The sequence below is a fragment of the Cavia porcellus genome, unplaced genomic scaffold (assembly GCF_034190915.1).
Source record: "Cavia porcellus strain 051 isolate PalLab524CR breed Dunkin Hartley unplaced genomic scaffold, mCavPor4.1 scaffold_1, whole genome shotgun sequence".
NCBI classification, from domain to species: Eukaryota; Metazoa; Chordata; class Mammalia; order Rodentia; family Caviidae; genus Cavia; species Cavia porcellus.
The window spans coordinates 121,820,008-121,892,096 of NW_026947484.1; the positions used below are offsets into that span (position 1 = coordinate 121,820,008).

The window sequence follows — 72,089 nt, forward strand, 5'->3', positions numbered from 1 at the left end:
TTTTTTCTTGTGTTACTTGATATTAGGCTCCGGCTTTGGCAATGAGCTATACCCCAGAACTCCATTTTTCAAAACTTTTTTTTATTATTTAGAAATAAATTCTTGCTGAGTCACAAAACTGCCTAAACTGAACTCAGATTTGCAATTCTACCTCACCCTCCCAGTGTTCTGGGTTATAGGCATCATCAGTTTGCCTGGTCCCTTGTTTTTAAGGTGGCGGTAATGGAGAATATTTTATGCTCCCAAATAGGTTTCCCATTTGTATACTTAATGGTTCTCCAAGCTGAGTGCAACTGTCATGTATTTAAATATATACTAATAAAAAGTTTACAAATCTCACTTTAAGCATTTCTTTTTGTCTAGTAATAAAAATAGTATTGGTGTATTAAAAATAATGTAAGTGGCTTATTTACCAACTCATGAGTTTCTCTAATGGAAGAAACATGCGAATTAAGCAAGGATCAGAGTAAGGAAAGTCCTTCAATGAAATATTGCAAGAAAAATAAGAAGAGTTTGGAATGTGAGGCAATAATTATCTTTGTTAGAGAAGACATGACAAAAAATGACCCTGGACTTGTCCAAAGGGAGATTTTCTGCTAGAAAGAGAAATGAAGTAAAATCATTTTATGGTGAATTCCTCAAAAATATTTTATAAATACTTTGGGATAACTAAACTGAGTGCTAAAACAATCACATTTTAAAATTCATGCAATCATCATGTATGTGTTGCCTTGTTTATTTTTAACGTTATTCTAAACAAAAGCCTTACATTCTACTGATAGTGTTGCCTGGCAGCTGCAGTGGCCACTCTGTGTTACCTTCTTATCAGGATGAACTTCTCAGCCCTTGAGGAGGCCTGATACCATTATTCCGGACATTCTCACTTGGATGTTCCTGGCTTTTCCAAGGGCGTTAAGATTTGATGCTGACCCAGAATTTCCTTTTAAGGAAGAATGCATTTTATTATTATTTACGATGGAAATTTATCGAGAACAGAAATTAACTTAGAGGGAGAAAAGGGAGAATGAATTTTTTTCAGTCTCCTTGGATCTTTTACCACCCAAAATCTATAATAGATACTGTGAAAGGGAAAGAAACAGAACTGGAATGCGTGAAAAGAAACAGAAGGAAAAGAAATATATATATATATATATATACATATATATATATATATGTATATATATATGTGTGTGTGTGTGTGTGTGTGTGTGTGTGTGTGTGTGTATTAGATAATTACACTATTGATTTCTCTTAGTTCCTTGAAAAAGCAGTTTGGGATTGTATTGCTTGATCAATTACGCATGCTTAATTAATCTGAGCAACTACTTTGAAGATAACAATATGCAATACATTAATCATTGTCAACTCCTATTATCTTGTGCTTGAAATTTTGTATCTTTGTGTTTTCTATTTAAAAAAAAAAACAAAACAAAGCAAAACAAAACAAAATACTTTACCAGAGAGATTCTAATGCCATTCCCCAGAAGTTTTGAAACATCTTATGTATTTGCCACTTTCTATAAGTTTTAGGACAATCTCACCCGGGACTCTTTGGAAAGTCTTCCCCAGTGAACACTGGTAATGTCACCACTTATTTCAGCACATTTCTTTACAGAGTTAATAAAGTAAGTAGTAAGAAACTGAGTAGAGTGATAAGCACAATGTCTTTTAAGGGTCTATAAATCAAGCATTAGGAACTAGGTTGCATAGTTAGCCAAACTCAAATTTTGGAAGAAAAAAATTCTTGGGTTCCCCAGTTCCCATGATTTTATTTTTTGAAAAGTAGCAGAATGTATTAGGGTAGTGAAAAGCTGTGGGTTCACTTAAGTCAAGCCTGGGTTCTAATTGCGCTCTGTAACAGTTCTTTATGTTAAGGAGCGTGATGATTCCTCTGGGCTTTAGATAAAGTAGGAAAATGCCAAATTGTACCGGGTTAAAAATTTAATGTGTGACAGGGCGTGGCAGTGCAAGCTTAGAATCCCAGCACTCGGGAGGCCGAGTGGGAGGATTGCCACAAGTGGGGGACAGCCTGGGCTACACCGTGAGTCCAAGGCCAGGCTGACCTGCTTTGTGAGACCTGATCTCAGAAACAAAAGCAAAAATCAGACAAAGACAATGACAAAATCAAAAAAAAAACCCGCCCAAATTATACTATTAAAGGAAAAAGAACTACAATGAAACCTTAGATTTCTGTCTTCAAATTATACTTATTTTGTAATAATTTGGATCAAAACATGAAATATTCTTTTTTATTTTAAAGAGAAAGAAAAGGGCTGGGGATTTAGCTCAGCAGCATAAGCGCCTGCCTGGCAAGCACAGGTTGTGAGTTCAATCCTCAGTACTGCAAAAAAAAAAGAGAGAGAGAGAGAAAGAAAAAATGATACAGAATTTCATATCAATATAATAGAAAGTTAACAATGGTTAATATACTACATATTGTTATTTTCAAAGTAGTTGCTAAAATTATAAGATACAGGCATGTGAACAATATAAGCACAAACTGTTCTTTTCAATGAACTAAAAGAAATTAGTATAATTATTTTAACGGAATCATATATATATATATATATATAAATCTTTTTCCTTCCTTCTTTTTTCCTTTCCCACATTCCAGTGGTTCTTCTCTTTTGAGCAGTTTCTTTCTCTTTCACAATATCTATTTTAGATTTTGGACCTTATTTACTCTTACAGTTTCTTATACTTTGGAGACAATTTGGTGTTTACACAGATGAGTCTGTGTTATGGTTGATACATTGTGTCAACTTGACAAGTTTAGAAGTTTAACTAAGAGACTCAGCAGGAGGCCAGGATCCTTACTTTGTAAATATCTGAGCCTTTGCAAGAAGAGGGTACAGAGGTGGATGAGTGCGCCCCACCACCCCTAGCGGGGAAGGAGCCTGCTTACAGTACAAGGGAGGAAAAGAGGTTTGTTCTTTCCCACTTTTGCTCTGGATGCTTTTGTTGGCTATGGCCTTGAAGTATTGCCCCAGTGCCATGCCACTCTGCTTGGAAGCCAGCTGATTATGCCACTCTGCCTTGGAGCCATTGAACCCTCCACAAATAGTGAGCTAAATAAACCTTTCCTTCTTTTATTTTGAGTGTGGAGTTTTTTGTCCCAGAAACAAGAGAAAGGTAACCAAGACAGTCTGATTTGTTTCATGTATGAGTGTGGTCTCAAACTGTATCCTTCTACTTACAAAGACTTGAGTTTGTCTTTTTATGGCTGAGTAGTACTCCACAGTACAACAGTTCCACATCTTTTTTTATTTGTTCCTGAGTTGATGGACATTTGGGTTGCTTCTGACATTTAGCTATTACAGATTATACTACTATAAACATGTGCGCGCATATATTGCTGTGTACAATATTTTCATTCTTCTGGGAAAATAAACAGAAGGGGGCAGCTGGGTCAAATGAGAACTCTAATCCTAGTTTTTTGAGAAATCTCCACCCTGGTTATAGCATTTGTACTCCCTGCAACAGTGGAGAAGAGTTCCTTTTTCCTTATAGCCTTTGCCAGCATTTGTTATTGGTTGATTTTTTGATCCTGGTCATTCTTTCTAGAGTGAGATAGAATCTCAGTGTTGTTTTAATTTGCATTTTTCAAATGACCAATGATGTGGGACATTTTTTCATGTATTTATTTGCTATTTGTATTTCTTCATCTGAGAAATGATGTCAGATGCCCATTTTTGGATTGGGTATTTGAATCTTTCTATGTTCTAGATAGGAATCCTTTGTCTGAGGGACTGTTGGCTAAAATTTTTTCCTAATCTGTGGTTTTTCTTTTCACTCTGTTGGTTATTTCTTTTGATGTGCAAAAACTTTTTAATAAAATGAGATTCCAGTTGCTGATTTTTTTGAAGTATATCCCATGCAGTTTGGGTTTTGTGAACTCTCTGCCTGCACCTATGTTTTGAGATTTCTACCTGCTTTCTCTTCCAGTAGATTTAGTGTTTCTGTTACACTATTTAAATCATTGATTCATTTTGACTTTAGTGTGTTTTGGTAGACACGAGCCTAGTTTTAGTCTTTGGCATGTGGAAAGTCAGTTTTTCTGGCACTATTTATTAAAGAGGCTGTCTGTCTTCCAGTGAATATGTTTGGCCACTTTGTCAAAGATAAGGTGGCTGAGTTTGTTTGTAGTTGTGTCTGCATCTTCTAATCTGTTTCATTCATCCTCAGGTCTGCTTTTCGCTAGTACTGTGCTGATTTATCACGATACCTTTGTAGTATAATTTCAAGTTAGGGATTATAGGCCTCTTGTCTTGCCTTTGTTACTCAAAATTGCTTTTGCTATTCTCAGTCTCTTCGGTTTCCAAATTAATATTAGGGATATTTTCCTTCAATGTCTTTTTGTTAGTGTACTGTAATTTTCAATGTATATATCTTTACTTCCTTTGTTAGATTGATTTATTTTCTTCTAGCACAAAGCATACATGGGGAAATTCTGTTTTAAGAAGCAGGTTGAACCACTGGAATTTGTTTCTGGTTTCCTTTATTGAGTACTTTAAGAAGAAAAGAAGATTTGGGAAAGACTCTTCAGAGAACAGTGGCTTTCTGACCTTAGGAGCACTGGAATCACACAGATGCTGGGTTCTACCATCTGAGTGGCTGCTCCAGTAGGTCTGTGGTGGGGGCTGAAAATTTGCATTTCTAACAAGTTTCCAGGTGATACTGGACACCAGACTTGGAAAAACCACTCCTACCATGTGTTCATCATTGAGACAGTGATCCGAAGTTTTTCCGTGTTAACCATGTCATGATCTTCTGTTTTCTTTCCAAAAGATTGTTTTTCTGTAATAATCATCACACAAAGGAGGAAACCAAAAACATGGAAAACCAACATAGAGCAAACTCACATTCCTAACTCATCATGTCTCACAACCGTAGACACTCAAGTTCATGCATAAAAGAAAGTTGGTGTATTTTGGATGGTACATCAACGCTTTTCAGCAAGATATAATCAATAAAGTCCACAAATCAGTTTGGATTAAGTCTCTCCACTTTACCCAAGAGTAGTTAATACGTATTATTTTCACAGTACTCTTTACCATGAAATGTGCTATGAAGTTTACATTTATTTTCTCAGATGGCCCTTAAAAATGTCCCCTTAGATATTATTTTATCACCATTTTACAGAAAAGGAAACCAAAACTTGGGCAGAGTAACTTGCATGAGATTATTCAAAAAAAAAAAAAAAAAAGAAGTGGTAAAGTAGGATTTGCTTCTAAACTGCTTTCAACTGTGTGATACTGAAAAACCATAAAACATCCTTTACTGTTTACATTGTTCAAAATAGGCCCATCCCTCAGAGATAACGTGGGGCTAAATGAGGGGTTTATTGGGTTGCATAGAGAAAGGCATGTTTTAGCTACAAGAGATTACTCTGAAATATCTTAAATGTAACTCTTCTCTTAGTCAAATGCTGCATTCTACAAATTTCTTCTATTTTACTCTTTGGTTTCTGTTCCTTAAAAAAAAAAAAATGTTTATATTCCCATCCTCAGAATGGGATGTATTCCTTTTTTCTGCCGATACTCAAGGAACTAGTCAAACTGTTCAATTATGTTATGCAATTCGGGTGTCACCAGAGACAAATGAAAGAGGGCCGTGTGCTCCAGCTCTGTCGCTGCTCTCGGTGGGCCAGGCAGTCACCGATTGATGTTTGCATCTGATAACTGGGCTGGTCTTCCTTAAAGGTGCTCAGATTTTTCTCCACCACAGTTTACATGATGGATGACTTCCATATTTGCAAAGCCACATTTGGGTGAAATTTATAAATATTTTTTCAGGGATACAAAAAAATGTTATTCCAGGTAATTATTTTCTAACTGTAACAACTATAATAATTAGCAAAGTTTACTTGCTGTGTCGAAGATAAAGCAACAGCACAATTCACAGAAAGCTGGGTCTAGCTCCATCCACCTTTTAACTGCATCAAGAAAGCATTTTGGAGTGCAAGTAAGAACGATGACATTGTCATAAAAATTATTTGGAATCCATTCAATTTGTTTTTAAAAAGAAATCATTTCAAAAGCAGCACATGCTTATTAATAATGAATTAGGGATGATATCACTCACACCTGATCACCACTTTGTGGTTGAAGACCACAGGAATAGATGATTTTCAGATCCCTCCTCATAAACATCTCATTTTTCAGTCATGGGTGTTTATCCAGTAGACTGATATACTTATTTATTTTATTTTATTTTTTTTTGGTACCAGGAATCAAACTCACGACCTCACGCTTGTCAGGCAGGCAGGCAGGCAGGCACTGCGCACCTGAGCTGTATCCCCAGCCCCAATAGCTTTTAATACATAAATGAGATATTTAATCAGTAAGATTTTTTATGGATTGAAAATGAGTTACACTGCACCGTTCAGTTTGTTAATCCAAAAAAAAAAAAAAAAAAAACCAATGTTATTGCTGTCATTCCTTAAAAACTTTTAGCTCTGGGAAGGAAACTAAATGCCAGATTTCATCATGTTTTTTTCCCCTGCAGAAGTGCAAGAGGCGCTGCAAATGCCAGGCTGGCTAGTGAGGATCACAAACATCTGACCCAAAGATGGCCCCAACCTAAGACGAAGGTGACCGCTAATCAAAGGTGCCGGAATCCTTCAGAAATATTTTAGGTTAAATCATTCACTTTCATTTTTATATCCAGCCTTTTCCCTCATTTACTTATTTATTTATTTTTGCCTTAGAATTCGTAAAAGCCTAAAGGACAGAAATTTTAGAAACTATTTGTAATCTCCATAGGGGCAATACCACGAGTCTATATTAGCGTTTACTTTGTAAACATTTTAATCACTTACTATTCTGCCACAAAGGCTGCAAAAACAGGATATTCTCCTAAAGTCCTATTCCAGCTGTAATGTGGCAAATCACAAGCCCACTTCTATAATTTTTTTTTTTTTGTATGCAAGTCTTGGAATTTCCACGGCTTAAATTCTGAGCCAACAAAAATATACAGAGATTGAAAGCAGGGAATTTTTCAATTCTGTTTACTTATTTCGTAACATTACACTTCTGCAGATATATTTGCTTAACAGGGAGTTGATTTTATGTATAATTTAGAAATGGAAAGTTGATTCTTATTAACTCAGAAAGAAGTGGTAAAAATAGATTGACTCTAATGAGACCACATCCTCAGAGAGGGTGGTACCTAGTTTATCTACCAGGCTTTCCTGGACATTTACCGGTACAGGAAGGCCAAAAAAGGTCTGAGGAGGAACTGAACTGAAACTAATTTGAAAGTGGGCAGTGTACTAAAGTGAGAGGCAAACTCAGTGGAAATCAGGAAACTTGACTTCTCGCCCTGATTTTCTTCTTACCTAGCTATCTGCCCTTGAGCAAGTCACTTGGCCTCTCTGACTCTGTTTCCTTCTCCTTCTAATAGAGATAACATAGTCACCCTGCTTACGTCCTAGGCGGAAGGCTTATTTATGAGGCTCATCAAAGATTAAACAAAAATTAGAGAATTTTTAAAATTATAAAACATGTTATAAATGTGGGATTTCTCTATAAAATACCTTTCTTCAATTCAATCTGAACCCACTAATGTTGAAACTGGATAGTGACAAGCCTAATTGGGATATTTTTGCTTGATCAGACATGGTATTTATTTATATCATTAGTGCTTACTTACCCTTATAAATCTATCTCACTATCTCTTTTGTTCCCAAAGTATTAATGGTTCTGCTGAAGAGTGTAGGGGAGCCTAGTGAGTTTCTATTATTCCCACTAATATCATAATCTTCCATTACGCTCTTCTTCCAAAGCTCAAGGAATTTCTGAGAAGACCACACCTTCCCTGCTTATCTTCATCATATAAGCTGCTTATGAAACTAGACCCAGACTGTCAGACTAATTAAACCTGATTTCAGATCTCCCTCTAACACACCACCAAGATTAATCCCATGTTTTCTTACATCTCTCTTGACAAGACCAAACTCTGCAATCAATATCAATACAGGTCTATAGAGACCTTTTCTGCATCTTGCAAGACTTTTAATACGCGCTCTAGAATTTGAAGTCCTTCATCTGGAAAATCCCTGATGTCTACCTTCACGAATCCTTTCCTTCATCTTTTTATTAGAATGAGACCCGACTTGGCTTGCTAACACCCCACCAGCGCCCTATCAGGTGGTGGCCTGATGCTACAGAGCACAGAGGTTAGATTAGGAATCTTCCTTATTCTCACTGCAACCTCTGAAAACGGGCTCTGCACACTACTGCCCACAGTGTTTAACCTCCTAATACATTTCAGTGGCCCTACTTCATTCTTCAAAGATTTTCCTTCAGTCTTGTCCTCTCATCACACCTATCTTCATTGTACTAATTTGGGTATTCTTGTGGATCTTCATTCTTTGCCTATATTAGCTCAAAATTAGTCATTTTTCTCCTGTGGCCTTCTCTCAAACTTATTATTACCTATATTATCTCTAATTGAAAGACTGATGGCAAAATTTCCATTTGCTGATCATCATCTCCTCTTTTCTAATTCACTTACTGTACTATAATCCCAAAGTAACTGTTCTTTGACTTATTGTCCCTATGCATCATATTCTAGACTCATTTTTGTCTCCTGTTCTCTCTCTCTCTCTCTCTCTCTCTCTCTCTCTCTCTCTCTCTCTCTCTCCTTTTAGCCTTAGAAACCTTCAATTTGGATAATCCAAAATATCCTTATGCTGAATTTACACTGTTGTAGCTAAATCCTACCAACCAAAATCAATGAGTCTTTCAAAAATATGGCACCTTAAGAAATTTATTTCACAGTGCCCACATTTGGTATTTCAGGTCACTAACAGTTTCCTTCCAGCTCTTTTTCATAGATTGGAGGAGCAGCTTCTGAGAGAAATCCCCAAATTTATTACATTTCTGTTCAAGAATTTTATCTTCTACTTGGTGTTGGCTTTGCTTCCCTGTCCTAATTTACCATCTTCTCTACTAGTACATTTGCTTGTCACTGTCTTTTTGTGCTGTTCCACTAGAATATAAGCTACATAAAAGAAAGAGAGGGTCTGCTTTATTGTTACTGTATTTCTAAGCATCCAGCACAGGGGGTGGCATGGAGGAGGTACTTAGTGAATATTCATTTTATCGCTAACCTTAGTGTAAAGGGAAGTAGACACATCCATACCCAGAGGCTCAGGTAGAAACACTGGTCATTCAGAGCGAACTCAGGAGCCTAGCGCCTGCAGTCAACAACTAGCAGCCTATTTAAAGCATAAAAACATAAGACACAAAGATGTGAAATAAGATTTTCATGAAGTTTCTGCAAATAATTTATGCCTTGTAAGATCTGTATTAGCTTCTTTGGAACCATAGTACCTGACTCACAGATATTTAGCCCATTTGTTTATGGTTATGTCACTACTCATTAGGTTTGAATTCGTAACGATGAAATGGAAAGACTTTACAAACCATCCAGCTGTCCCTTTCCTATTTTGTAAGTGAGGAAACATGAATGCAAGAATGGAGAGTCTGGTGGCAGACTATCCCTTCAGTAAGGCACCCAGGTTTCTGGCTACCTTTTTCTTCAGTATACACTGCAAATGTCAAAATGCAAAATGCTGATCTACAATTTTGATAAGATCTCTAGATTTCCAAAAGAATGTCCTAAATGTTGCTTATGAAAGTTCAGAATTTTAATTCATGGCACAAATCATCATATTTTAGAGATTTCCAAAGGGTTTATGCTTTTGAGAAAAAGTATTCATGATAGTCACATTGTGGAAAAAAATCTTTTTAATTTTTTTTATATACCAACTCTGATTACTTCACATTATGAGATATTTCCAAATTCCATGAGTCATTTATAAATAGATAAAAATATTTGGTTTAGAATGATTTTTCCTCTCCTTGTAATTGCTCTTTTTCTCTTTTTCATGATTTACTTCTCTGTCTATTCAAGCTCATGAAATGTCTTCTCCAACTCTCTCCTCATCAATGTAAACAGATATTTTGCAATAATTTTAGAATGGGAGTGGACCTAAATATTTTCATTTCCTCAACTCCCGTAGTGTTAGTGTGCAAATAAATAATGGACTAATTTTCATTTGGGGCCTGGAATATGGTGGGATGGGGCCCATGCGGCTATTTTTCAAAGAAATTCCATTTGGGATCACTGGAAGCTGCCTCAAAAACATAGGGAACAGGCATGTTTTGGGGCCTAGAGGCTCCATTAATTTTCCTCCTAAACTTCAACAAGGAGCAAAGGGAGTTGCATCTTGGATTTACAGTCTTAAGTCGCAAAATTGTTCCCATTTGCTTTCCTTCATGGATGCCCACAGCAGATTTCAAATGCTCAACGTAATTTATTCTGGTATATTAAATTCAAAAATAGTCCTGAACTTGTATGATAGTCATCAACTTGAGAAGAGGGCACAGTCTTCTGAAATATTTTATTCTATTCATAGTGTTATGTTGGAATTAGATTTCAGAGACTGCGAGTCTTATCACTGGCATTAATCCTTGAAGAAAAGATGTGTTCCTCCAACAAACACTGCGGTAATTTGGTATAACGCTCCAGTGAGAGACATGGGAGCAAAATAATGAGGCTAAGACAAGGTTCCTGCTCCCCATTGTCTGTGTGATCTGCTCAAGTAACCAGATTTCTCCATTTCCTGATGAATACAGCGAAGATGGAAATCCTCACCTGCTTCTCTCACAGGACTGCGGTGAGGCTCACAGGCAAAGATCTCAAGGCCCTTCGAGGACTCTTTAGGTAAAGAGTTACACAAATGCCAAGAAAGAAATGCCCTGAGTCACTAGCTCAGACAACATGTACTTATTTATTCCATATAACCCCATAGTTTTGGGGATCATATAAAGTATAAAATCAGGTACTCTGTAAAAATTGAGAAATATTTCTATAACCAGTAAGTTTTAATTGATTATTATTATTATTATTTTGGCTTCTTGATCTTCCTTTCCCTTGTTTTCCTGCCTGGAATAAAGATGACTGATGGTGATAAAGCAGCCGTATGAGTATCTGAAGGATCAGTCATACATTAAGTATGACAAAATGAGAACTAGAATCAATCTTGTTCTTCACTGTTTTCTTCAAATAATTAATCCAACCTTGAAATGCACTCTTAGACTTCTACTTAGGAAGGCTATTATTGAAAGAATCTGTACGTGGAGATAAATGGACTCACATAAGTGGATTGTTTGGCTCTATCTAGGGTAGTAATTCTCAAATGAGGAAGGAGTTGGTGAAAGGAGAAAGGATTTGTAGTAATTTACCAGCATGATGTGTCACTTTCCCTATCACATTTGATATGACCAGCAGGAAAAGGAACTACTTCTCCTCTCACCAGGATGAGAAGTGCTGTGACAATGAGTCTCCATTATTACTAAGAATGTTGCATTCTTGTGTATGTTAAGTCACTCAGAAAGAAAGGTTAGAAAATGCTTCTCCAGAGAGGCCTATTATAAATCATAAAACAAATGCTTGATAGTCTTGGAAGACCTGGAATTGCTACATACTCAGTCAGTCTGAAGGAAGCATGTGTGAAATATCTCAAAGTGCAACCACCCAGCATCAAAAGATGCTTGTAATTTCAGTGAGGGAATTGGTGAAGCTGGGCTAAAAGAATAGATAGCACTGATTTTAATAAAAGAATCTTAGTGTTGGAGGATGCCTTAATGGCTAGCCACTTAGATATCTCATCTAAGGCAAACTTGATCTCTATTAGATTGTTCAGAGATTACATCAAATGTTTGCTTGAATGCTTCCACTGATTAGGACATGTTTATTTTATAAAGCAGTATGAAAAAGATTTGGTAACTGGAAAGTCTTTCTTTACCATGGACTTAATAGAGTAGTATCTTGTTACTATATACCATTTATAACATACTGTATTTAGTTAAACAGATCACATGATCAGTTTTGATTTAATATTCAAAAAATGATGAATGATTTTGAAATGATAGTTTTACCTGTTTCTGAGCACTTTTAGATCTACTCAAAGATTATATACACTTGTGTGAAGTTTCACAATTAGATCTACTCAGAGATTATGTACACTTGTGTGAAGTTTCACAATTCCACTTTGATCAAGCACTCTTTCAAAATGTTACAATTTATTCACTCAGAAATGGTTGCTGAGCCTTTATTATCTACTGGTCACTGTATTATGTACAGAAGGATCAGTATATACATTTTCCTGGCCCTTATAGATCGAATAACTCAGTAATTTGCCCATCCATGGGTCCTCCTTTTAGTTTTGATAGAACACAGAGAAAGAAGTAAATATTTCCTCAATAATTTGATTATTACATTGTTTCATAAGTGTCTCTTCTCAAAACAAAATATGTCCGATTCCTTCAACTGCTCCTCTTAGTTAGGGGTTTTGAAACTGTCCAACATCTTCATCACTTTTTTCAGGAACCTCCTGTTTTGTCAAGTCTGTTTCTCAAGAAATTACATTCCAGTTCACACACCTGTGCACCCAGGATGGTCCAATTCATGTACAATGCACAGAGCTTCTTTACTTATATGAATAGAAGGCTAAATTACTATTAATGCATCTGAACTCATCAGTCTTAGTTTCCCAGGGCAATGATGTCTCACGCTTATTCTGTAGTTAACTAAAAATACAAAAGCACCTTCTTACGGGTCACACTTACATGCTGGAACTTAGTGCATTCCTATTAAATTTTACTTCCTTATATACATCATTATTAAATCTTTTGAGATCTTTATTAATTTGAATCTGTAAGGATCTTTCCCAGTATCACATTATAAGCATATTAAATAACTGTGCACTACATCTTACTGATAAAAATTTTAATCTGAACAAATTCAAAGACAAAAATCTAATAATACTTTATCCAGAAAAATTAGTCTTAACCTGCTAATGCTACACTGCAACACTGCACTCATTACACCACATTATGCGTTGCTTTTATGCCACTCATTTATGCCAAAAGTGGCTAATTGTGGGCTAGATGCGGAGATGAAAAATGAAACCATGTGAGTTAATAAGCTAGGAATTCAATGTGTTACCAGATGATTGCACCATGGCCGGTGCTCTACCTGTAAGGACTAAGGGGGCCATATAATAGGGTGCCCTCAATTCAGCCCAGGATCAGGCAGAACCTCAAAGGGCATCCAAACTCATGGTATAACAAAGGACTTGAGCAGAAATTTTCTGGGGCCAGTAGGAGTTAAAGAAACATAATAGCACTTCCCCAAAGTTCTATGGTGGAATAATATCCATTTTGGGTCTAATCAATCCTTCAAATCTATTCTGAAGTTGAGTAGTGAATTTACATAATGCCGATAATCTTCTATGATACAAACATTGTAAGACACTCTAAGTTACTTGGTTACCAGCTAATTTTGCCTGAATCTACTTTTCTGGTCCCTGAATATTTAGTAGATGAAGTTACACTTATACATCACCATTAGGAATTATAGAAGTGGATATACTGATGAGAAGAACTAGACCCTCAAAGGAACTGATAGTCCAGTGAGGGAGGCAGAGCTACACATATCTAATAAAAGTAAGTGAGCGTTATTTTCTTGTCAATGGACAAGCACTTTGTGAAGAGCTGTCCCATATTTGTGCAGTACTAAAACAGTTAGTTAATTGAGCCTCTAAAAGTCACTTCACTGGGAAGAAAAAATAATAGTATAGCATTGGTTATCATCCCCTCTTCTAAAACAAAAGACAAATTATTTTTTATGTTTTACCTAGGTTCGTTGTTAAACCACATAGCTCCAAAAAATTACCACAAAAGATTTATCAAATGTATCCCATATCTTTGCATTTAAATCTGCAAAGACTTGGTTTTTCAAAAGTTCAATCAAAGTTTTTGTAACTTTTCTAGAACAAAAGAGAAAAACTGTCTTTTATTTTGTTATGAATATTCAGATACATTCCTTTACCTTTCAGTAAAGAAAAGTGTTTCAGACAGCTGTTTCTTCATCAGAAGAATTAGTTTTATGAATAAGAAGTATAAAGTTGAGAAGCTATGCTGTACCTTTTTAAAAAAATGTCCCATCAAAAGAATCATTTCTTTTTTCTTGTAAAAGAAAATTTAATTTCTGTTTTAGAATTGCACATATATTTTCTTAATGCAGAAAATCAGTTCACACGATTAAAAGGAGAGTAAAAATTCTCTGCCTGCCTGATAGATTCAGACAGCCCATTCTGCCATCGGCATTCTTTTATCTCTCTTGCAAAGATATCTTTTTGCAGTCGAAGACCAGGAAAAGCCTGCATTTAACAGTCCTGGAAGTGACTTATTTTCTCAGAACCTAGACAATAACTTCAGCACTAAGAGCAGCTGAAGGGGTTAACACTGGAACTTGGCTGGGTGTCAGTTAAACTTTTTTCTCTGGCTCTGCCCGGGTTTCCCCTTGAAGGGATTTCCCTCCTCCTCTCAGCAGCGACCCTTTATAAAGAAGGAACTTTCTATTTCACTCACACTAGCCTTCCTGGCGTTAGGAGCTGCAGGCTCTTCCCAGGCACTTTCAGGTTGGGTGGAAGTAAGGCTTTGGAACCAGTGTTTTCTCATCACAGAAGCAGCTTTAAAATGCCTGGGAAGATGGCCATGATCTTTGGAGCCTCGAATATACTTTGGATAGTGTTTGCAGCCTGTAAGTTCTTCTTGATTTATTCCAAATGTTAGCATTCCATTTAGCTTTGGTTTTGGCTTCAGTCAGTTCTACTGTGATAGTGAGGAAAAGAAATAGGCTTTTAAACAATAGGAAAAATAATTTCACCAACTTTTTAATGTGCTGTTGTGCTCTGATGTATACCATTATATTGTCACACTCAGAGCTGCAAATTGATGTTTTTAATGCCTTTTCTTTTTCTAAAATCAAGCGAGTAATTTGGAGTTTATCTTAGTAGGGCTATTGGTTTAGCTTCCTGTCCTTGATAATAAGGTCAAATTTTGCAAATGACAAAATAACTTTGATAAATAAGCATCAAGACAGGAAGTGAGAGTTCTTATAAGTGAAGGTGATTCTGACACCTTCTTTGGCAGAGACCTTCATGCTTTTTGGCCTTTGTGGAGTTACTTAAGACCGTTAGAAAAAGGTTATCCGAGCTATATTTTGAATATTTTACTGAGACATAGAAAAGGTAGTAGGAACTAGACAAACCAGTGGTAAATTTGCTTCACTCTTTCTTGCTATTGCAGCTCAGGCTTTTAAAATTGAAACCTCTCCGGAATCCAGGACTCTTGTTCAGATAGGTGACTCGGTCTCGCTGATGTGCAGTACCACAGGCTGCGAGGCCCCATCTTTCTCGTGGAGAACCCAGATAGACAGCCCCCTGAATGCCAAGGTTAGGAATGAAGGGACCAAGTCCACGCTGACCATGGATCCAGTGAGTTTCGAGAACGAACACTCCTATCTGTGCACAGCAACTTGTGGATCCAAGAAAGAGGAAAAAGAAATAAAAGTGGACGTCTACTGTAAGTGATTTAAAGAACTGTTGCTTTTCTCTCAATTGTGCTTTAAAATAGTTTTTTAAAGATGTATTTCAAAGAAAACTTTTTAAACGTATTTATGTCCAGAATCCTGGCTGTCAAACACTTGCAACAAGCAAGTTTGAGACTGACGATGGCAGCACTAATTCAAGTTTTTCCTTTATTTCCATCTCAGCTGTAAGCCAGGTAACATTAGATTCCACCTCTCTGGGCTCCAGTTTCTGTAGCTAAGAAAATGAAAATCTCTAAGGTTCGTTTTTCAAAATTTCCATTTGATTATATCCTTACATGTTTATATGCTCATGCATCTAAATGATTTATAAATTGCACCCCACAGAGATTTTTCATTCATTTATTCTGATGCAATTTGGTGCTTTTAAAATCAGTTTAAAGATTCAGCACAAGATCTATCAGTTGGTAATATGTTTCAGTATAAAAGTTTTATCCTTAAATATAATAAAAAATACATCTAAACATTTCACTCATATGGCCTTGGTATCAAAAAATTTAGGAATTTCGTTGCCATGAATCCTGGGTGCTTAGGCTCAAAGGTACTTGTATAATGGATTTAGTTGGCATCGTGAATGCATATCTCTAGTTTACCAGGCTACCAAAAATGCATTCTAGTCCACTCTCAAGTCAGTAAGGAAAGATGAATCAGAAAACTTAACTTCATGTAAATTATTGGACATTGGTTTTTGATGGCCTTTTTATATAAAAAAACTGTACTCATGTATTATACTCATGAATAGTAATTTCTTCATGAAGACCTTATTTGATGAGCTGATAGTTGTGCTGGTTTCTTTTTACCGTACTGAATTCCAGCTTTGCCCAGTAACCTTAATTGAAATTTCAACAAGCCCCATGTGTTGTTAAAACTTCCCAGGAAACTGTGCCAGGAAGGCTGCTTTCAATTATGCTGGTTGTACACACATACTTTATGTCTGTCCAGCCTCCTGAGTGCCTTGGAAAGTACTCTTATATAAATACAAAGAAAAGTAGCAAGTTCTTATATTACCTGCCATAAAATTGAGTAGACAGTAAATATCTTTCTTACAGAATAGAAAGGAAAGAAATAATTGTTGGAAAATTTTGTTTTCAGACAACAAAGTAGTGTTTCTTTGTCTTTTATCTGTAAGTAGCAAATAGATTTTAGCAAAAGAGAAAAGAGGACAGTCCTGGTTTTAATTATCTTGCCAGGGAGTTTTTCTCCAAGAATGTCTGCTTCTCATTATGTTTAACAGTTCTGCTTCCATTCCACATTTGATTATAATATTTTTTGAACCTTTGTTTCCTTTTTACTACACAAAGTCTCAAATACACTAGAGTGTTACTGTGATGACAGAATATAATGAGACAGGTAACCCTTACATAGGAGGCAAGGAAACCGAGTATTCTTCTGTTCTGAAAGGGTCAGTGTAGTACTGGTTGGGACATTAAGTTAGATTTTTCAAGAAGAAAATCCTAAATTGAAGGACTGTATAAGTGTGCTTTTCTGGTGGGTTAATGCTTGTCGCAAGCTGTTTTTTTTAGAAACCAGCTACTTCAAGTTACTTTTTTTGTTTCTTAGCATATCTTTGCATCCCTTACATGTAAAACTGATCTATATATGCTCTGACTAAAATAAGAAAATATGATGTGACAATATTAATCCACAGTAACAGTATGAAGTAATAGAAACCCTAGGTTTAAACGCCAGCTTTAACATTAGTAGATGTGTGACTTTAAGCAAATTATACAGATATATCAAGTCCAAGTTTTACTATCTGTGTAACATTTTCTTTATCTCTTAGGATTATTGTCAAGATGAAACATAATAGTTTATGTTGAATCTATAGCACAGAGACAGGCACATATAAGTTTCAACAGCTGTTAGATTTTTTTCCTCTTCTTTTGCTCCAATAAGTTGCAAGCTTTTACACAGGGTCAAAACTGAAGAATTCTCTAGATGGTTGATTCTGATTCTTGCTTCTGGAACCCAACCCAAATCACAGAAAGCTCTTTAAGTGATTGGTTATGCTGCACTAAAACTGTATTAACAAAACAGTAGATTTAACACTTGCATTGTGTTAAACTAGTAAAAGATTTATGAACATGAGCAGAAATTCCACTCATAATTTGTTTGACTTTACAGCTTTCCCTAAGGATCCAGAGATTCAACTGAGTGGCTTTCCGGAGGTTGGGAAACCCCTCACAGTCAAGTGTGTGGTCCCTGATGTGTACCCATTTGACAGGCTAGAGGTGGAGTTACTGAAAGGTGACTCTCGTATGAAGCATCAGGAATTTCTGGAAGATATGGAGAGAAAGTCCCTGGAAACCAAGAGTCTTGAAGTAGCCTTTACTCCTACCCTTGAGGATACTGGAAAAGCACTTGTTTGCCGAGCACAATTACACATGTTTGAAACCGATTCTGAAGAAGCAAGTCCCAAAGAAAGGGAGACTTACAGAGAGCTACAAGTCTACAGTAAGTAGTTGTGTGTCTAGTCTTTATAGGAATTCAAACTTGGATGTATGTTACAACACATTTAACAACTAGGTTAACAAGAACACTATTGTTTTTATTTCATTTTATTTACTGAGAACATAATATTTTCCAGTAGTACAATTCAGTGGAAAGAACAATGGCTTTGGACTGAGAAGACTTGAATTTGATTTCTAACTCTGTGTGACCTTAAGCTACTTAATTTCTCTAGTTCTCAAAGGGGAAACAGTGTTGCTACCTGATGGCGTAGTAGGAAATAGGCTTCAAGGGTAAAACATTTTTAATTGTGTCTTGTAAAAGTTCTTATAGTAAGCTTTGAAATATTAGTTGCATAGATACAGAAACTTTTTGAAATGACCACTTTCTCTGTGTGTACACCATGTGTGTGTATGCATACCTGTGCTCACACATGCATATGTGCCTTGGCTGGAGAGAATGTAATGGGGTTTGATTGCTTTCTACTTCCTGAGAGTACCAGGGGACTTGAAGCAGGCTTGTTGTCTTAGGGTTGTGTCCAAAAGGACTCACTGTGCTCTGAGACTAAAATGCTGTGTTGTTCTTTGGGTGATACATTTAAAAGAACTCTTGATAACTAGTGCATGTTTAGCCCAAAGAAAATGTGATGGAAAGATTTTAACAATATTTTGAAAGGAACAGTCAAGATAGGATATATTTTCCCCAGAGAATATAAAACTTGGGGAAGAGAGCTCTAATTAGATATTTTAAAGACAGATGTATGTGAAAGATTTATTTTCTAAAATCAGAGGACTGACTATACCATGACCAGTATGTAAAAGTTAAGTTACAAAGAGAAATTTTTCTAACAATTAAAGTTGTTCAAAAGTCAAGTTCACTGCTAGGCATGGTGAGACACATCTACACTCAGCACTCTGAAAGCTCAGGTGGGAGGATTGCTGGGACCTCAGGGTCAACCTGGACCTCATTGTGAGCTCATGGCCAACCTGCGCTACAAAGAGAGACCCTGTCTCAAAAAAAAAAAAAAAATCAAGTTCACTATTTTGTAAGACAATGAGTTGCATCTCTCAGAAAGTGTTGAAACTGATGGAGGTCTTCATAATGTGTTTGGGTAGATGATTGGGCTACATGATCCTAAAGTGGCCTTCATAATTTCTGAATATCTACAACCATCTGGAAACATTCAACATTAAAAAAAGATGAGTTAATCAGAAGCTAGATAGACTATTTTTATAATGACTCAGCAGTTCTTTATACTAATTTGGCAGAAATTTGGAGTGTACTAACTCTGTCGGATGGAGCTGATATTTAGCTATTAACATTATGCCCTCCCTTTTCAGTCCTACCCAAGAACACAGCTATACATGTGCATCCTTCCACCAGTCTGCAAGAGGGAGACTCTGTGACTATGACATGCTCCAGTGAGGGTTTGCCAGCTCCTGAGATTTTCTGGAACAAGAAACTAGATAATGGGGATCTACAGCTTCTTTCAGGGAATGCAACTCTTACATTAATTGCCATGAAAGTGGAAGATTCTGGAATTTATGTTTGCCAAGGAGTCAATGTGATTGGGGCAAACGGAAAAGAGATTGAATTAATTGTTAAAGGTGAGTAGAATGTGAGAATAAAGAATGGTAAGTGTGCTGTCATGGGAATTTAAGCAAAAATGACATAATATAATGCTGGAATTCCTTCTCTGGATTTCACTGATGACCTAGCTGCTGCCACTGATGACCATGTGATAAATATGTATTTATTACACTCATACATTTGAAAGTCTTTTTTTCCCCTGAGCTTCTTTGTCTCTGCTTTTTGGATTAATTGTTTTTTGTACCAGTGATTGAATTTATGACCTTGCACCTGCCAGGCAGGTGCTTATGCCACTGAGCCAAATCCTCGGCCCTGGATTAACTTTCGAAGTGCATCATTCCTTTACTTCCGTGATTATTGGTTTCTCTATTCCTTCTGTCTTTTGCATATTGATATGTTTCAGGTTACCACATCTAGCATTCAGTCTTTTCTTCTCACTTCAGATAGTTAAGATCCAGACTATATGCTCGTTATTCCCAAATCGATGTTTTCATTCTGTAGCACTGGATGTGTTAATTCACCTCAAAATGATCCCTGAAATCTGAGTTTTTCATGACCCTCTTTTGTTGCCTTATTTCATCAACTCTCACTTGGACTTTTGGAAGAAGTTCATAAATAGCAGCATTCACTATACATCAACCATGTTTCTGACACTTTATATAAGCTATCTATAATCTTTAAGAAATAATAACAAAGTTGTAATTATTTTATACACATTTTACAGATGACAGAATGAAGTCTCATAAAGATTAATAATCATATCATCTATTGATCATATACCTAGTATTTTCCAGGAATTCTATATTCTATTTTATATATTATTATTTCAGTCTTTACCATAACTCTATAAGATATTTACTGAGGCTCAACATAATTCATCATTTTCTAAGGTCAAATAGTATTTACAGACTCATTGTCTTTTCAATTGTACCTAATTGTTATTAATTTTTAATTAACATTTTAAATTGATTAATCATAATGTATATGTGTACAGAATATAATACGATGTTTTGATATGTTTATACAATGTAGGATAGTTAAATCAAGCTACATAACATATTCATCATCTCACTTACCCATTTTGTGGTGAGACATTTCAAATTTAACCTGTTTTTAAATATAAAGTACACTTTAAAATTTAACTATAGTCACCCCATATTGTAACATAGCTCAGAAACTTACTTCTCCTAACTGAAACTTTATTCTTTTGGCCAAAATCTCCCCATTTTCTTCTCGCCCCACCAAACTTCTGGTAACCACCATTCTACTGTCTACTATGATTTTGATGTTTCTAGATTCTATGTGTAATGAGATTATGTAGCTTCTATCTCTCTGTGTATGGTTTATTTCACTTCATCTAATATCCTTGAGGTTCGTCTGTGTTCTCCCAAATGGCAGGATAAAGGCTCAATAGTGTTCCATTGTGTTTTATAACTAATGACTTTAAGTGACCACCCTGTATCCTTCTGTTCCCAAGATAACCAATCCTACACAGTGGTATCATAGTTAATTACCTGGAGCAAAAAATAGGTGCTTGTTTCTTACAAATCTAGCCATATTTCTTCCAAGTGTCACATATATCTGAACAATTCTAGTCAGAAACTACCTTTGCAGCTTTGTTGATGCTCTGTGTCTTGTTCATACTGTTCTCCTGCCTAGAATGGACTTTCCCCTGCCTCCAGCTGGCCAAGTCCTAGCCACCCTTCAGGACAAAGCTTCTGGAAGCTTCCAGGTTCCAGACTGTGCCAGGCAAAGCTACTTGCTTTCTCCTTCATATATACTCAGGAATCCCTCATATATACTCAGTTCAACACATACTAATTAAGAGCTTTTCTCCAAGAATCCAAGAGTCTGCTTGATCATGGAATACAGATATGAAACACACAGAGCAGGGACCCTGTGAAAGCCTACAAAGTAGGAAGGAAAGATGGACATGTAATTTAGTAAGAGCCAAAATGATCTATGTAAATGTGTCAGTTCGCTAAAGTATACGTTCCTTGAAGACAGGAACTGTGTATTTTTATGTCCATGTGAGTATGTGTGTATGCACATGAGTGGATGCATGAGGTTTAATGTTCAGGTACCTGACATAGCTTTTGACCGGCATACAGTAGGCTTTCAGTAAATGTTTGCTGAATACATGAGTAAACTGTAAACATGGGATACACAAATTTTTAAATATAAAATTATGAAGTTCAGCCTTAGACAATCAAAAACATAAAATTCAAACTTACTATCAGTAGATTAACATAATTAGGTATTACTTTAGCATTCTCAAGTGACCCGAAAAGTTATTACACTAATAAAAATATGTAAAGCCAGTCATCTATCCTGGAATTGTTCATTCCATTGTAAATGGGATCCGATTTCAGTGCCGAAAGGAAATGTGTTTTGTATTGGGAAGGGTTGTTTTGCATTTTGCATCACATGGGATAGTAACAATCTTAAATACTGAAGATGTAATTGAACCTTCAAAGACCTTTTAGTTACTTAAAAGAGTTCCTCCCCAAGGAGTCACAGTAATATATATGTAGCCAGAACCATTTACAGACAGGAAGCAGACATGCTTTCAAAGTTCCTCATTCTCACACTAGTGTGTGCAAAAAATTCAGAAATTTTGCTTATTGTTCTGGATGACCTTTCTTTTAAAGTCTAATAGCATATGAGTTTATTGAGGTAGTTAGAGGAGAGTCTTCATTGGAAAATACTGTGTCACCATTGCACAAAATTTAAAAAAATAACTTTTCCTAGCACAGATGAGAATCATGAAAAATGTATCATTGGATAATTTGTGTGTTGAAATTTCTTCCATCTCCTGCCTACTCTTTACAAAGAAGACTTTCAGTGAGTTTTGTGTATCTTCATCTGTCACTTTCAAGTGTTGCCCAACTGCTCCCAATTTCTTCTGCAGACTAAAGTCAAGCTTTAGGATTTACATTCTCCCAAAATTGCACCACCCGATCAAAATCTGTGCACTTGAGTACTTCAGATTTAGGGGCTTGACCTCACCCTTCAGCTTTAAGCCCCTGAAATAATGGCAAAATGTTTTTATGTTGCATCAAGAAAATTTTAGATATAACTCATGTTATCATTTTTAAGGCTTAATATTTTACTTTGCTTTCAGTGTGACTCTCAAAGGTGTAACTTTATGTTATTGAAACAGAAGCTCTAAGCATTGGTCCATTATTGATATGGTATCCAATTAGATGACATTTTTGGGTAGTTTATTTCTGGAACCTCCTTTAGATCTTATTTTATCTTTACATGAGGATAGCCTGATTTAGTTGTTTTAGCAACAGAAAAACTAGAATCTTCAATTAGAGCTACCTTGTATCAAGTCCTACAGTTAACACATATGTGTTTGAATTTTCTCTAGGAGATTTAAGATTATGGCAAGAGTGCATTAGCTATTGTTATTCTCTAATTATTTTGTTATAAAATTTTATTTTTTCATGGAAGAGTGCTTTTGAATTTTTATTTATTAATATCTACGTATATTAATCAAACATTTTAAAGTTTCCTGTTGGAGAAAATAGAAGAAAGAGATAAAAGGAAAAGAAAGAATAAAAGCAGGAGAAAAGTAAGGATAGTACCAACCCAGCAATTATTGTGAGAAATAAATGAGGTAATACATATAAAGTGTGTCCTTAATGCTTGATATACAGGAACAATGGGAATTATTTGATCTATTATTCCCTGTTATAATGATCTGATAAACACATGGAAGGAATTGGATTATTGCAGTGAAAAAATGCCAATCACTGTCTTGACAAATTTTTATCTACATTTATTCTAATCAGGTGATTTGACAAACTTTTACTAATTTATCCTTAAGCAGTGTGATCTCATTTTGATGGCCCCAAAATAGAGAAGAGTAATTTGTTCTGGAGCCAGAGAGCTAAAAGAACATCAGAAAAAATAAGGACGACTTAAGGAACAAGATGAAAGAAAAAGACTTTTATTCGCTATTTCTGTTGTTTGTTTTTTCTCTTCAGAAAAACCATTTACTGTGGACATCTCCCCTGGACACCAGGTTGCCACTCAGATTGGGGACTCGGTTGTATTGAGATGTAGTGTCACAGGTTGTGAGACCCCATCTTTCTCTTGGAGAACCCAGAGAGACAGCCCTCTGAATGGGATAGTGAGCAGTGACAGGACCGAGTCCACGGTGACCTTGACCTCTGTGAGTTTAGAGAACGAAGATCATTACCTGTGTACTGTGACGTGTGGACGCAGGAAAATGGAAAAGGAGGTCCAAATGAAAGTCTACTGTAAGTGTTTTTCAAAGTTATGTATTTCTTTCTATGCTCTCACAGGAAAAAAATGTGAACTGTGGCAAGCTGTGAGATCCATTTGCTCCTAAAGGGAAATTAGCATCATGAATGGTTCCTGAATCACTAAACCAAAATAGTTTGTGCAACATAAATGCTCTAAGTCTTGTCTATGTTGCACATGCATGCAGCATGCACAGCCCTTGGTTGGTGACTCATCAGACTTCCTTACCATGCATTTGCTCACACTCCCTGCTCCCTGCTTCCCATTCCTTCTACCTGTCGGTGGGATTTAGAGAAGGGGTGAGAATAGTGACTGTTAGTGCCCATCAAATAATTGGGTGGGGGACAACACCACCCAGACAGCCAAACTAAAACAAAATGAGACCTGAGTCCACCATTTAAAAAGCACATTTGGAAAGCTGATAGGGAAAAATGAGGCAACTGAATATACCTGAAAGTCAAAAATGAAGACAGAGAATATATTAAAGAGTAGCTCAATTTTCTGCTCAGCAGAATCAGGAGGCAACATCAGATATTAATACTGATATATGCTTCAAGCACGTACTATATATTTTTTCTTGCTCTTCTTGAAACCCAAGTTAAAAAAAAAAACAGCTTCATAGTCTCAAATCTCGATGAATCTGGTATTGCAGAAGTTCCTACATCTGTAGTGAATGCTGAACAAAACAGTGACCATAAGATTATTTTTTTCGAGAAGTTTCTTGGTCTTGTCTTACTCAGTGAACTCAAAGATTTTGTAAGGATTTTCCACCAGAAACCTTGCCCAAACTTGTACTGCCTTCCAGAATTAAGTTGAGAAGAAGAATATGACTGGAAAGAGACTTAAATCTCTCAAAGGAAGGGTAAATTTTATTGTTTGATTGTATTATACAGTGTTCTGGACCTGATGCTATAGGCACATTCCCAAGAAAAATGAAAAGTCATGATAAAAACCTTATTACAATATAGAAATATTTGTGAATCACTTTAACATTTTGCTTTAGGGAAAAGTTAGTATTGTTCTTACTCTTGATAATTATTGGAGCCTCATTTTACTGATTTGCATAGAATATAGTACAGATGTTATTATGAGGCATGAGCAAAATATAGGGTGTTTAAAGTGTTGAAATTTTATTACAGTAAAAGAAATGTTGCTGGTGATGCCCCTCAAAAAAACCCCCTTCGCTTTGAACACACTTATCCTATTGTTCTTGCCACTGAAGCAGTCCTGGCAGTCCCCTTTCATGAGCACTATGTTTAATTGTGGCTGTCCTGATGTCCTAAATCCATTCAAAGCATTTACCTGTCATAGTCATTTTTGACTTTGGGAAATATCAGGAATCACATGGCGCAAGATCCAGTGAACAAGGTGGATGAATACCTGTCACAATATTTTACAAGAATGCCTGTTGGAGAACACTTGACAGCAGCATTCGCTGTACTTTTGTAGACTTTAGGACCTGCTTCAGAAAGCGGCAAGAACAATGATGCTATAAGTGTGCTCAAAACCAGGGGAGTATTTTAAAGGGAAGTAGTGGCACTGTGTCTGTTACTGTAATAAACTTTTAAAAAATATGAGTACTATCTGTATCTTTTGATCATCCTTTGTATAGATTAATTTCTAAATAATATAGTTAAAGGCAGGTCTTTTCCAGATTTCAAGTATTATCTGAGAAATATTTAAAATTTGCTACCTAAATTTCAACATTAGATATTAAACTACCTAAATTGAGAATGCCTGTGTGTGTGTTTGAGACCAAGGAATTGCAGTACCTTATGGAATCAAGCCCAGATTTGAGATCAGAAAAACAGGTATTGTGAGCTCAGCTCAGTGACTTAGGAGGTATGATGTATAATGAAAGTTCTCTCAGCCTCTGTAAGTTTCAGTTGTCTTAGCTATGAAATATGTCAAATAATGCCCATTTAATTGAGATAATGATGTTGAAGAACTAGTCCACAATATTTAATACATCATGAAAAATTTTTAAAATATGCAATTAATAAATAAGATGGTAGAAACTGATATGTCCTTAGAAAAGATCAGGTCATGTGTTCAGCAAGATGGGAAGGGAAAAATAAAAAGTTAGAACATTTTTTACATGATGACTTAATGTTCTAAGTTTATTTCTAACAGATTTATAATTAATTTTGCAATTGTCTTCTTCCTTCTCCTCCTCTTCCTCCTTCCCCCCTCCTCCTCGTCCTCCTCCTCATCCTCCTCGTCCTCCTCCTCCTCGTCGTCCTCCTCCTCCTCATCCTCCTCCTCCTCCTCCTCCTCCTCCTCCTCCTCCTCCTCCTCCTCTTCTTCTTCTTCTTCTTCTTCTTCTTCTTCTTCTTCTTCCTCTTCCTCTTCCTCTTCCTCTTCCTCTTCCTCTTCCTCTTCCTCTTCTTCTTCTTCTTCTTCTTCTTCTTCTTCTTCTTCTTCTTCTTCTTCTTCTTCTTCTTCATGTACTGGTCACCCTATCCTAGTTGATAAACTTGTCATTTTGAGACTTTTGCATGTAAGTGTTTAGCTCACTTTTCCCTTTATGTTACATATAAATATCATTTTTACTTGATGTTTGCAGCTTTCCCTCAAGATCCAGAAATCGAAATGAGCGGTCTACTAGTGAGTGGGACCCCTGTCACCATAAGCTGCAAGGTTCCTCTTGTGTACCCTTCTGGTCACTTGGAGATTGAAATACATAAAGGGGAAACTCTTATGGTGAATAAACACTTTTTGGAGGAAATGAACATAAAATCCCTAGAGAACAAAAGTTTGGAAGTGACCTTCACCCCCACCTCTGAAGATACTGGAAAAGTTCTTGTTTGTCAGGCTAAGTTACATATTGGTGAAGTGGAATCTGAACCCAAACAAAGGCAGAGTACACAGACACTTTATGTCAATGGTAAGTACATATGTGATGTACCCATAACTTACTATTGATTTCTTTATCATGTTTACCAGGCGATAGTTAACATAAGGTTAATAGTTAAAATATCCATGAAAAAAATAACTGGAAAGAAAATTGGGAATAATTATTACTGCTCTTCATGTAAAATAATGATGAATCTATGAGTTGGCATTGGGGGGGCATGCTAGCTGAGCAGTTATTTTGCTCAGTGTGGTGTCAGCTGAGTTCACTTGTGCATTTTCAGTAAGGGCTGCCAGGCTGGCCGGTATCAGGTGGCATCGTTCCAATGACTGACATGTTCAGGTGCGCCCCTTCTTTCCATGGTATCACCTCATGGAAATTAGCTTAGACTTACTCTCAGAGCACAGCATTTCAAAAAGTAGCCTCTTAAAAACATGAGTTCAGGAGTTCAGTAGTGTCACCTTGTCCATCTTCAATTGGTCAAAGTGAGTCACGAATGCAGCCCAGATTCAGACAGAAAAACAGGCTCCGTTTTTTCATAGAAGGAACTGAAATGTTGTAGACATTGAAACTCGCTGGAACTCAGGAGGTGCAGTATCAGCTAACAGATGCCTCTGTCTTCTTAGTTGCCCCCACAGATACCACTGTCTCGGTCAACCCCTCTGCTGTCTTAGAGGAAGGAAGTTCTGTGAATATGACATGCACTACCCGTGGCCTTCCATCACCAAAAATTCTGTGGAGCAGACAGCTCAGTAATGGAGATCTACAACCTCTTTCTGAGAATACCACCCTCACCTTAATTTCTACAAAAATGGAAGATTCTGGCATTTATGTGTGTGAGGGGATTAATGAGGCTGGAAGAAGCAGAAAAGAAGTTGAACTAATTATCCAAGGTAAGTAGTGTGTGATTTTAAATTATCATTCATAGCATTTTTGGTTGTTATGAAGAAGTCCTTTTTGAAAACAGCATTTTTTGCTTAAAAAAGGTACAGATGGCTCTTTAAAAGGTCGTGATGTTTCCTATGTATAGAGATCTGCTTGAACCATACCAAGTCACTTATGCTGACATTCTTTTAACCACACGTGAAGCTCCAGGAATTGTGCCAGGAGTTCTAGTGACACTCATGAGACCATGGTTATGGTGCTGAAATAAGGATAGGAAGAGATATGTATCACAAATTACTCAGGAGTACAACCAACACACTGGGATGAAGTAGATACTGAGAAGCAGTCTCACAGGATGACTGCCAGCGTTTGCTTAGAAGCCCAAGAAGCTTAGGCAGCTTTTGTAAATACTGATGAAAAAAAATAGCAGTGACTATGTATGCCGTCTTGTCTATCAGTCTGGTGGCATGGAACCACCAGAGGGGATCACATCATTAGATATATGCCTCTCCTTGAGGTGGAGACTCAAAAATTGATAACAAAACAATTTCTACTTGGCACATTAAAGCCACAGTGATGAGCAAGATCATGAATTGATCTATTTGGTTTATCCCCGCCCCCTTCCCTTCCCTTTTGGCCATTAGGGTTAGTTGCCTTCTTCACCACAGCACACGTTTCCTCTTGTACCCCTTGATATTATTCTCATTGAAGCGTTCGTGACTTATTGTGACTTCATGTCAATGAGATTTGCATTTTAGAAGGAATTTAGAAGTGAAATTTATAACCTTAAAGAAAATCTTTACATTGGCTGTCATGGCACTTTGGCCTTGAATAAAAACTCTCAAATGAAGCCATTAAATTGATGACTTTAATAGAAATCTCAGTTGTAAAATAGTGATACAATACTTCCCTTCAAGAGTGACTACATTAATGGAGATGTTGCATATTGAGGATTTAGACCAGTCCTTAGGACTTGATATGTAGTAGCTGTATTTTTAGAGAAGTAAAAAAAAAAAATCTTTTTACAGCTTAAATTCTTGATCTGGGAGGCCCCTATGAAATACAATTATTTGTGCTAGGCCGGGTAAAGAAGTGTATTACAGGAAATGAAGAAAGCATGTTATCTCCGAGTTAGAACTTGAACTTTCATGAAAAACCACAGTAAATGCTTGATTTTTTGCCTTTAATATTTCATATGAACAGTAAACACTAATAGAAGCTATTGTTGATGTCATTAAATTAATGGCATTGGTTTGAACTTCATTGAATCAAGAGATACTTTTAAAATTCTCTTTTCAGTTGCTCCAAAAGACATTCAGCTTACAGCTTTTCCTTCTGAGAGTGTGAAGGAAGGAGACATGGTCATTATCTCTTGTACATGTGGAAATGTTCCAGAAACTTGGATAATCCTGAAGAAAAAAACAGAGATGGGAGACACAGTGCTAAAGTCTATAGATGGTGCATACACCATCCACAAGGTGCAGTTGGAGGACGCAGGAGTGTATGAATGTGAATCTAAAAATAAAGTTGGTTCAGAATTAAGAAGTCTAACGCTGGACGTTAAAGGTTGGTTTTTTTGTTTTGTTTTTCATAAATTTTTGTAGTTGTGCAAGGAGTCCATGGACGGTAGCGACTTTCTAATATTAGATAAATGACTTAGCAAAATGAATTCTGTGTTCACTATGTTTATTTCTTAATGTCCTTCAAAATAATCAGGCACAGCTGTTCTGTCCTATAGAGTTTAGTCAGGAAGTTGATGTTAATCATTGGTGAAAGTGGAATTCCTATTTACTTTTTCAAAGTTAACAATTTGTCATTGGTCTCTAAGGTCTTGCTTTTACTCTGCTTAACCATTTATTCACAACTTTTCACTGGGAATTAAAAGGAAACTATAGAGGTAGGATTGGCACATCAAGAAAAATAATTCTTTATAGATCCTTTTCCTACCTGAAGGGAATACTATTTTTCAATATGGAGTAACTGATTCTTTTCGAGATTGTCATTGAAAGTAGCAATCCCATCCCGAGCAACATAAAAAGATTTCCAGATTGCCGAATAGGTTTCTTTAAAATACACACCCTGACCATCCTACCCTTTTCTAGTAGAAAAGTGAGGACCATGGTCACATCAGAGAATTTTGGGGCCCAAAGAATTCCCTCTGCTCTCTTTTGAATACTATGATCTTATTGGTGTAAGCAGAACATGTCAACCATGACTAATAAATCTCATGTTCCTTGCACACTGTTGAGCTCTCAGTGTGTACTGGAAGCCACATTTGGTGAACACAACTGCAAATGTCACCTCTCTAGAGGTCTACTACTTGACTATCAGCAACCTCTTTGCAATGTAGGGAAAATTTGAACCTATGTTAGAAAACAGAAAAAATATTACTGATCTGGCCAACTTTCTCAAGATTGCAAGACTTGTATATTTTCTGGCTTTACAGTACTTCTTTAAACTATGACATTATCAGTACTTTCATCTGGAAACATTAAAGAAGGGGAAAGTATCACAATTACATGTAAAACTTTTAGTTAGCCACCTGCAGTGATTATCCTGAGAAGTGTTGATCTGACCAATGAAGTTACCTTATGTTCAAACAATGGAACATTTACCTTGTAATGTGTCACTCAAAATGATTCCGGGATATATGCAGTTAGTGCTTTCAGTGAGGTGGGGCATGACACTGGATGAACTGAGATTTCAGTTATTAGTAGGTTGAACTTATTCTTTCTTGTTTTCTCCTATCCTTGAAGGTTCTGGCAACCTTTAACTTAGCTTAATCCCAGGAAATTGAACTCCTACATTTCTGTAATTCTGTTTGTAATTAATTCTTCTCTTTTAAAGACACATTAAATTTTCTTCATATTTTAATTTTCTCTTTTGCATACTATCTTTTCTAATTGCTTTGCTAAATAATCACTCCCTTACTTGTCATTTTTTCTCCATTATTTAAATGAGCAACCAAACAATCTTAGGCACCCAAATTGAATATGGCTTAAAATAGCTGGATGTCATCAAAGTCAAAAAACTGAAAATCTCCTGGACATTTTAAACTAGTTTTGCTTTGCATTTTCTCAGGTTTTTAAAATTGTTTTGTTTTGTTTTGTTTTGGCTTGAATACATTTCATTGATGGAAACATTAAGGTATTATTAATATTTTCAGTGTTTATACAGCCGGTAAAAAGTTTTATTAGAAGAATGCCCTCGCAACATACTGAGCAGCAAATTTGAGATTTTTTGCAGATCCTAGAGGGAAAAACTGAAAGGACAAATATAATATTTATTAGATTTTTAAAAATAGGGACAGAAATAACTTTGCGTAGCATGCCATCAATATTAAATCCTAACCATAATCGCGATAATGAGTATCCCATTAAAATATCACTCATAATCCTTGACTGGCTCAGTCAAGGGAAAGCAGGAAAATGAGGCAATTATTATTATGTTTAAGGTGAAGTATTTGTTATTTGAAAAAAAAATCACTTCATATCAATTGATAGTAATGTTTTGTTACTTGAGTGACTGTATTTAGAAAGCTCTAGAAGAAATGCAGTAGTGACCAGATTCAGAGCACTACTTCCTGCCAAGATGGAGGCAGCATGTATGCCACTTTGTCAGACTTAACTATGATGTCACATAATGCTGTGCAAAGTATAAATAGAAGCCAGTCTTTGTAAATGCTGTGGTTTTGTTTCCTCAGATATTCTCACAGGGTTCAGATGTGAAATAGTATTGCAGTTGTCAGATGATTTTTTTTTTTTGCAGTGTTGAGATCCTCACACATGCTAGGCAAGCACTCTACCACTGAGTCACACTCCAGCCCACTAATTTTAAAGCTTTTTTCACATTGTTATCTTGTACTCCATTCACAAGTGAGGGTTTAGAAAGAAAAAGATTAATGTTAAAAACATTTTGGGGGTACCAGTTATGACGACTAGTGAGTCATTGAGCACTGGACTAAAAACAGTAGTACACATAACTGACTGTATGTAGTTTATAGTCAGAAGAGGGAACCACATTTAACAGGTAAATCCTATGGATGAGCATTTAATGGGAAGCCAAGGCAAGGTCTATAAAGAAAGTGTCCTGAGTGGATTTTGAGAGTATGTTGGGATTCTTAATTTAGACTGGGAAGATGTAGATCAGACAATGCTTCTCTGAATAAGTAACATTTATGTTGAACATGATAACTATCCAAGTACTTTCAGCAAATTGAGAGACTGTAAATAACAAAGAGAAATAATACATATTATGATGCATTTAATTCAGTCATACAACACACACATTAACAGAAAAATCTACAATCAAGAGTTGTTTCTCTTAATGTCCTAATTATGGTGTTTGACTATGATGGTCATACTCTAAATATTATAAGGATTTTCTTAGGAAAAATGGTTAGTTATCTCAACCCATGGTGATCAGAGTCTCAGTACTTTAGTAGATATTCCTACATCTCAAAGCAAACACCCTCTCCAATTTCTGCTTTTGTGAAGGATCCCTAAAATCTTGCACCTCTCTTCCATTTCACACTTGAAAGCAAACTTCTTTTAATTCAAGTAGCAATCACCAACTAATTATTCAGATACTTTAAAGAAATATGCATCTGAGGTCCTTTTGTTCTTTATCACACTGGTTTGGTTCCTTTCTCTTTAGAGAACTAGTTGTACTGTTACATTAAAATGTGTATTATTATTGAATGATTTCTTTTTGTACTAGACATTAATTACATTCATTTGCTTATTTTCTAGGAAGAGAAAATAACAAGGACTACTTTTCTCCCGAACTTCTTGTTCTCTACTGTATATCCTTCTTAATAATACCTGCCATTGGGATGATCATTTACTTTGCAAGAAAAGCCAACATGAAAGGTTCATACAGTCTTGTAGACGCACAGAAATCAAAAGTGTAACTAACATTTGAAATGTTCAACCAGGGACACTACTTATAAATCAAAGAATACTGCTCATCATTCCACAAGAAAAACAAAGAGCTGAGTTCAGTCTTCTCAGAATGTGTTAAAAACAGAAAAGAATAGCCGTCTATGCCCCTTGCTGTGAGCAAGAAGCCAGCGGAAAACTTGATGCCTAAAAAAATCACGGCTATTGGGATGAGACAGCTGGAAGAGGTTCTCTCATGTGTACATACAATAATATACTCTGTACATATGTAAAATAAAATTATGCCATAGGAAGGTTGCTTGGAATAGCAGCACTCTATATTCAGATCTTAAGAATAATTAAACATTTTTCTTGGACTGACTGTTAATAACTTAATATATCTGTGGGAAATCTAATTGTTAATGTTGACCGGCAGCTGACCTAAGTGATCTCTCTAATGTTTTATTTCCTATAACAAAATCTTATTCTTTCAAAGTTTATTGAAATAATTTCATGTTTTGTGAAGAAGCTAGGGACTCACATTTGCGCAGGCAAATGATAAAGAGGGCACTGGGCTGGCTTTTGGGTACTAAATACCTCAACCTACGGCGTACTGGTTGACCGGGCTTCTTCGTATGGTACTGGCATGGTACGGAGACATTTTATGTTTGTGTAACTCAGAATCTTGTGTAACTTCACTGGTGGAGTTTTAAAATGCAACTTCTTTTTATTTTCTTTTGTAATGTTTAGTTTTTTTGTATAGTAAAGTGATAATTTCTGGAATTGAAAGGGTTGTGTGTTTATTATAAGGGTCTCTTTTAATTATGTTGTCGCCCCTTGTGAAATGCCCCTTTAAAGGGTGAAAAATTCAAACTATGGAAGTCACACGCATATTCAAAAAGTGGTCTTCGGATTACTTTTATCAAAATTACCATGGGAACCTGATAAAAGTTCAGATCTCTTGGTGTCATCATACCCTAATAAACTCACTTATCTGGTTTTGAGTTCCTGAAAACTGTGACTTTTCAGTTAAAATGTATATAGCAATAGTGCTGAAACTTTTGAGACCAAATGCCAAACTTTAACCAAGTATCCATTTCTTTCTAAAAAAATCTCAGAATGCCAACACTGCACTAAAACCTGAATACTGAGGTCTTGGTTTAAAAAAAAAAACTCTACATTAACACCTGTTGTTTTAAAAGAAAAACACAATAATATGAATGCAATAGGTTCGCCACCACTGATATACAGTGCCCAGAAAAAGAGTAGACGCAGATACCCGTGAGCATGCTTGCTGTCAATCAAGGAACATCTCTGCACATATCACCATGTTCAAGAGGCAGAATACTACCATTTTTCAAGGCCTCCTATGTGACACAAACTGGCATCTAATAAACACACATGCTGGTAACTCTGAGAAGTAACCAATAAATATTCAAGTTATATATTGATTATTTCCTTTCTTTCTTTGGAGGTTTTATACCTATATAAATGTTCCTAAACAGTACCTTCTTTAGTTTTGTTGATTTTTGAATTTTGTACCAATATAACCAAATACGAGAGTGCCTCATATTTTATTACTGGAAAGTTTTGTTGCAATTTACCTACTCTATGGATGGATATGTGGGGTCTTAACAGTCTTTTCTGTTATGAGAAAAAGCTTCTGTAAATATTATTGTAAGTTTTCTTGGCTAGTATTTGCAAAAATGTACCAAAGGTCCAACAGTTTCTCCAGCACATATTCTGGGCTGTAGTATACATACAGGTCAAAGTTTACAGGGAAAGCTAACCTGTGTTCCGAAGTGGTTGAGCGGGGGATATAGCTCGGTGGCACTGTGCCTCCTGAAGTAGTTGAAATAATTGACACTTCAATGAAAGTGAATAAAAGCTCTCAATATTAAGCAGCCTGTCAAATGGGCATTTTCTGACTTTAACTTTCTCCCTTATAGGTATTTCCCTGATTATTTGTGAGACTGAACACGTTTTCATATAGTTAAGGACCTTTTGGGGTTTGTATCATTTTATCTGTGAAATAGCTATGCATTTCTTTTGCTTGTTTTTTAGAAGCTGGCAATATTATTTGTATTAATTCACACACATAGAGAGACACCCACAGGCACACCCACACGCGCTTTCCCTGGACTCTAGTTTTTTGTTGGTTTTAAGTTTCTCAAACATTCTTACTGAGTTTGTACTTCAGTATCTTGCTTGTGACCTTTTTGTGGCCTCATTTTCTTCTTGGTATCTTTTTTAAAGGATAATTTTATATTCAGTGTGGCTAAAAGTGTTAATATTTCCATTTTGGCTTTATTTTCTCACGTCACATTTATGAAATCCTTTTCTACTGTAAGGCAGAAAATTCTTTCATTCTGTTTTTGAAAAGTGTGTAACTTTACCTTTAATTTTTTCAGGGATTTTGTTTTTCTGACTCAGAATTCATTTTTGTATATAATGCACAGTACTGTTACAATTTTACGTTTTCAGATGATAAAACAAGAATGCCTACACTACTTATGAAAAGTTTTGTTGTTTCTTCTCACAAATCTGCAATACCACTTTTCATATATTCATGTCTTTGAGGATCTATTTCTGGGCTCACTGTAGTGAGTTCTTCAGGTATTTGTCTATTCTTGTGTCAGTGGTACCCTACACTAATTATACTTAATGAGGGTCTCCAATAAGGAGACAGAACCTTTTCCAATGGGAAGGGAAACAAGAGATGGAGGAAGGAAGGGGTGGAAGGGCTAAAAACAGAATCAAAATGTGTTCTGCACATGTACCACTCCCCACTGTAAATGTAATCATTAAGTCCTGAAAACATGCACAAATTTAAAAAAGAGAGAGGAGTGTTTAGAGGAGGGTTGATAGCAGTGTTTTTTTTTACTGTAATACATTTTTAAATTAAAGAACAATCAACTCTGTTTTAATTAAAATAAAATATTGTGAACAAATTTTTTCTCGTTCTACAAACATGTCTTATTTTTCTACTTTTTGTATTTTCATACAAATTTTTAAGTAATTTAGTTAAGTCATGAGAATACTATTAAGATATTGACTAAAACTGTATTGGCTCTATAGATCATGTTAGATTGAAGTAGCATTTCTTAAGTATTGAGTCTTCCAACTCAAGAACAACACGTTTTTTTTTTTTAATTTTATTTAAAAGGAAAAAGACAAAACAAAACAAAACAAAACAAAGCGGTGTAAGGGTACAAGTAATACAGAACTACAAAAAAAAAAAAAAAAGTAAGAAATCACCAGTTAATAGATTACACATTATTGTCTTAGAGATAGTTGCTCAAGTCACAGTATCAAAGCATACAAAGTGAATATTCAAACAGAGAGACTGCAAACAGTTGTGTTCAATGATCCAACCAAAAACAGTAATATGGTCAGCTATTTAACACCCCTAAACACACTTGCAGTTGTATACTTTAGAGCACTTTTTTCCCCTCTCTTTTTTACAACGAAATTTACACATTTTGGGTTTTATTATTCCTTAAGGAACAACACGTTTTTAATATGTTTATAATATGTTTAAATTATCACTGATACCTTGTATCATTTGTAACATTGTATCATTTTTTGTAATCTTGTAAATGTCTTGTTTCTCTTTTAAATATATTTCTAAGGAGTTTAAAACTTTTGCACTATTATTCATGGTATATTAAAAATTGTAGTTATTGAGTCATATTGTCACACAGTAGAATTAAGTACCTTCACAATAAGAAATAATTCTATCATTTCAAAATTTCCTGCAGGCATCAGTATAGCAAGACTTACCTCCCATCATACACCACCAGCGCCACACACACTTTTGATTCTTGGCCAACACTGATCCATTTTCTGTCACTGTAATCTTGTCTCTTCTAGAATTTCATATTAATGACATTATACAGCATATAGTCCTTTACAGCTGTCTTCCTTCACTTAGTTTAATGCTTCTGAGATTCATCTATATTATTATGTGTACCAATCATGTGTTCTTAGTGTTGGAGCATATTTTTGAATGCTCACAGTAAAATTATTTATTCTTCAATTGGATCAATTTTGTTAATTATAATTTGGGGATACTGTTAATAATTTGGTACAAACATTCAAACACATATTTATGGGTATGTATATTTATAAAGATAAGAGGGAGAGACAGAGATACAGACAGAGACAGAGAATGGGGAGATATTCTAGCATTGCTCAAGTATTGACAACTGCATGAACATATTTTTGAACTTTCTGTTTTGTTCTATGGATTGGGATGCCATGCATTTACCAGTACTCAATATGTGTTACAACATGCGTTACAACTTTATAGCAAGTCTTGAAATCAGGCAGTATGAAGCCCCTAACTTTACCTTTCAGAAAGATAATGCTATGCTTGGCTACGCTTGATTTTTGAATCGCCATATAAATTTTATAATCTTGCTAATTTCTATTTAAAACACCTACAGGTATGTTGACCAGAGTTTCATAGACTCTACTTAATTTGGGAAGAATGGTCATAATACTGAGTCTTCTAGCATGATTATTATGAACTCTATTTTTTGTTCTTTGATCAGTATCTTGTTATTTCTATTGTATAGGTCTTATACACCTTTGGCTAAATTTTAAATATTGCACGTTATCAATGCTATTGTAAGTGACACTGACTTTTAAATTTTAATTTTTAATTACTTGTTGCAAATATATGGATATACCATTGATTTTGTATGCTAATTGGGTAGTAATAATAAAGAATATTGATCTATAGCTTCTTTTCTAGTAAAATATTTCCTCAGCTTGGGTATCAGGATAATACTAGATTCCTAAGATGAATTAGAAAATATTTCCTACTCAGATTTCATGAAGAGTATATGTAAAGTTGTATTATTTCTTCCTTACTGTCGTATTGAATTTATAAGACAAGACATCAGAGTCTGGAGCAATTCTCATGGGAATGTGTTTAAGTATGAATTCAACTTCTTTCAATAGATCATGGAATATTTCAGCTCCCCATGTTTTGTTGAGTAAGCATTTTTTGATTGGTATTTTCAAGAAATTTTGTAATTTCATCTCTGTTTATTTTCTCTGCATTAAGATATTTATAATTCTATGCATTATAGGCTTTTTTCTATGCTTAATCTTGGTAACTTGTATTTTCTTTTTCTTTGGTCAGTCTGCCTAGAGTTTTATGTATAGTTCTTTGAAAAGAACTAGCTTGTGGTTTCTTTGACACTTATCTACTTTTTTGGGTTTTCTGCATGTTACAAGGGTTCAAGTGAGTCACAATACAGTGCTGATGAAAAAGAAACTGCAGTAGCTGAATCTATCAAAGTGAGGCCCCGATGGCTAAGACCTGGGAAACTAGCAATCATCCAACTGAAAACACCTCGTTTAACTTAGTTGCTGTTCTTGCTGAGATACCTGGACTTGGTGTTCCTTCAAGAAGAAGCTGAGTCTCAAAGTCTGACAAGCCTTCTTGGTGATGAAATCTACCATCATCTAGAAGGAGATCACAAGAAACAGTCTTTTGAGGAGTCCATAAGAACACTGATGACAGTTTAAGATTTCCATATTCTCTTATGAAGACCCCTTCTCAAGAAGGACTGACTACTTGGGTGTCATCTCTTGTATCTGGAGCTATGTCTAAAGTGAAAAGTAGTTTAAGTTTGAATACAAGTCCGTCCCCTTCTCTTTCAGACTTTGGGAATCAAAGCCATCAAAAAAAACCCAGAGTCTTTTAGCAACAGAGACCTATAAGAGCATCATGGAGGAGTACAACAAATTGGATAAATAACAGTGCAATGCTTTGGTCTTGAAAAGAAAAAGAACAAAGAGACAACACTGATTTTGCAGGATGAAGGAGTCATTGTGCCTTACCCCCCAATTGAATTATATTGTGAATAATTTCAAAAAACTTGCTCAAGTGAAAATTTAACCTGTGTAAAAGAATTCTTAAAATCAAAATTTGTAATTAAGAATGTTATGACTCAAAAAACTAGGTTTGAAGATCTTATTCAAGCCAATTATTCCCTTCTGAGTATTTTCCCAGAAGAATTAAAAACATTGTATCACAGCAATATATGTGCAAGCATGTTCATAGCAGCATGAATTGTAATAACTAAATCTTGAAAGCAACCCAAATGCCCATTGACTGCAGAATTAATAAAAAAAAAGATGTGGCATTTTTATATAATGGAGTACTACTTAGCTACAAAGAAGGATAAACTCAGCCTTTTATAGGTAAATGGATACAGCATGAGACCATACTCATAAGTGAAATAAATCAGACTCACATGTGTAAACATCAAATTGTCTCCATAGTGTGAAAAACTGAAAGAGTAAATAAGATACAAAATGTACAATAGATATTGTGAAAGAGAAAGGGAAAGAAGCTGCTCAAAAAGGAAAGAACAACTGGGAGGAGAGAAAAGAGTAAATAAAGAAGGGAATACATACATATATATATATACATGATAGATAATTATATATTACAAATCTCTGTTAGTTTATAAAGAAGAACAATTTGTGCCTTCATTGTTTGATCACTTTTTCATGCCTATATCTTATAATCTGAGCAACTACTTTGAAGATAAAAATATGCAATATATTAACCATTAGGAATCTCCCATTATGTTTTTTGAAAATCTATACAGTCATTTTTGTTCTTTTTTCATTTTAAAATAAAAGATGTTATGGTTACTTTTCTTTATTGCAATTTGCATGCAGTTAAAATTCACTCAACCAGCTCATTATGCTATTCTGCTGCAAATTCAACAAGAACCACTATCACACACAGAGCTTTGGATGCATGATGAAAATGAACATTATTACTTTTACTGGAGGTCATACTTGGTAATTAGAAATTTAGGGATACAATCATGCGTCACTTAATGATAGGGTTACAAGTTCTAATAAATGCATTGTTAGGTGCTTTTCATCACTGTACAAATGTCATAGGATGTACTAAAATAATCTAGATGAAATAGTAGCACATACCTAGATGTAACCCATATTTCCTAATCTATGAACCTGTACAGTGTGTTGTTGCACTGACTACTGTAATGTAGGCAATCGTGGCACAATGGTGAGTATCTGCATTTCTAAAGGTATCTGAGACTGAAAAGGCACCGTAAAAATACAGAATAAAAGATTTTTAAAAATGACGTCCCTGTATGAAACACTTACCATGAATGGAGCTTGCAAGACTAAAAGTTTCTGTGGGTAAGTTAGTGAATAAAAGTAGCATTAATATGAAAGCTAGGATATAACATACACTATTCTAAACATGGGCTGTACTAAATTTACATAAAATTTTTCTTCTACATAAATTAACTGTAGCTCATTATGAATTTTTACTTTTTGAATTTTTTAACTTTTAAAAACTTGATTTATTAAAAATATGCTCACTAAGATATAACGCAATCTTCTGGTGTTTACAGTTTGGTTTTTATATATTTGGTGAAATAATGAATTATAAATATTTGAAAAATAAAAAAATTAAAAATGATTTATTTCAGTGACAGATGAAGCACATTGAACAGCTATGCAAAATTATTTTTCTTTGTATCTATGTTTTTACTATTTTAATTATCTTTTAATTTTTAAACATTTAAAATAAAAAAGGACACAAGCCCATACATTAGCCTACACTTACACAGATTAGAATTATTAGCATCATTGTAATCAGCTCTACATCTCGTCACAGTGGAGGGTCCTCAGGGGCCATAACGCATGGAACTGCCATCTCCTGTGAGAAAACTTCTGGAATGCCTCCAGATGCACATCTCCAGAAGGACCTACCTGATGCTATTCTGCAATTAACTCTTTTTTTCTTAATCAGTAGAAGGAGAATACTAAAATAAAGATGAAGAGGATAGTGTGGTAAATATAAAAACTAGTAACATAGTCATTTAATACTATTATCAGGTATCACATACTTTACCTAACTGCATGTATTATGACTTTCGTATAACTGTAGGTTTGTTTATACCAGCTCACCACAAACATGTGCATAATGCGTCTGCCTAGTGCCTCGCAATGACTATGACATCCCTGTGCACCAGGAAGATTTTGACTTCACCATACTCTTGCTGGACCACTGTCACATTCCATCCGTGGTCCATCATGATCGAACATCATCATGCAGCACATGATTATGCTCACATGAAGCGCACTTCAAAGGTAGCTGACTTCACTGAGGATTCTATTGTCACCTTGCCAAGGTTTACGGACACGTTTACATCACTATAAAAATACCTTCATACTTCCCGGCAGAAATGTGAATAAATGAGTTCATTTTGCCTTGTGGCAATCTCACATTTTCAGTTAATCTTTAAGATAACACAAATTCATCTTCATTGTGCTTTCCAGTGTTATGCTGATGTTTACCGAGATCTCTCACCACGAATGTTTCATAGAGTATTCATTAAAATAAAGTGCTGGGTCCTAGCCCAAACTGATGGCCATAGCATCTCTTTGGTGAAGCCTAAAAATATTCATGGGGAACCTTAGTTCTATATTTGTAAAATACTGTTATACTAAGTATTTAACTATTCAATAGGTTGTCATCTTCAGAAGGTATTGACTGAGTCTTAAACTTTATAAAGTTCTCATCTATCCTTTGCTGTCTTCTGTGGCATTGAAGTATTGCCTCCGTGCCATGCCACCCTGCCTTAGAGATAGCTGATTATAGACTGAAACCTTCACAAACTGTGAGCTAAATAAACCTTTCCTGCCAGGCGCAGTGGTGCACGGCTATAATCCCAGAACTCGGCAGACTGAGGCAGGAGGATAGTCTTGAGTTTGAGTCTAGTGAGTTCTAAGGCCAGCCTGAACCATACACTGCAACTCAGCCTCGGGAAAACAAAACAAAACAAACAAAAACTACAAACCTCATTCTTTAATTTTGCGTGTCAGGTATTTTGTCTCATTGATGAGAGAAAAGTAACTAAGGCAAACACTTTTTTACGTCTTCACCACCTGTCTCCACTAGCACTGACAAGGCTCCAACCTCTTTTATTTAAAAAAGTACGAATCAAACTGTCCCAATACCACAACCGCTTTTAATCGTTTGACTTTTCACAGTAAGATTCTAGAGATGATAGTTATATGGCCCAATAGATTCTTACCTGGCTTCTGGCTTCACTTCTACCAAAGTCAAGAATATTACTTTAACTGATTTGATACATAGTTTGAAATACGAAGGCACTGTATTTTCCTTCTTAGTGATATTTCTATTATCATCTCCTCTCACCACGTGTTTTATGGAGACAGAGAGAATCCAGGTAAGAAAAAACCATTGCCCAGCTTTAAAATTTCAAGCCACACTTACTTGAATTCACAGAAAGATGATTTAGAAGACAGACTACACAGACACATTAAAGACATTTTCTACTTTCCAAAAATTTCCCTAATGGAACAAGAGCTTGGTGCTCCAATGTGGTAAACTAGAGTGTGAAGAAGAGAAGTGACACAAGAAAAAGCCTAGACATTCAGATGGAGAGAAAGCTCTTACAGGACTGGGACGAGGAGCCACGACAGCAAGACTCCGAATAGCAGGAGACGCAAATGTCCTTGCTACTCTCTGCTTTGGAAGCAAGAGCAATGTAGCAGAATTACTCAAATCAGTTTGGAAACACTGAAGATTCATAAAGACTCGTTCTCTCCCTTCCTCGGCCGTTTGAATTCCTCAGTGTCTCCTGAAGCAGTTTGGCAATGGTAGAGCAGCACTGGTATAAAGAGCTGTAGAAAAGGAAGCCCCAGGAGTGCCTGCAACTAGGATTAGGAGAGCACAGAGTGCAGGAACATGGGGCAAGAGCTACGGTTCTCAGTAGTTAACAACACGATGCTTGAAATGGCGAGCGCACAAGCAGCCTCTGCCAGCTGGAGCAGAACAAACGCCATCCAGCAGGGCAGAATGAGCCAACCAGCTCCTACTGCTCACCACCTTCATATTGAGTTGGCTGATAATATTGTTCAAATGTTTACATTTTATAAATTTTATAGCAGTTATTAAAGGAGGCATTGAAATCTCCAACTATATTTTCAGGTTTGTCTCCTTTCAATTTTGGACATTTGTGTTTACTATTATTGATATGATTGGATTTAAGTCTACCATTATGTTATTTGTTTTTTATGTGACTCTGGTTTTTCTTTATTTTCAGTTAATTATAGTATGAACATTTAACATAAATTTAACCTCCTAATAGTTTGCAAGTATACAGTATTGTGAACTGTAGGCACAGTATGGTGTGGTAGATCTCTGGAACTTCTTTTCCATTATTAAAGTTGCACGCTTATTAATTAAAAACTTTACATTTGCCCCTCATTTTAGCCACTGTCAATCACCATAGTTTCTGCTTCGATTAGTTTAGCTCTTTAGACACCCTCACAAAAGTGAAATCATATATATCTGTACTTCTGTGTCTGGCTTATTTCATCAGCTTAAAATAGTCAAAATTCCTCCATGTTGTCATATATTGTAGCATTGCCTTTCCTTTTAAAGTTTTATAGTCGTTCATCATACGTATATACTACAGTTTATTTATCAGTTCAATAAACATTTAGGCTGTTTCAAGGTATTGGTTCCTATGAAAAGTGTTACCATGGACATGGGATAGCTGATATCTTGTCAAGATCTTGATTTCAATCTTTTTAAATAACTATCCACGGATAAATTGCCTGTCATGTGCTAGTTCTATTTTCATTTTTTTGAGGAAATTTTACACTGTTTCCCATAATGACTACAGTATTTTATATTCCCACCTTAAATGGACAAGAATTGGTATTTGTCCACAAATACATCAATGTTTATTCTATTTTTTAGACAGTTTTAAAACCTAGCAGGTGTAATGTGACATTTCAATGTGGTTTTGATTTACATTTTTCTGGTGATCAATAACATAGAGAATCTTTTCACATACTTGTTGGTCATTTGTGTGTCTGTTTTGGACATGACTGTTTAATTATTTCATCAATTTTACAATTGGATTATTAATTGCTTTTGCTATTGAGATGTAGGAGTTCCTTATTATATTCCGAAAATTAACCCATTATGAGACGTATGTATTGCAAATATTCTCCCTTTCATTTTTAAGATCTTTGCCATACAGAAACCTTTTAGTGTAATATAGGACCATTTTTCTATTTTTACTTTTGTTGTCTGAGCATTTACTTTTATAACCATGAGTTCACTGTTAATATAAACACCATGAAAATTTCCCTCTTTTTAAGAGTTTTATAGTTTCAAGTCTTAAATTTAAGTCTTTAATCTATTTTGAGTTGATTTTGTGTATGATGTAGGATACATCTTATCACCCTTTACTCATTTTTTATGCCTTCTTATTTTTATAGCTTTATATTATCTTCTTTGTTTCCTTAATAGTTGTTATTCAATATTTTTGTTTTAGATAATTGCTTTAGCATTTGTGCTTATAGCATATATCTTTTAACTCATCACAAAATATTTTCAAGTAAGAAAATTTCACATAGAAATTTGAATTGTATATTTTTCTTTGCTCCCCTTCAGTTTTTGTGGTAATAACATTTATTACTCTATAGTTGTACTAGAGTATACAATATATTGTCATCATTTTTACTTTAAAAGATCAGGCATCTTAAAATATTATATTTAGATACTCATTTTTAGCACTCATTTTTTCTGTAGATTCAGATATTTTAGATGTTTTGAATCAAGTTATCTTGATTTAAAGATCTCTTACCATTTCTTATATTATATATTGGTTTGTTGATAATTTTTCCAGTTTTTATGTATGAGGAAGTCTTTCTTGTGTGCATTTCATTTGGAAAGTCATTTTTATTGCCATAGAATTCTGGGTTGACAGTTGTTTTTCTTTCGGCCCTTTCGAGACATACCACTATCTTCTACATTACACTGCTCAACAGACCATGCACACCATTCATAACTACAGCATCTAGGTGGTATTTCCACAGCCTATTTTGTTTGAGTATTATTTCCCCTTTGCTATACGTTTTCATTTTTTCCTAGATCAAGAAGGTCATTCACTTACATTTTATTAAACACATTTTACAGAAAACTCGGAATATAAAGCATTAAGCCAATAAATAAAATTTGTCAGTCACATGATACCTTGAAAGCATAGCATTAATAAAGTAATGGTGACTTCTATATGTTGGCTGAGTGCTGCCTTTTGAAAAACAAGGCCTGTGGAGTTGGTGAACAGGGTAAATATGTCAGAACAGAAGACAGGATTTCTCTGGAAGATAAGAAGTGTGCAATGAATGGAGGCCTAGATGAAGTTTTATATGTAGACCAACGATTGCTGTGGCAGCCTGAGGGCCAGGCAACAGCAGGTTGGGATATGGAGGTTGACGAATATACTGAAAAAGAGAAGCTGCAGGTGAGGTGAGGCTTTGCTTAATTTACAATATTGCCAAAAAGAACACTGCTTCTTTTCTTTTTTTTTTTTTTTTTGGTCTAAAGGTATATAAATGTATCTATTTAAATATATAAATTCAAAGAGGGCCAGAAACACTGAATTACTATGAACTCTGTACTGAGGATTTAAGTCCTCTATGCACTCAAATGTTTAGCAAGGGATAAGCTAAATATAATAGACTGAACTTTCATTTTAATAATAATTTGTACTGTATCCTTCCTTTAGTAAGTCTCTACAAATGTTAGAAAAGTTATTTTTGAAAATACATTCATAACTTCAGTCACAAACTTTGAAGGCTGGGTTAAGGCTGCATGGCTCAGTGGTAAAGTATCTGCCTAATTTGCTCAAGGTCCTTAATTCCACATCCTCTCCCCACCAAAAAAAAAAAGTCTATGAAGGTTAATGATTAACAGAGTAGAAATTCTGACAAACCTCTGAAAGGTAAAAAGCACTTATACTCTGTTACGGCTTGTGTCTAGATGTTCCCCCAGTGCTTCACATACACACAGGTGACAGTTTGGGAGATGGTTGCATTAGGGTGTGTGCTGCTGGAATTAAATTGTGTGGTGATGGAATTAAGGTTGGTGATTAGTAAATTAGTACACTGACTGGTTTAGCACAGTTCTGAGTATGGACGATGGGAAGACCTGCGGTGGGTGTGAGTGGCACCACCCAAAACGTGGGTGTCCTGGATGGATATAAATAGACGAAAGGAAGGCACACTAGCTGCTACTTCGATGTTTGCTACTTTCTGCCTGTCCTGCTTTGCCATGCAGTGTTTCGCCTCTGTGATGCCCCTCTGCCTTGCCATCTTGCCTTGGAACCAGCTGACTGTGGACAAACTATGAGCTGAAATAAACCTTTCCTGCCTTAACTTTGTGGTCAGGTATTCTGTCTTAGTAATGAGAAAAATAACTAAGACAGACTAACCTAGAGCAGCTCTCATGGTGTTGTAGAACATGGAAGGAAAACTCCGATACCAATGAGAATGAATGTGTGAAGTCCATTGTAATTTAGATTCATTGCAATCAAGTTTTAGAAAAGCATAACAGAGAAAATCTTCAGAGTTACTAAAAATCAGATAAAGATTATCTAATAGAGGGAAGATAGACATCAAACTTAACAATTTGCTGAACAGAATGAATCATTTTCTGATAGAAATAAATTTTATTGAGCACTAATGTAGGCATGTTTTTCACTTACTTGTCATAGCAGAATTTGACAGGTACTTTATTGCTTGCGTTTTACAAATAAGGAACTAGAGCACAGAGAAGCCAAATGGCCTGCTCAAGACATAGCTAGTGAATGATGCAGCCTTGAGGAGTGAAAGTGTGCTGTGTCAAGAGAGTTCTGAACCTATGTTCCTGCTGAGGGACAGAGGGACCAGCAAAGGTATATTAGTGGATACAATGTTTCAGTTAGATATAAAGGATACATCCTGGATTCCACGGCATAGTAACATTTTATATTTAACAAAATTGCATTGCATATCTTTTTTTGTTGTTTTTTTATTTAAAGAAAAAAGGGTAGAAACAATACAGAATTTCAGAAAAATAAACAGTAAGAAATCACCAGTTGATAAGTTACATACCGTCATCTTAGAAATAGTTGCTTGAGTTACAAAATTAAAGCATACAAAGTGATATTCAAATAAGAACACTGCAAACAGTTCTGTTCAATGATCCAACAAGAACTTAGTAATATGGTTATCAGTCCTATACACTTGTTTTTTTAATCTTAAAGAGGGTAAGATTAAACATAACAAAACAGAACAAAATAGTTTATAAGGAAACAATTTAAAGAAACATACATTTCAAAGCAAGTCCACTGGAGATCTTCACTGTCTATCTTATTTTCTCTTGTTTTCTTCCAAATAGTTGTCCCCATCTTCACACACATTGAATATATACTGAACATTATAGATTTAATCAGATCATTACAGTATGATGAAGGCTTTTTAGGTCTTCAAGACCTGATTTGGGGGAAGTCAATAATGACTACCATAATGTTTCTTAGTCTCCTTGTAGTAGCTGTCTTTATCTTTACATACGCTGAAATTGAACGTAAGAGACTAGACTAATATCACTCTGAACAGTGAATGATAGCATTACTAGATTTTATATCATAATGTACAGAATTAGCACTGGGTTTCTTAGTGTCTCTTCTTCAGATTATCTGTTCATTACATCGTGTATTATATAATCTGTTCCCGTAAATAGTTTAGAAATTCTTCCCATGTGTGGATCTCTACATGTATATCTATCCTTTCTGTATTATAGGGAAAAACAGATCAAAATAAGACAATAAATTAATTCCTAGAAAAATATGAAATGAAAAAGACATATAGGACCACAACATTAGGTGATCTAGAGTAGTTACTATGCTGTCTCTTGTTATTTTCAATAGAATTGTCCACATCATCAGGCATAATATAATTGAACATAACATTACATAGCTACTTTAATAAAAACACAACTTTGAAGACATTGTAGGACTTGAAAGCAGTTAATAATCAAAACTAGAGTGGATATCTTTTACATCTTGTCATCTTCAGAGTAGTTGTCTCTACTCTTAGACTTGATACTATCAAGCGTACCAAATTTGAATGAAATCAGTCGAGGCTAAACAGCAGTCTAACAAACCAGCTCCAAATAAGATCAGTCATAGTAAGACAATATAAGTAATACAGAGTTTCAGTGTAAGTTAATAGGAAATTAAGGATAGTTACCGTGGTATAACCTGCTATTTTGGCGGTAGCTGTTTGTGCCCTCAAACCTAATACGAGTAGACAGACTGGAACAAAATATAATCAAACTAAACAGAGCGATAAGACTACTGTGACTTTTAAATCCTGATACACTATTAACAATGTCCTCTGATTTCCATTTTTAGACAATTTCTCCCTTTTCCCTTTCTAAGGGTGCTTTGTATATTTTGGGTCTCACTAGCTCTTTTAGTTTTTAGATTAGGGGGCCAACCTGTTATCTGAGTATTGCTAAACCTTTTTACTCCTGAGCTTGATCTTGAGCTGTACTCCTTTACTTACTAAAGTCACAAGGTTTTCCTTCCTTCCAGCTGTATAGTTCTATACTGCCCAAAAGTGATCTTAAAAGAGAAGATTGTTGAAGATATTCACTATGAAGAAATAAAAATTTAAGATGCTAGGTAAGTGTTACCCTGAGTTGATCATTAATCAGTGTATGTGTGAATCAAAATGTGACATTATACCTCATGAACAAGTACAAATATGTCAATTGAAAAAGTAAAATCAATTAGTAAAAATTCTATAAAACTGCAGTTACACATTTATTTTTGCCTCCTACTTTTCATAAGTACACTGATTTTCTATTTTGTGAAGGATATGTTTCACCAATATGAATTTATTTGAATAAAAACAACACTTCCCTTATACAGTGAATATGAAGATGTGCCCCAGGTCATGAAGGTGTTATATAAAGAGCTCAAGTTTGGAAAAGCTATTCTTGGAGTGCTTCTCCTTCATGTTATATGTGGAACACTGGAGTAACACAACATACACTTCTCTGCTGGGCTACTAAGTTTTGGTCATTATGTAACTCTTCTTTGTTGTCATTTACTATTATTACCAATTGCTAGTACGAGGATGACTTTTAGCCCCTTTGATGAGCGATATTGAGACAGGAGGGTTATAACTTCCTTGAAGTAGGAGCTGAAAGAGATAAACTAATACCAAGGCATTATTGGCATCAGGTTGAACTATATAAACTTGTCCAATACCAGCAATCCCATGGTTTAACTTGCATGTTAGTGTTAGAGTTACCCACTGTATAAAAATCTATAACAAAATTCAGGGCTTAAACGGCAACCAGGCTACCATGGCTAGTGATTTTTGGGTCGATTGTATGAGCTTGGGTTAGTTTGCTTTGGTACCATGGATGTGGTTCAATGTTTCAGGGGATTTGGAACACACCAGGTGACTCTATCCTATGGCTCAGTCAGGTCTGGCTCTCTGCTGGGCTCTCAGCTGTGGCTATCAAACAGAAAGCATAACAGATTATTTAAAACATGGCCTGGACTTGGAGGCAAAACTATGAATTCACTATATTCTACCTGTGAAGTCCAGTGAACAAAGCCAGGACAGACCTTGAGGTTGGGGAGAGAGAGGAGTCTCACATCCAGAGAATGAAGCAGAATTATTGGGAACCATCTTTGGTGACCAGATACCACCAAAAACATTTATCTGATGGATATAAGAGAGATGAGTGAAGGTAGAACTACTTAAACAAAGATACAATGTGGTGAGCGAGTAGCATAATTCTAGATGCTATGTGTAATTCCTCAGAACGTGCCAATAAAACCATAATTTTCAAAAGAAGACTGTGACATGAAAAAGTCCATGTCAACGTCAATGTCTATCTATGTATCTATCTATCTATCTATCTATCTATCTACCTATCATATCTATTTATTCTTTTGAGACGGGATTTTTATAAGTCTCTAAATTGTCCAGACTGAGCTCAATTCTTTTGCCTCAGCCTTTCAGAGTACTAAGATTACAAGCACGTACCACTACACCTGGTTTTGCATGGTACTTTTTTCTATCCATACATCTGTCCCTTGACTATGTTCACAGACAACCTTCTCAGCTTTCTGTCTTGAGTAGCAATTATGTTCATTCCCAGACTTCCATCTTAGTGAGAAATGCTGTATATAACAGAATGCTGTTTAATTATTAAAATAATATTCTCCCAAATCATTCTTTGACATGAGATGTCTGTTAATAGAGTAATAAAAGCAATATAGCAATTAAATATAAAATTTGAGGGCAGCATGATATTCTGAAGTATGTACTCATACTTGTGCACAAAGAGGGAAAAAGATAGACAGATATTCAAGCATTAATACTGATAGTACTCTGAGCACCTCAATTTTCTTATTTGTTTCAATAACCATTTACCAAGTTGTAATATATTTCAGTTATAGTGAGACAAGTTATTTTTAGTGTATTAACTATAGCAAGTAAATCTTCAAACAACGACTAAGTAAAATTCCTATCTGAACCTGAAAACTGGAATTCTCAAAGACCTATAAGCATTTCGGGTTTGAGACCTAAATAGGAGCTGCTGTGGCTTTCTGGGTGTTTGAATATAACTTCTGATGAGAGTAGGAAGGACAGGAAAGAACTCAAGTAATTTGCACTGGTAAGCTGCCTCTATAGATTTCTAAATATGGGTATGGAAGGAGATTGGTGACACACAGAGCCTGCACACCATCACTCCACACCTCCTGGGGCTTGGAGGCAGGGGGACACAGCCTTAAGAGCTTGGCAAAAATGCTACGCTGAAGGGGGAATGTTGAGCTTTTTCTAGCTATTCAGTGTTGCACTGGTACCATGCATGTATCAAGAATCTTTTGTTTACTCTTTTCCAGTCTTGCACGGTTTACAACTATGCAAAAAATGATTCTAGTTAAACAGATTAAGAGGAATTTAAGAAACTCCTACAAAAGGGAAAAAACTGCTATATCATTATTTTACGTCACTGAATTTGATCAAGTAGATTTATTAATTCATTCATTTGCTCAAAAGATTTGGACCATGGAAATCTAGAGTTTTGTTTATGTTTTTGAAGAAAGAAAATTGTCTCCTCCAGGGTCACTCCTGCTGAGCAAAGTCTTTGCAGTTATTTATCCCGTTGTGTGGAGAAACATGATCACTTCTAGAATTAAACCAACTAAGGAGACTTTATGAGGTGTTTTGTTCTGTTTAGCTTTTGGTACATGATATTGAACCCAGAGCCTTCTCATTGACTATCATTTCCAAAACATTTTTATTTTTCATTTTGAGACAGGATCTTGCTAAATTGCTCAGGCTGGGCTTGAATTTGTAATCTTCCTGCCTTAGCTCCCCAGAATGTTGAGATTACAGCTATGTACACAAAACCTGAGTGAGGAGTCTTTATATAATAGTTTTATAGCTTTCCCACAGAGGCATGAGAGATATAACAAACAGTGATAGAAATTCTAAAGGATTGGATCTTTTTCTTATTTCCTTTTTTAAAGAAATATATCTATCCCCAGGCCCATATGAAAATGGCAACACAAACCAGTTTGTTTCTTTTTAATCAGTAAATGAGGTTGAGAACAAAGTAATACAAGAGATGGTAAATCAGGGCTTTGAAAGTTTTGTATTGTCAGTGGTGACTAACTCAGAGTTACCTCTGTTGGCATGGTTTCTGACCTGATCAAAGCTGGGGAACGGTACCTATTTGGAATTTCTGGCACATTTTTAATGGATCTGATTAAAAAGTACTAAGAGCTAGTAGTTAATAAGAAATTATTACATAGCTTTTTTAAATTAAGGACTTTTCATAAATTATTTTACTCAATGTTCACCACAACTGAGTTAAGTACTGTTATCTAACCTGTAAGAAAATTAGAGTATGTAAATTTCTCCAGGTCAGGGCAAGATGGAGCCATTCTAACCACAGCCTGAATTGTCATTCTGTGTTCTGTGTCATTTTAATTTGCATATGTGAAGCAGATTTCCATAGCTTTAGACATTTTTGAAAGACAGATGGCAAGTAATCCTAAAAAAGAAATTTATCTTAAGCCCCTAGTTTGTTATGGGAAGGAAGAAGTGCTGATAATGTTGTCCAGATAAGTTTTTGCTATGTGTTTGTCTGAAGTGCATAAGAATCCCAAATTACTTACGCTAAATATCCAAGGCTGTTCCCTGGGTGCTTATCTTCCTCCTATTGAATTTAAGAGAAACATATGGCTTACTATGTTTAAACCGCCATCTGCCGTCATGAGCAAATTCTTGAGGAAATTGTTTTGGAACTAAAGTACAGCGCACGTTTGATCTTTCTGTATACCATACTTTTTCAATTTGGAAACTTTGAATGAAAGAGATTAAAAAGAGTGCAGCAAGGAAAATCTAAAAGCAAAAACAAACAAACAACAAGAAACTAAAGAAATGTTATGGGAATTATTTTAAAAGACAAAATGAGTACTTTGAGCTTTCCTGTACTAGTGAGAGGGAGAGAAGTAAAGATGCCCAAATAAATATAGTTTGACACAAAATCAGTGATGTTACACTAGGCAGTGCAGAAAATGTTGTTAATAGATGTTTGCTTGAAACTGATAAAAAAAATCTCAAATTTTATATATAGAAGGTTAAGTAAAGACCTTCTAAAGATATCCGTGTCCTGTTCCTAGGGACCTGGGGACATATTACCTCACACGGTAGAAGGGACTTTGTGTCAGTGATCAATTGAGTTAAAGGTCTCACAATGGAGCCATTATGCTGCATTATTGCAGTGGTGCCAGTGGAATTACAAGAGTCTTTCTTAGAGGGAGGCAGGAGGGACAGGGTCAGGAAGGATGTGATGGGAGAAACAGAGATGGGAGAAGATGGCCACATGTCAAAAATGTAAGCAAGTACTAGAATCTGGAAAAGGCAAACAATAAGATTCTTTCCAGGAGTCCCACGGAAGGGATGAGTGTAGTCCTACCTACAAACTTCAGCCCTAATGACTTGAGTTCATTAAGACTTTTTTTGGACTTCTTACTTGAGGGGCTGTAAGATAAGAGATTTGTGTTATATTTATTAGGTCATTCGGTTTGTGACAATTTGCTATAGCAATATATATACTAATATACATACTTGACAGAATCATAAAAATTCTCAGTGGAGAAAAGATCATGAGCTAGTCATTACTTTTTCCCTCACCCTAATATGTAGGCCGTCTCCTCAGCCCAATTACTCTTCCTCACTTCCTAAGCATCTCTCCTATCCATTCTTTTCCTGCTGACCCTTAGCCCTTGAATGACAGCAGACATCAGTCTCTAGATTATTTCCTCTGTGCTCTCTAGTAAGCCCCAAGCTCACTGCCACGCTAACATTTATAACTGTCTATGCAAAGTTTGCTGGAATATTGTTGCCTAAAGATAAAAAGGCCCAGCTCTTCACAGTGGCATTCAAGACACTCTCCGCCTCCATTTTTTGCATCTTCATTCACCATGACATAACAGCACCCTCCAAAGAGTGCTAGTCAGCCCTGCAAGATCACCCCTGCCTGAGCTACTTTTCCCCTGCTTTGTCATCTCAACTTACCATGCACCATGCTCCAAAATCCAGCTCAAGTCCCACTTTCTCAGGTACCCTTCTCCAATGATAGCAGATCTCTGGCTTCTTGTAATATTTACCTCTTGGTATTTAACCTGCTGAAATTGTGTCCATGCTTCAAAGCCTAATGCAGATGTTACTTGCTCCTTAAGACTTCTCCAAATCTCTCAGCAGGATCTATTATCCCTCTAGTGTTTACCTGTAACATATTTGTTTGTAAGTTTATTAAAGCATTTAGCACATTGTATCTTACATCATAGTTATTTCTGTGAATTAATATTTCCCTTATATAAACCACCAAAAAACAAGGAAAGTGCTTTGTATGTCATTACTGAATAAACCAGAGCCTTGCAAGTACAAAGCCTGGTAAATACTCAGTTTCCTGAATCACTTCATTTCATGGACTTTTGGACTATGACAACCTATTTCCTACTTTTGCTCTTCCAACTCAAGCTTATTCACACATCTGGAATCAAATGCTGCTAAGCATAATGGCAATCTGAGGACAGTGAGGGCTCAGGTGCCCTGAGAATGGTGCTCCTTGTGATAAAGACAGCAACTGTGAGGTTGGAGGAAAAACGTGTGTGTTTCTTCCTAATTCCTAAAAGGCAATGGGATGGTAAATCTAAGATTGAGTCTTTTGAGGGTAGAAGAGTGGAATGGGTCCAGGAGTACATACATTGCAAGCACCTGGCAGTCTCCTAGGTGCTGCATCATTAGTACCAGGGATAACAACACCATCTACTTCTACCACTTATGGAACCATCAATACAAAAAATACTCTACCAATCTGAAACAAGACTGAAAAATCTGAAGGAAAGAAATTAGCTCCTTAAGGGAAAGGGAAAGAAAACCAGAGGCAGAAAGGAAGATGGCATAGCACCAGGGAAGATTGTAAGAGAGAGAATGCCAGCAAAATAGAGATTATGAAATAGACAAACACTTGATCAAAAATAATAAGAGCCCCTAAAGATACAAGTGTGCAACACATGTACCATAAGTGTTTTATAAACAAGAAAAAGTATGATTTCCCAACCAAGCAAATGAGTATTTCAATTGATAAAGAGATTGACCACTGCTGAGACCTAATTAGAATACCGTATGATCATGTGGCAAACATACTTTAAAGCAATCAAATGCTAAATAAACTATCTACACAATGATAAACTATTGGAATATATGCAATGGACAAACTGAACAAAGACTCTTAAACTATAGATTGAATATCCCTTAACTGAAATGCTTCAGATCAGAAGTGTTTCAGGCTTTTTAAATTTTAGAATATTTGCATAACGTAATGAAAGATCTTATGAATGGGACCCACCCAAGCAAAAAAATTGTTCATTTTGTGTATATCTAGCTTATATTTATACATTCAAGGCATTTGTATACACTGTTTGAGTGTTTGGTATTTTGCCTGTGATCTGTCACATAAGGTCATAAATAAAATTTTCTACTTTTAGTGTCATTCCAGCATCAAAAAGATTTCAGGTTTTAGAGCATTTTTGATATTAGATATTCAGTTTAAGGATAATTATAAAGGTCATATCATTCTAATATTACTTAACCAGCTGTTCTCAGTTGGTTCCAACTGAGAATCACCCAGTTAATTTTTATGTGATTCAAATGCCAGGCCCCATTCTGATTAATTAAACTATCAACAGAAGCAAGCATCATTTGTTCATCTCCAATGGGTACCATAAAAAACTAGATTTATGGACTACAGCTTAAATTATTCCAGAACACATAAAAATATAGAAAGCTCCATCAATTTATTTTCATAAAACCAACAAAGGTTGTTTAATATAAAACCTATAAAGACCAGAATTAGTGAAACAGGAGCTAGCATTCTATTAGGCAGTTCCCAGAATGGAATCAACACACCCAAAATGGGATCTGCTGAGTCATGACCTTCTGGGACTCTTACAAAAACGTCTGTCAGGGGTCCCTTGGCTGTCAGGGGCCACCCCAGAGCATGATCAGGTGGCTGTTTGTCGGCCCTGCATGAGCAAGCATGCATTCTACAGGATAGAGATTATATTGCTTACACGATGGGTCAAACTCCCGTCTAAGCTCCTTAAAATCTTCTAGAACCAAAGTCTCCATGGATATCTTACTCAGGACCCCCTCCAGTCTAGTGCAGGCTCTGTTCCTTGCCTTTATATCTTTTAAGTAAGTTTGATTTCACCCCATGTCCTCCATCCTCAGTTTCATTCTTTGTCACTGTGGGACATGACCCTGGCATGTTGATATGATTTCTACAGAAAATTATGCACTCATTCATTAACAAAAATGTCCAAACAAAATGACATAGAATTCAACAATATAACAAAAAAATGGTTTATGACCTTATATGATATATTTTAAAAAATTAAAGATAACTGAATATCATGAAATATAATTGACATAATCTATTACATAAATATTTTAAATGAGAAAAAGTTATAACCAAGTAGGTAGCATTTAGTACATTTTATTAATAATGACACTCAGTAAAATAAGCATTACAAAAATAAACATAGTAAAAATAATTCACCAAGCCCAACAAAATAGACTTTACATAGTATAATAATTTAAAAAAAGCATTAGGTAAAATTATGGAGTAGACAAGCATATACATTGCCACTATTATTAATCAACATTGTCTTAGAAGTTCCAGAGAATGTAAAGCAATAAGAATACAATACTACTTCTGGAAATATGAAATCAGTTTTCTCCTTCTTGTTTGTAATAGATTCAAAAGCTACAACACCAGACGAACTTGAATAGTAGCAGCAACAAAAAGTAGTTGGGGTAAATCAGTTGGATAGAAAATAAGTAATCAAACAACAATAATTTTGTTAGAAGTAAGAGCCTTGAAATGTACATGATATAAAAAACTCTTTCTAGCACCATGAAATATGAAAAAGTAGTAAGGAATACATTTTCCAACATACAAAAAAATTTATAAAATTTGGTAAAAGATATGAAATATGAAAAATGAGAAAGCCAAAAAATCAATAGAGGATATATTTGGAGAACATTTACATGCTAAAGCTTGGCAGAAAATAAATAATAATAATACAGAACATGCTTATAAAGGTAGACAAGCAAGTGATCAGGACAATGAACAAAGCATGTGAAAATTCATATGAAGAACAAATTTAGAACTAAAATAAAAACATTAAAATATATATATGAAAGCCAAACAAGGTGGCACATGCCTGTGATCCCAGCACTCAGGTGGAGAACGTAAATATGTGCCATGAATTTGAGGGCTCTTACCAAAAAAAAAAAAAAAAAAAAATATATATATATATATATATATATATAAAACATTGTGGTGCATTGACACAATATTTATATTGTATGGAGATTGACATCCGGTGATCAACTTGTAACAACCAGCTGAACTCAATCAGCATGGTGCTGAGTGTGGATGGCCCACCTGAGAATTGTTGCCAACATAAAAGGGAGAACTGGAGAGGAAGAAGTGGTATTGTTGGTTCTCCTGATGTTGTTAGTTCTCCTGTTACCACTGGTTCTCCTGGAGGAGCTTCTCAAGCTTTTATTCTGATATGAACTTGGTTGTTTTCATCGTTTGCAGAACTCTCAACCTGCTGGCACATATCCTTCATGCCATGGGCACAAACTTTCTAGTTTTCATCTCTGACCTTTGGGTCTTTCCAGTGCAGATCAGTGAAACAGACTTGCATGAGACCTTGTTGTGGGCTCTGAGTCTCCAGTTGGACTCATGGGAGGCACTGTCTTGGGGTCTAGGTCTTCAGCTGGACTTATGCAGGATGTTGCAATGAGATCCAGGACCTCAGCTGGATTCCTTGGGTATTAGTGTGTGGACAGATTTCCTGCACTTTTTGTGTTTGATTCTTTGAGTGATGATTATAACATAATACTATAAATTATGCATCCTTGCAATCCCTTCAAGGAAATATATATATATATATATAAAAATATGTGACAAATCAATAGTGATTATCTCACTCACTTTCCTTATGCTGGGACAAACACCTATACCCACAACTTGAAAGAGGAGAGGTTTATTTTGGCTCACAGCCCAATCCAGGTTGGCTGGCTGCAGGCAGAAACAGAGGGGCGGAGAAAAAGAAAAGCTACTTTATTCACAGTGACGTGGAAGCAGAGCCGGAAGGAAGGCGCCAGGGAGGGAGATGCATCATTTTCTGGGAGCTGCCACCTCCCAATCACACACATAGCAGCTGAATTCACCAGTGGATGATTCCACAAATGAGTATTGTACCTCCATGATCCAATTGCCTTCCACAGCCTTGCCTTTAAGTGCACGAGGCCTTTGGGGGGCATCAGTAAGGAGAACGTAAATATGTGGCAATGAAGTATTATTTAAAATACACATGCCTTTATTAAAATACATGCTATTATTTAAAATACACATGAGGCACAAAATACTGCTAAAAGAATCGTAAGAGCAGCAGCTTTCTCCTAGATTGAAGATGCATGCTATAAAGTCTTTTGGACAGGAATCTAGCAACATCTATTATTTAAAATAGAGTCAGGCATGGAGGCACACGCCTGTAATCCCAGCTCTTGGGAGGCAGGGACAGAAGGATCTTTGTGAGTTCAAAGCCAGTCTGGACCACATAGCAAGATCCTGTCTCAAAAACAAAATAATAACAACAATAACAAAACTCCAAAACAAACAAAAACCACCACAAAGTGTAAATAATTTCTTTGGGGGGGCTCTGCTATAGAAATAAAGGCACCCATATGTCCTCTGCTAAGATTCTTCTTGCAAAAGTATGGAAAAAGCTTTTAAGATGTATTCTCATTCATCCGTTCAAAAAGTACCTGGTCATTTCTTCTGTGGTACTGGAATTGAACTCAGGGTCTTTGCATGGAGGGAGCTATATCCCTAGCTCTTTCTTCCTTTCTGCCTTCTTATTTGCTCCATTTTTCTTTCTCTCTCCTTTTCTATCAATCTCTCTCCCTCTCTCTCCCTTTCCCACTGTTGATCCAGGGTCTCCCTATGTTGGTAAGTTGTCAGGATGAGTTTGAACTCGTCCTTATTGAACTCCTACCAAGTATGTGGATTATGTTGTATATAAATGGCCTCAACCTTTAGAGAACTCTGGTTGAGATGAAAAGTTAAAGTATACAGACACAACTGCAAAAAGCAGGACATTTCAAACTGCAGTTCTTGTAAGCAAGGGGAAAGAGGGCAGAAATGGTATAGGCTGTGTGCTCGGGAAGGGAAGTGGTCCCGCCATCGCAGAGAATCACATCCAATTACTTAAAAAAGAAATGAATTCAGTAGTAATCCTGATAAATGGAGGCAGGTTGCCAAACAGGAACAGGGAGCTTGACATAGACCTTTGTTAAGATTCCAGTGCTTCAGAATAAAAATGAAGCAGTAATAGCCACAATTTGAAAAGGGAAAGACAGTTATGCCAAATTAAACTAATTTCCACTTCTCACAAAGTCTCTAAATAAGGGAAATGTGATAGACATGATGAAACATAATCTTTCTGCCAGACATGGAACAGTCACAATAACAGATTAAACAAATGTACCCTGGAAAAAGGGTCAGTGACAGAAGTTTCCGATGTGAGGGAATCTACCTCAGCAGGAGTAGATGGGCACACGGATGTGTGTCATTCTCTGTATATGAGATACAAATACTGAAAAAGGAAATAGCATGGGTTGAAGATTTTCTCTCCAGTAAATATTTTATTCATTGACTTCCAGATGGTCCAGATGAATGAGGAAAAAGGGAAGAGGATTAAAATTAGGAAGAAATGGGCATTACCTGCCAATGCTCATAAAGCATGTAGCTTGTACTCACAAGCAACGTGTCATGTGTACTATTACTTGAAACTGTGGAGAACTGCTGGCCCGATGCTTAAAAGCACTGTTCACTCTGATGCCAACATCATGATTTGGACCTGAGATGAGGCTGGAGTTGGTAGTAGCTAATATTTCATTTCAGAAGAAAAAAAACACCATTTTTTAATTGTTTGTTATACTTATATCACTTATTTTATTAGCATGAGGTTGATTTATATATATTTGCACAACTTATTATTTTATTTAAGGAGAAAAAGAAAAAGGGTACAAGTAATACAAAATTTAAAAAATAAACAGTAAGAAATCACTGTTTAATAGATTACATATTCTCATCTTAGAAATAGTTGTTCAAGTTACAAAATTGAAGCATATAAAGTGGACTTTCAAATAGTGAGAGTGCAAACGGTTTTGTTCAATGATCCAAAAAATCTCAGTAATATGGTTATCTATCTTATACACTTAAACATATGTGCAGTTATAACCTTTAGAGCACTTTCTTTTCTTTTCTTTTGTGCAATGACAATTACACATTTTGGGTTTTATTACTCCCACAGTTCTTATTACTTTTTTTGAAGAGAGTAAAACCAAATGCGACATATCAGAACAGAGTCAGTCAAATCAAAAGGATGGACATAATAGGTAATGTAAAAATAAAATACAAGGTGATCAACAATGGTTACCATACTGCCTCTTGCTATTTTAAGAAGAATTTCCAGTTATAATAAAATTGAACAAAACAGTAAAGAATAAAACTAAAGCATTGGAGACATTACAAGGCTTTAAAAGAAGATAATAGTCAACCGGAATGGGCGTCATAATGAATTTTACTGTCTTCACAGTTTTGCCTATACTTTCGAACTTGGTACTATCAGGCAAAGCAGAATAGGGGAAAATCAGTCAAACAAGATGGTGAGGGCAATACAGGATTTCAAATCAAGTTAATAGGAAATCAAAGTAGGTTACTATAATGTATCCTGCTATTTTTAATTTATTTTCCCCTTAATTAAAAAAATAAAAAGGAAAAAGTAAATAATTTTAAAAAAGGGATTGAGATAAAAGAAGGCATAACAACAGAACAGCGCAGGTCAAAACATAACCATTTAAGCAAAATAGTGTTTCACCACAAGATATCCTGACTAAAAATAGTTACCATAGTGTTTCTTTCCTTGAAATCTTTGAGTATAACTTCGGATACTGTAGCACCAAACATATCAAGACACTATAAAACCATTCAAAAGAATGACATTATTACAGGGTATTTAGAACCAATTAACAGAAAATGAACAATGGTTTCTGTATAATCTCCTTGTCTATAAAAGTTTTTGTTTATATTATCACATATAATAAAATCCAATAAGGTACAACCTTTTAAGACCGATGGAGACAGAAGAATACAAGTTTGATGTGACTTCAAAACAAGATGATACTAAATCACCACTAGCTATTATGATGTCTTGTTTTCTCCAAAATAGCTGTTCCTATCATCCAATCTTCTCTGCCTCATTTCTGTTGAGCTCTTTTTCTGTCGTTTGTTGTCAGTTTGTCTTCTTCATTTTGCTTTCTGTTCCATTCATTGTGGCCTCTCAGCCACTATTTCTGGAATCTTGGTATTTTCCTTTTTTAGAATATCCTGCAGTATTCTCTGTAGAGTTGAATTAGTGGTTGCAAATTCCCCTAGTTCCTCTTTATCCTGGAAGCACCTTGTTTTTTCATCAATTTCTAGGGACAGTTGTGCAGGATATATCACTCTTGGCTGGAGGTTATTATCTTTAAAAGCTTGAATTATTTCCCCCCAGACTCTTCGTGATTTGATGGTTTGTGCCAAGAAGTCTGCTGTAATTCTGATGGGTGTTCCCTTGTAAGTGATCTGTTTCTTGTCTCTGATGGCTTTTAATATTCTGTTCTTATATTGGATTTCTCGAATTTTGATTATTATATGCCTGGGTGTAGCTTTGTTTGGGTTGTAGGTGGCTGGGGTCCTGTATGCCTCATACATCTGAGTATCTTTACCATTTGCTAAATTAGGGAAATTCTCTTGGATTATTTCTGTGAATAGCTTTTGTAGTCCATTTGTTTGTGTCCCTACTTCTTTTATGTTCTTCATTCTTAAGTTATAGATCCTCTTATCATCTTCTAGCCTTTGTATTGTTGCTGTTTTTTTTTTTGTTATTTTTAAGAAGTTTTTCATTTCATGCTCCCATATTACAAATCTGCCCTCCAGTTCAGATAATCTGTCCTTAGTTTCTTTCAAGCTGTTATGCCAGTTTTCGATAGAGTTTTTAGTTTCCTGGTAATCTCCTTGAACCTGCTTCATGTATTCTATGTTTTCTCTATTTTCTCCATCAAACAGTTCTCCTCTTGTTTTCTGTTCTTCCATTCCACCATCTGTTTTTTCTTGGGCGATGCTTAGCATTTCTCTAAAATTCTACTTATATCTTACTTCAGGTCGTTAATAACTTCATTCCTGAACTCGTCTATGAGGCTCTGGAGATAGCGCTTTATGTCTATTGGTGCTATGTCTGATATTGCATGTTTCTCAGGATTGGGGGCCAAAGACCCTTTCTTGTTGCTCCCTCTTCCCATATTTTTTGTTCCTTTTATACAAGTGTATATCAGAGGCCCAGTTTCTTTCTTTGTCAGTTACAGTTTGTTTGAATTGTGCCGGCTAGGTGTTCCCACCCACTGTAGTGTACCAGGGAGACACAGACTTGGGAAGCCTATGCTGGGCCTGCCCCTCCAGGTCAACTACCCAAGGTTTCACTGCTAGGGTGCACCTCCAGATGCTGGGACTTGGTTTGGGCTACCCTACTGACTCTTATTCAGCGGCGTCACGCAGGCCAGGCACTCCCCAAAAATCCCACTTGAGAGGGGAATATGTGACTGAAGTCACTGCAGCATCCTGTCCCAGCCAGCCTGCCCGGTCTTTGCTGGAGCCTCCTACTCTATGGAAGCGTCCCCGATCTGTTCACTCACTGCAGGTCGATGCAGGCTCCCAGCCAGTCCCATTCTCAATTCCATTCACCACTTCCCACTCTAAAGAACAGAGCAATAATATTCATTACAAATAATGTACCATTTTTATCCACACTCATCAGAACATAATTGGATCATTGTTTTGTAAAAAGAGAAATAATTAAATGATGGTAATCTAGAGGAAATTAGTCAGACTTCAGACAGTGTCAAAAGGAACTGAGATTTTTTAGATTAGAAAGAGAAGACTAGGGATATGAAATCCATCTTCAAAGATACGAATACTGTTGTAAGAATGGAAAAATAGTAGAGTATAGGGCTTTTCATTTAGATAGTGGTTGTACTGACATAGACTTTAGGATTCCTTTTAAACCCGAGATTCCAGGAAATCCATGGTGTGATTTTATCATAAATCAGAAGGGCTGGGTTTGGAATACCCAGAGCCCATGCCTTTGGCATCAAAACTGAAAAATAGAACAGAGCCCAACCTGCTGGAGCCAGTGCCAGCAAGGCTTCCTGTAGAAGTGATTCTAGGGAGGGTATCCAGAGGACAAGCCAAGGAGCCAGTTAACAAACAGGAAAGTTGGACATATGCCACACAGATGAAGAAACAGCACCACAAAAATAAATAAATAAAAAATAATCAGATGGCAGAAATAATTAGAGAAGGCAAAAATCAGGATGTTACAACCAGGGGTACTACACTGGAAGGACATAATCAAGCTGATGGTGGGAATGTGACAGAGTAACATAGAAAAAGTCAGGTTAGGACTAAGTTTACTTCAGGTCAAATCTTGTGACCACAATATTAGAGACAATTTATGTTCAACATAGACTAAGCACTCAATAAGCGTGAACTATTACTATCTACAGCATTCCTCTGATCAACAGAGACAGGATCAGGCTTTTAAAATGACCAGGACATGCTAAGTCAGGATCAGATCATGAAAGCAATGTACATAAGCCTACATGCTCAATAAAAAGATGTACCATCCCAGATTATTCTGACTCAGGATATGACAAAGCAGGCTGAACACAACCAACCCTGTTAAGCACGTCTCTTTCTAGGTGATCTCAAAAGGAGGAAGATTCTTTAATGACTACAAAATTTCAGTCATTTGAAACTTAAGGCTTTGAGTCGTTTTCATGGTCTATTTTTTTCATTCAAGTGCATGAAGGAAGAAAGTTAAATTTAAAATTCTATTGAAGGGGCCTAGGATTTAGCTCAGTGGCACAAGCACATTCCTGGCAAGCAAAAGGTCATCAGTTTGATTCCTGGTACCAAAAAGATAAAAGTCTATTGTGTCTGAGTTGGTCAGGTATTACTTGGTTAAGAGATAAGGAATGAAAAGAAACAAAGAAAAGTTGTTCTTACAAAAGCTAAAGAAAGACAAAGTTTCAAGGATGTGTTCCACAGTTTCAGATGCTGCAAAGAAGTAATCTAAGGACTGACAAGTGGCCAAGTATTTAAAATCAAGTATATGGCCTCCAGGCTTACATACTGATGCCAAGGTCATGGGAAATGATGTGAGGTTTTAAACACGTGGTGGTTAATACAATCTTGTAATGATTACTGAGGTTTCAACAGACAGAATTTAATGTTTAAATATAATAAAGGAAAGAAACTTTGCATCATGCAATGGACTACTTTGTAAGACAGAAAAACTTCATTAATAAGGAAGATATAGACATCTAAGCAGAGAGGTTACAGATTATTTATACGAGTTCAATATGCATAATAACTGATTCAAAGAGTACAAAGTTGGGGCTGGGGATTTAGCTCAGTGACATAAGCGCCTGCCTTGCAAGCAGGCGGTCGTGAGTTTGAAGCAGGTGGTTGTGAGTTGAATCCCTGGTACCGCCGATAAAAAACAAAACAAAAAAAAGAGTACAAGGTTAACTTCTGACACATTCTTATCAAAAAGAGGCTATTGTGAGACTCATTCATTCCTTTTTAGAATTTAAATTTAGAATTTAAATGAGATAATCTTTGAACCTACACATTGTAGGAAGGAAGACTGATACATTAACACTTTATCTTCAAATTCATGTGTCCAGAGACACAAAACATCTTAGCAAATAGAATCCATTATAGGTAAAGCAAATCTATTTAGTTTTTCCTAGAATTCTGTCAAATTTTGTTTCATGTCATTTTAAAACTCTGCTATTAAGATCAAACACATTTAGGGTCATTAGATTTTCTTAATGAATTTTTTTTTTTTGGGTACTAGGAATCAAACTCAGGACTTCACACTTGCCAGGCAGGTGCTGTGCCACTGAGCTATATCCCCAGCCCCTGAACTGACTTTTATTTATCACTATGAAACAACTGAATTTCTGATAGTATTCCTTGTGCTGAAGACTCCTTTGTTTCGCTATTAATAAACAGGTGAAACTGTGAAACTTGCTGTTTTTATTGCTTATATTTCCATCCTTTATTTTCAACCTGTTAATGCCTTTATACTTAAAAGTTATTCCTTTTACATGGTATATAGTGGTATAGAATTTGCTTTTAAAAAACAGTCGAGTCTGCAGTCTCTGTCTTTAACCTATTAGTTCATTTGTTAATAGGCTCAGTTTTAAATCATCTTGATATTCTTTTCTGTTGTTCTATGGATTTTTGTTCATCCTTGCACTTTTCATACTAAAAAAAATTTCATTGTTTCCATTTGTGTTTTTAAACTATCTTGTATTACCATACAAGGTACCTTGTTTCATGAACCTACTTTGTTCCATGATTCTGGGGAAGATGGCCACAGTCCTACCTTTGGGGAGATCCCCCGTGGAAGCAAAATTTTGTCAAGCACTTCTGTTTGCGAACCAAATTGTTTGCAAACAGAATCGTTCATGAACTGAGGTATTACTGCACTTTGTAGTTTCTCTAGGGATTGTAATTTTCATCCTCAGTTTATCACAATATGTGTGTACTATTTCATACATGATGTAAGAAAAACCTTACCATAGGACAATTTTATTTACATTCCTCCCTGTCCCTCATGTATTATTGCCTTACATTTTACTTCTGCACATATTTGAAATCCAAAACACATCTAAAATTTGTTTTAGTCAATTAACTTTTAAAGAAATTAAAAAGAGATAGATCTTTAAATTTACTTTTCATCTTTTTAATTTTCTTGCTTCATTTTCATCCCGTATTTCCATTTTGCATCCTTTACTTTCAGGCTGAGAAGCTTCCTTTGATATGTTTTATAGTGCATGGAGACTAAAAAAAATAGTAACTCCACTTTTGATTATCTAAAAGTGTTTTTGTTTGCTTTCCTTTGGTTTTATACTTCTCTTTGAAAATTTTCATTGTAAATATACGTTAAATTTTTATTTTTAGTTTTATAGTTATATAATTCATTATATTGTACAACTATTGACATTATTTATTTCCAAACTTTTAAAAATCACCCCAAAAATCTCTGTAACCAACCATCAGGTTGTAACTTCCTATTGCATCTTTTTCTCAGCCGCTGGCAAATTCTAATCTACTTTTGTCTCTATTCTAAATGTCTCCTGTAAGAAGAGTCATACAGTGTTTACCTGTGTAGTCTGGTTTGTCTGATGTGTTTTCAAAGTTCACTCATGCTTGTTAGAATTCATTAAGTTTATTAGAATTTAATTCCTTTGTATCATTTAATTATATATCACATTTTGTTTATCCATTCATCTGTTGACAAAAATACTTTGCATATTCATACGTTTCAACTTTATGTGCAAATATCTATTGAGTCAGTATTTTCAGTATTTTTGAAAATACATGTAATAACAGTTTTCTGGACTATATAGTAGTCTTATATTTATCTGTTTGAGGAAAGACTAAACTGCTTTTCATGGTAGCTGTATCATTTACATTCCCATCAACAGTGTACAAAGGTCAGGTTTTTCATATTCTTGTCAACACTTGCTATTTTCTTTTGTTTTAAGTTTTAAAAATTATAATCAGCCTATTATATGTGAATTGCTGCTTCTGGTCTTTATTTGTATTCCCCTAATGACTAATGGTGTTGAGCATTTTTTTATATGCTTACTGGCTATATGTCTTCTTTTCAGGACTTTCCGCATTATAAAATTAGGTTGTTTGTCTCTTTGACATTAAAATAGGTAGATATTCAGGATAATAAACTGTCAGATATGACTTGAAAATATTTTCTGTCATCCTTTATATTTTCTTTTCATTTTCTTGATAATGTTCTTGGATGCACAAACCTTTTAATTGTTGATGAAATAAAAATTACCGATTTCTTTTCAGTGTTTTTTGGTTGCATAGTGTTATGGTTTATAGCTAGATGCACCTCCTTCACATAATGTCATGTGTTCATAAGTGAGGCTTTTGGAAGGTTATTGCCTTGTAGGGGCAAAATACACATCAGTGTTCACTGATGAGTTTATAGCTAAATTTGATGTTGGGAATTGAAGCCTATGTTAGAGGTGGGTCACTGGGGACATAGCCCAGAAGGATCTATCTCCCTCCTCCTCTCTTGGTCTTTCCCTGCTTCTTCTTTTCCCTGCCATGGACTGTTTCTCTTCTACCATTGCTCTCTGTCATGATGCCCTGCCTTGGAACCAGCTGACTATGGACTGAAACCTCTACAAACTGTGAGCCAAAATAAATTGCTTCTTCTTTAGCTTGTGAGTACCAGGTGTTTTGTCCCAACAGCAACAACAACAAAAAAAACACATGGCTCAGAATTGATTGCCAAATCCAAGTCACGATGATTTACTCCTCTGTTTTCTTCTAAGAATTTTGTAGTTTTCTTTAGGTCGTTCTGAGTTAATTTCTGTTTGTTATGTGAGACATGAGTCCAACATTATTTATTACCTTAAAATTTCATTACCTTAGCACAATTTTGGGGAGACTTATTTTTTTCCATATTACAAGCACTTACTGGGTCAGGGATATAGCTCATCAGTATAGTGCCTGTCTGGCAAGCATGAGGTCATGAGTTTGAGTCCCAGTACAAAAACAAAAAACATCAGTCTTGTTTAAAATCAATTAGACACAGATGGATGGGTGTGTTTCCAAATTCTCAATTTCATTCCTTTGTTTTAGCTATTCTTTTACCAGTACCACTATGTGTTCTTTACCATAGCTCTGAGATAAGTTTGAAATTGGAAAGCACGTCTTCTTACTTTACTCTTGCTTTTCAAATCTTTTTCAGCTACTGTGGCTTCCTTGAAAGTGCATATGAATTTGAAAATCAGCTTTTACATTTCTGCAGAAAAAGACTAATGAAATTTTGACAAAGATTGTATTTAATCTAGAGTGTTCATTTCTCATATTCATGATAATTTCCTTAATATAGAATTCTAAATTGACAATTTGTTTTTTCCTTTAGTAGTTTAAAGGTACAATTCCACTTTCTTCTAGTCTGCAATTATCTCATGAACTGTGAAGACTTTGGATATTTTTATTTTCTTCAGACGAGTAGTTTGTTTTCTTCTAACAGCCAGTTAATTACCTGAACTTATGGAAGACTGTAATTCTCACAGGGAACTCTGTTTTGGTTTTGTCTTTAATCTTACAGTAAATTTATTTGTCTTATGAGGTAGTTATTTCTAACTCACAGCTCTAATGAACCTTTATTTAGGAGATCAAAATGGTTATCAAATTTTCCTAATTTTGTGGAAACTGAATTCCAAATACTGTTTGGAGGAATGATAATTAAACTCTTTGTTCCGCTTTCTTAGGATTCATGCTAGTGTTGGAATAATGTCTATGCATATGCAGACACAATGTGGCCAAGGATGACTGGCTTTTGATTACTCAGCTTTCTTATTGCTGGAAACAATACCTGACATCCCCTGTTTAAAGGAGAGGTGATTTAATTTGGCTTACATTTTCAGAGAATTCATCCCAAGATTAGTTGATTTTAAGGGAAAGACATTATGGTACAAGGGTATAGTGGAACAAAACTGGTGTATAATGGCTGAGAAGCAGAGCAGGGAAACAGTGCCAGAGAGGAAGAGGTGAAGGACCAGATGGAGACATGGAGATGTAGCATGGTTTGTGCCTGAATGTTCCCCCCACCCCAAAGCCTCATGGGGTCATGGTGGAGGGTGGGCTTTTCAGAGGTGGATTAATCTAGTTTGTGATTGATTCATGCCCTAGAGCAGGTAATCTGCATGCAGTATAAAGCTCTCTCTCTCTCTCTCTCTCTCTCTCTCTCTCTCTCTCTCTCTCATTGCTTTTGATATCTTCTAACATCATGAATGGCTGCCCCTATGCCATGTGCTACTTTGCCTTGGAGCCAGCTGATTATGGACTGAAACCTCTATAAACTGTGGGTTAAATAAACCTTTATCCCTTTAACTTTGGTGTTGGATATTTTGTATTTGCAATGAGAGAGCAGTAACTAAGACAATATGCTTCTGCCTCCCACCCAGACATATCCAGAAGTGTGCTCTGCCAATCTCCCAGGTGAATCCAAAAGCAAATCAAATTAACAATCCACCCTAACCATCATATCCAACTTTTTAATGTCATACCCAAACACGGCTCCTTAAACCATATTTAATCTCCAAATAAAGATAAGAGCAAGTTCATAATTCTTCCTAACTATGCTGCATACAACCAGAAACACTATAAGACCTTCCCAAAAGTCTGAGAGTTCCAACTTTTTTCAAAAGTCCAAATCCAAGTCTTTTCTGAGACTCAAAGGCAAATTTTATGCCCCAAGGTACAATGGTGCAGGATAAGCAAAAGGAAGGAATCAGGGCATAGAAAGGAATCAAGCCAAAGCAAAATGGAATCCCAGCAGGGTAAGAACTAAGTGTTGTAGTTCCATATCCATCATCCTGAGCATGCAGGATAGAATATCAGTTCCAAAGGACTTGGGAAGCCTCACTCCTGTGGCTTTACTAGTTATAGCCCACATGGTCTTTGCTTAAGGTTGAATCCTCTCATGGCCCACAGATTTTTGTAGTTGAGGTTGCAATATCCTGGCATCACTGACTTTCTGGTGTCTTCACTGCACATTTGGCTTCATTCCCACAGCTTCACCCAGGGCTCCTTTCCTAACCTCCCAGGTCTTCTTTAAAATCGGGGGAGTGGGGAGCTTTCTTGACCCAAAAACTCTTGCCTGCATGGCTGAGCACCTAAAATGAACCCCAGGCAACTGATTTGCTAGGTCTCTGTTGTGGTTGATACATTGTGTCAACTTGAGAAGTAAATGAGCAACTCAGCAGGGGGCCAGGGTCCTCATTTTGTAAATGTTTTCAGGCTGTGCAAGAGGAGGGCATAGATATTTTGTGAGTATTACACCCACGCTAGAGTGACAGCCTGCTTATAATATAAGGAAGAAAAAGAGGCTTCTTCTCCCCTGACACACTTTTGCTTTTGCTAATTTTGCTGTCTTCTGCCACCTTGAAGTGTTGCTCCTGTGCCATGCCACCCTGCTTTGGAGTCAGCTGATTATGGACTGAAACCTCCAGAGACTGTGAGCTAAATAAACCTTTCCTTCCTTAATTTTGGGTGTCGTATATTTTGACCCAGCAGTGAAAGAAAAGTAACTAAGATAGTCTCTCTTTTCAAATGAAAGGTTTATGTTTTCATATCCTTGAGTCTACCACGAGTAGGGTCCTACTGACTGCTTAGCTGCTACGTCATCTTTTTTCTTGTTCCTGTACAAAATACCAGGTTTCTTTCTAAGGTTGCTAAACTCTTCACTACCATACTCCTTTGGTTTCAACTTATACATAGTTCCTTTTGGGCTAAAATTTAGGGTCTTCAAACTTTTATTCTCTGCCTTACCCCTTTATTCTTACTATAAACTTGGATTTAAAAGTCAGCAGTACCCACACCACAGCTTGAATTTAGACTATTTTGGAAGTTCTTCTACCAGCTCAATTAGTACATTTCCCTTAAATTCTGTTCTCTGAAAAAGTCTCAGGAAATGGGCAGAATGTAGACAAGTTTTATTCCAGACTGTAACCTTTAGTCCAATTATCAGTGGGATCCTTGTTCCCAACAGAAACCTCCTGTGCCTGGCTTTGCATTCTGATTAACATTCTGGTCTCTTGAGCCCCAATCAGAATCACCCTGGTGAAATCTCTTTAATTTGGACCTCCTGGACCAAGGATATAACTCTGTGGCACAGCAGCTGCATGGCAAGTGTGGGGTTGTGAATTCAACATCTGATATCAGAAAAAAAAAAAATTGGACCTCCTCTGAGAAACCTTCTGTATCTAAAATATGACCTCACACAGCTACATACTCGTTTATTATTATTATAACCTTTGTCCTTCTTTGCCTTTCTTCATAGCCTTTATTACTCACTGAAATTATATTATGAATTTTTGTTTTCTTATGTGCTGTCCCAACTAAAATGTCAGCTTCTTGAAAACAGGGGTGCTATTTTGTTACTGCTGTATCTCCAGGTTTTACCACAAGTGTTCAGTAAGGATTTGTTAATTGTATCAGTACATTTAAATATAATTTTGCCACTGTTTACTTTAGTTGCCTACTAATTAATTAAGATGATATGTTAGGCTATCAAAAGATGTTCAAATATTTCCACTTTTACCAAATAGAATTTTGTTGTGTTTTACATCACAACTACTAAATAGTGCTAGAGGTAGCTGAAAGAACAAATTTATTTAGTCTGAGGACTAAATAGCTGAATTTTTTGTTTTGTTTTGTTTTCTGTAGAGAATGATGATGTCAAGAACAACGTCTATGCTGGGGATTTAGCTCAGCGGGATAAGCACCTGCCTTACAAGCAGGTAGTTGAGAGTTGGATCCCCAATACCGATAAAAAAAAAAAAGAACAACTTCTATGAACTTCTCCTTTGACCCTTTGCCCTTCAAATGAAAGGATACAGGAACATTTCTGCTTTCTCAGTTTACATGGTACTTTTGCTTGAAAAAATGCTAAATTTATGCTGAAATCTGTCTATAAAGCATTAGTAGATTAACTGTCAAGTCAGTGGATTTGTCACATGACATCTAGATTTTATTGAGTAAAACATATGCAGTCTTTTTGATCTGAAATCTTCACATAGAAATCTGTAATCAATTTATCTAAATCTGAATTATTATATACATTTTACTTTATTTGCATAGATTTGAATTTAATCTATTATTTAAAAACTTGACAATGCAAATTACATTGTATCTATTTATTAATGTATGTCAATGCTAATTAACAATAAAAAGTTATCATATTTTTCATAACTGTGACACTGTACTACATATAAGTGCTATGAGTCATTACAACTATTGCATTGTAAGTGCAATAATTCATTATAACTTCTTTCTGGGTATAGCTGGATACTATTTTTTTTCAAAGTAGGTAACAACTAAGCAAGTTTCTCTGCAAGATTCCTCAGTGGGCAGAGGAGTAAAACTTAAGTGTTTCATTCCATATGTAAATAGAATTTTAATCTGTTCCTATGCATTGACACATTGGAGTCAGAAAGACTTTAGATCAGATGCTCGTTCTGTCTTTTCCCTCTGCCTTTGATATTTTGTCCGTATTTAATGCATTGATTCAGTTTGTAGTTTTTAAATACAAATGGTTATTTTTCTAATGCTAAAAGTAATATATAAAGATTTGGAAAAAAGAATACTAAAATGCAAAAATGAAATAGTGCCTGCAAGTGGTTATATTTAGCCACTGCTACATCTTTGTGTTAATATAATTTCATACACTAATTTTTTCCTAAACATTAGATGTTTTTCCTGTGTCAGTTAAAAAAGTTCTGTATATATTTTTAAAGTATACATATCTTATGCATGTATGCATTATAATATTCTTGTACTATCCCTAATGTTTGAAATACTGTGTCTAAATTTGTTTTTTAAATAATATTGAACTACATATTTTGTGCATAAATTTTATCATTATCTCTTATTATTAATGATATTGAGTTAGCCTAGAAAAATGAATCTTGTTGCATATTACCAAACCAGATGCTACTCCAGATCAGCTCTACTGAATTATACTTCTAACAAGATTAGCTGAAAGGATTAATTCCTTCATGAATCATCAGAACTCTCCCTAAACTTTTTTCATAAATGTGATGAATAGCAATGAGGTCCTTTATTACTCTATTTTGATTATATATTGATAAAGTTGAACATTTTTATTGTTTTTTTCTTTTGTAAATAATAGATCTTTTGAAGTTTTGTCTGTCTAGAATTTATGATTTTATAAAACTTTTATCAAGAACATTAACTTACTTAAATTTTTTCTCATTTTTTCAAGTTTGTAGAATGCATATTGTGATAATCTTTTTAGTATATTAGAACATTATTATCCATAGGTGGCTGTCACTACAACTGATACAATAAATTAGTAATCTTTTTACTTCTTTTAGATGAAAAAAATCTTAACTAAAAATTTAAATGCATTATTATAAGTCTTATTCATTTTAGTTGCATAACTAAAGGT

General features: G+C 35.6%; 1 protein-coding gene across 1 annotated transcript; it reads left to right on the forward strand.

Annotated features, from left to right (window-relative positions):
- Window positions 1–14,413: 14,413 nt before the first annotated feature.
- Window positions 14,414–33,183, forward strand: Vcam1 (vascular cell adhesion molecule 1). Its single transcript, XM_003479175.5, has 9 exons — window positions 14,414–14,619; window positions 15,168–15,443; window positions 17,593–17,922; window positions 19,257–19,523; window positions 23,502–23,777; window positions 26,348–26,668; window positions 27,262–27,528; window positions 28,820–29,086; window positions 32,272–33,183. Exons 1-9 carry the CDS (start codon window positions 14,556–14,558, stop codon window positions 32,430–32,432), a joined length of 2,229 nt encoding a protein of 742 aa, XP_003479223.2. The 5' UTR covers window positions 14,414–14,555; the 3' UTR covers window positions 32,433–33,183.
- The last annotated feature ends 38,906 nt before the right edge of the window (window positions 33,184–72,089 follow it).

Bases quoted from the DNA above. Each gene is read 5' to 3' on its own strand.
- Vcam1 (XM_003479175.5), top strand. From the start codon at position 14,556: ATGCCTGGGAAGATGGCCATGATCTTTGGAGCCTCGAATATACTTTGG. The intron at 15,444-17,592 runs GTAAGTGATTTA...TTGACTTTACAG, and splicing joins AATAAAAGTGGACGTCTACT to CTTTCCCTAAGGATCCAGAG. The intron at 29,087-32,271 runs GTTGGTTTTTTT...CTTATTTTCTAG, and splicing joins TCTAACGCTGGACGTTAAAG to GAAGAGAAAATAACAAGGAC.